The 71461-nt window shown below is 38.2% G+C and overlaps 1 long non-coding RNA gene across 1 annotated transcript; it reads right to left on the bottom strand.

Moving 5' to 3' along the window:
- Positions 1-9068: 9068 nt before the first annotated feature.
- On the bottom strand, positions 9069-26985 carry LOC125801629 (uncharacterized). The gene is made up of 3 exons (XR_007438840.1): positions 26283-26985; positions 15125-15932; positions 9069-9884 (listed from the first exon to the last, which is right to left on the bottom strand). It is a non-coding gene; the product is annotated as an uncharacterized LOC125801629 (long non-coding RNA).
- Positions 26986-71461: the final 44476 nt, after the last annotated feature.

Raw genomic sequence — 71461 nt, forward strand, 5'->3', positions numbered from 1 at the left:
AAGTGTAAAAATATTAGAAATTCCAATATGGCCGACTTCTTGTTGGGCGGAGCTAATACAAGCCAATTGCAAATATGTGCAGAGTCAAAGTATCTACGCTCCTACCAACATTTGAGAAGATTAGACAAATTTTGACACATCCACAGCTAAATTATTAACCGTACAAATTAGGGGGCGCTGTAGAGTCAGCATGAAAAAATTATCACAATATTTGTAAAGTGTTTTTAGGTGTTATGGAATCTGACAATTTTCAAGAGTTTTTGAGCATTCCCGTAATGTAAAATATTCATTGCAACCTAGGTGGCGCTATAGAGCCAATAAAATACGTATATATGAAATTTCAATTTTCGATCAAAGGACCGCTTAAATCAAGCAGGCTTGTAAAGTTTTGTGAGTTTTCATGCTTTGTAACCTCCTCAAACACCTACCAACACCAGAATGTATTCACTTCCTATTTTAACGGGGTATCTCAAACAATTCAACTGTCCGCCATTTCGTCCTCATTTAAGATATCAACTATTCCTTCGCAATTTATCATCAGGTATGTTAGTAGTTTATTGCTGACAAATATCAAGAGTATTCAATAAATTCCCTAGGAGGAGTTTGACAAAGTATGCAAAAAATGTGTGTAAAATGCACATATTTCAAAATGGCCGACTTCCTGTTGGGCGGAGTCAATCACACCAATGGTGACAATGTGTGTAATGATGTCTATTATGTTTCTGTAAAGTTTCATGATTTTTCAAACACCTGTGTTCTGACCATGCTAATGTTTCTATTTGGGCTAGTGTTGCGTCTCCATTAAATTAATTACTCGCTGTTACGTTGTCGTTTCAGCTATCGACTATTCCTTCGCAATTTATCACCAAGTATGTCTGAAGCCTATCCACAGACAATTTAGAGATAATCTGACGAAAACTCTAGGAGGAGTTCGAATGAGTTTGTGAAAAATGTGTAAAAATTCCACAAATTCCAAAATGGCCGACTTCCTGTTGGGCGGAGCCAATGCATGCCGATTGCTAATATGTGCGGAATCATATTGTCTATGTTTCTGCCAAAAATCGAGAATATCTGAGAATTTTTGAGAAGGTCACGGCTAATTTATTAGCCCAACCAAATAGGGGGCGCTGTAGAGTCATCTAGCTACACACAACAAAAATGACAATACATATCTAAATCATTTCGAGGCCTTAATGAATCTGCCAATTATCAAGAGGCTGAGCGCTTTCCATAAATGTCATGTAAAATTGGTGGCGCTAGAGAGCTGATGAAAATCAAAAGTGCGAAATTCGAGTTCACTATCAAAGTACATCCTGAGCCAAATAAGCTTTTCAAGTTTTATGAGTTTTCGAACATCATAACCCCTCCGAAACCCAGCGGGAAACTTTATATTTTGCGACTTCCTGCCAAAATGGCCGACTTCCTGTTGGGTGGAGTCAGATAAATCCAAGTGATTCTTGTTCTTTATGAGGAGGTCAATGAGCGTACCAAAGTTGGTGCACATTGGACAAACTTCATCCCGGCCACTGCCTACGTTTGGGGGCGCTATAGAGCTCCTAAACCACGACCACGCCCATGCCTTATGTAACTTTTTCATTTTCGCTGAGTTTTAGGCCGATGCCAATTTGTATGAGTTTTCGAGTATCGGAAAGGCCTCAAAAATGGGCGAACCTGAATATAATAATAATAATAATAAACGGACCAAAAACAATAGGGCTTTGCACCTCCGGTGCAGGCTTCGCCTGCGCCTTCGGTGCTCGGGCCCTAATAATAAACGGACCAAAAACAATAGGGCTTTGCACCTCCGGTGCAGGCTTCGCCTGCGCCTTCGGTGCTCGGGCCCTAATAACGAGTTGTCCCCCTGTCACAGGGGGACGTAGGGCCCTCGCACAACAGCGCAAATCGTACCGGGCCAAACCGAGAAACCAGTAGAAGTAATTTTAAGGTCTTATTGAGTGTGCCAATTTTCAAGAGTTTTCTATCCTGTTAAACACGTGAAATATTCATTTAAAATACAGGTGGCGCTTTAGCGCTGTTAAAATACATGTATTTGAAATTCTAATTCTACATCAAAGAACAGCCTTAGATAAGCAGGCCGGTCAAATTTTGTGAGTTTTTCTCCGTTATAACCTCCTCAAAACACCTGGCATTACCTAGGTTTTGACCTCCTGTTTTGATGTGGCATCTCACAAATTCAACCATTTGCCATTTCGTCCTCGTTTGAGATATCGACTATTCCTTCACAATTTATCATCAGATATGTTCAATGTTTATTTTTACCAAATACCAAGAGAATTCAACAAATTTGCTAGGAGTAGTTTGACAATGTACACAAAACAAGTGTGTAAAATGCAGATATTTCAAAATGGCCGACTTCCTGTTGGGCGGAGTCAGTCCTACCAATGCTGAAAATGTGTGTAATGATGTCTTTTGTGTTTTTGCCAAGTTTCATGAATTTTCAATAATCTGTTTTCTGACCGTGTCATGGTTTCACATTGGTTTAGTGTTGCGTCTCTAGTGAATCAATTGCTCGCCATTGGGTCGCCGTTTTACCGATCAACTAATCCTTTGGCAGTTATCATCAAATATGTCTGTTGTTCATTTACAGCGAAATAAGAGGTAATCTGACAAAGACTTTAGGAGCAGTTTAAATGAGTTTGTGAAAAATGTGTAAAAATATTACAAATTCCAATATGGCCGACTTCCTGTGGGGCGGAGCTAATACAAGCCAATTGCAAATATGTGCAGGGTCATACTATCTACGATCCTACCAAAATTAGAGAAGATTAGACAAATTTTGACACATCCACAGCTAATTTATTAAACGAACCAATTAGGGGGCGCTGTAGAGTCCGCTAGCTATACATGAAAAAATTGTCAATATATTTGTAAAGTGTTTTTAGGTCTTATGCAATCTGTCAATTTTCAAGAGGTTTCGAGCATTCCCGTAATGTCAAATATGCATTGAATCCTAGGTGGCGCTATAGAGCCAATGAAATACGTATATATGAAATTTTAATTTCAGATCAAAGTACTGCTTAAATCAAGCAGGCCTGTAAATTTTTGAGAGTTTTTAACCTTTTTAACCTCCTCAAACACCTACTAACACCAGAATGTATTCACTTCCTGTTTTAACGGGGCATCTCAAGCAATTCAACTGTCCGCCATTTCGTCCTCGTTGAAGATATCGACTATTCCTTCGCAATTTATCATCAGGTGTGTTAGTAGTTTATTACTGACAAATATTAAGAGTATTCAACAAATTCCCTAGGAGGAGTTCGACAAAGTATGCAAAAAATGTGTGTAAAATGCACATATTTCAAAATGGCCGACTTCCTGTTGGGCGGAGTCAATCATTCCAATACTAAAAATGTGTCTTATGATGTCTCTTGTGTTTTTACCAAGTTTCATGATTTTTCAATAATCTGTTTTATGACTGTGTCATGGTTTCACTTTGGTCTAGTGTTGCGTCTCCATTAAATTAATTGTCCGCCATTACATCATCGTTTCAGCTATCGACTATTCCTTCGCAATTTATCACCATGTATGTCTGGAGCCTATCCATACCAAATTTAGAGGTAATATGACAAAGACTCTAGGAGGAGTTTGAATGAGTTCGTGAAAAATGTGTAAAAATTCCACAAATTTCAAAATGGCCGACTTCCTGTTGGGCGGAGCTAGTACAAGCCGAAGGGTAATATGTGCGGGATGATAGTTTCTATGTTGTTGCCAAAAATCGAGAATATTGGAGAAATTTTGAGACAGCTACAGCTAATTTAATGGCCTAAACAAAATAGGGGGCGCTGTAGAGTCCTCTAGCTACACATGAGAAAAACGACAAAATATTCCTAAATCATTTCAAAGACTTATTGAATCTGCCAATCATCAAGAGGCTGAGAGCTTTTCATAAATATGATATAAAATAGGTGGCGCTAGAGAGCTGATGAAAGACGAATTTACGAAATTCCAACTTACGGTTAAAGTATGGCCAAGGCCAAATAGCTCTGTAAAATTTTAGGAGTTTTCAAACAACCTAACCACTCCGAAACCCAGCGGGAAACCTTTTATTTTGCAACTTCCTGTCAAAATGGCCGACTTCCTGTTGGGCGGAGTCAAATAAAACCTAGTGATTCTTGTTGTTTATGAGGAGGTCAATGAGCGTACCAAAGTTGGTGCACGTTGGACAAACTTCATCCCGGCCACTGCCGACGTTTGGGGGCGCTATAGAGCTCCTGAACAACGCCAAAGTCCAGCCTCTATGGAACTTTAAAATTTTCGCCGAGCTTGAGGCCTGTGCCAAAATGCGTGAGTTTTCGAGTATCGGAAATGCCTCAAAAATGGACGCAAAGAGGCAGAATAATAATAACGAGTTGTCCCCCTGTCACAGGGGGACGTAGGGCCCTCGCACAACAGCGCAAATCGTACCGGGCCAAACCGAGAAACCGGTAAAAGTAATTTTGAGGTCTTTTTGAGTGTGCCAATTTTCAAGAGTTTTCTATCCTGTTAAACATGTGAAATATCCATTTAAAATACAGGTGGCGCTATGGTGCAGTTAAAATACATGTATTTGAAATTCTAATTCTACATCAAACAACAGCCTTAGATAAGCAGGCTGGTCAAATTTTGTTGGTTTTTCTCCGTTATAACCTCCTCAAAACACCTGGCATTACCTAGGTTTTCACCTCCTGTTTTGATGTGGGATCTCAAAAATTCAACCATCTGCCATTTCGTCCTCGTTTGAGATATCGACTATTCCTTCACAATTTATCATCAGATATGTTCAATGTTTATTTTTACCAAATACCAAGAGAATTCATCAAATTTGCTAGGAGTAGTTTGACAATGTACACAAAAAATGTGTGTAAAATGCAGATATTTCAAAATGGCCGACTTCCTGTTGGGCGGAGTCAGTCCTACCAATGCTGAAAATGTGTGTAATGATGTATTTTGTGTTTTTGCCAAGTTTCATGAATTTTCAATAATCTGTTTTCTGACCATGTCATGGTTTCACTTTGGTTTAGTGTTGCGTCTCTAGTGACTCAATTGCTCGCCATTGGGTCACCGTTTTACCGATCAACTAATCCTTTGGCAATTATCATCAAATATGTCTGTTGTTCATTTACAGCGAAATAAGAGGTAATCTGACAAAGACTTTAGGAGCAGTTTAAATGAGTTTGTGAAAAATGTGTAAAAATATTACAAATTCCAATATGGCCGACTTCCTGTTGGGCGGAGCTAATACAAGCCAATTGCAAATATGTGCAGGGTCATACTATCTACACTCCTACCAAAATTTGAGAAGATTAGACAAATTTTGACACATCCACAGCTAATTTGTTAAACAAACGAATTAGGGGGCGCTGTAGAGTCTGCTAGCTATACATGAAAACATTGTCAAAATATTTGTAAAGTGTTTTTAGGTCTTATGCAATCTGTCAATTTTCAAGAGGTTTTGAGCATTCCCGTAATGTCAAATATGCATTGAAACCTAGGTGGCGCTATAGAGCCAATGAAATACGTATACAAGAAATTTTAATTTCAGATCAAACTACTGCTTAAATCAAACAGGCCTGTAAATTTTCGAGAGTTTTCAACCTTTTTAACCTCCTCAAACACCTACTAACACCAGAATGTATTCACTTCCTGTTTTAACGGGGCATCTCAAGCAATTCAACTGTCCGCCATTTCGTCCTCGTTTAAGATATCGACTATTCCTTCGCAATTTACAATCAAGTTTGTTAGCAGTTTATTACAGACAAATATCAAGAGTATTCAACAAATTCCCTAGGAGGAGTTTGACAAAGTATGCAAAAAATGTGTGTAAAACACACTTTTTTCAAAATGGCCGACTTCCTGTTGGGCGGAGTCAGTCTTACCAATACTAAAAACGTGTCTTATGATGTCTCTTGTGTTTTTGCCAAGTTTCATGATTTTTCAATCATCTGTGTTATGACCGTTTCATGGTTTCACTTTTGTTTAGTGTTGCTTCTCCATTAAATTAATTGCCTGCCATTACGTCATCGTTTCAGCTATCGACTATTCCTTCGCAATTTATCACCACGTATGTCTGGAGCCTACCCACGCCCAATTTAGAGATAATCTGACAAAGACTCTAGGAGGAGTTTGAATGAGTTCGTGAAAAATGTGTAAAAATTCCACAAATTTCAAAATGGCCGACTTCCTGTTGGGCGGAGCTAATACCAGCCAATGGGTAATATGTGCGGGATGATACTCTCTATGTTGTTGCCAAAAATCGAGAATATTGGAGAAATTTTGAGACAGCTACAGCTAATTTAATGGCCTAAATAAAATAGGGGGCGCTGTAGAGTCATCTAGCTACACATGAGAAAAACGACAAAATATTTCTAAATCATTTCAAAGACTTATTGAATCTGCCAATTATCAAGAGGCTGAGAGCTTTTTATAAATGTGATATAAAATAGGTGGCGCTAGAGAGCTGATGAAACATGAATTTACGAAATTCCAACTGAAGGTCAAAGTTTGGCCTAAGCTAAATAGCTCTGTAAAATTTTAGGAGTTTTCAAGCATCTTAACCCCTCCGAAACCCAGCGGGAAACTTTTTATTTTGCAACTTCCTGTCAAAATGGCTGACTTCCTGTTGGGCGGAGTCAAATAAATCAAATTGATCCTTGTTCTTTATGAGGAGGTCAATGAGCGTACCAAAGTTGGTGTACATTGGACAAACTTCATCCCAGCCACTGCCTACGTTTGGGGGCGCTATAGAGCTCCTGAACCACGCCTAAGTCCAGCCTCTATGGAACTTTAAAATTTTCGCCGAGCTTGAGGCCTGTGCCAAAATGCGTGAGTTTTCGAGTATCGGAAATGCCTCAAAAATGGACGCAAAGAGGCAGAATAATAATAACGAGTTGTCCCCCTGTCACAGGGGGACGTAGGGCCCTCGCACAACAGCGCAAATCGTACCGGGCCAAACCGAGAAACCGGTAAAAGTAATTTTGAGGTCTTATTGAGTGTGCCAATTTTCAAGAGTTTTCTATCCTGTTAAACATGTGAAATATCCATTTAAAATACAGGTGGCGCTATGGCGCTGTTAAAATACATGTATTTGAAATTCTAATTCTACATCAAACAACAGCCTTAGATAAGCAGGCTGGTCAAATTTTGTGAGTTTTTCTCCGTTATAACCTCCTCAAAACACCTGGCATTACCTAGGTTTTCACCTCCTGTTTTGATGTGGGATCTCAAAAATTCAACCATCTGCCATTTCGTGCTCGTTTGAGATATCGACTATTCCTTCACAATTTATCATCAGATATGTTCAATGTTTATTTTTACCAAATACCAAGAGAATTCATCAAATTTGCTAGGAGTAGTTTGACAATGTACACAAAAAATGTGTGTAAAATGCAGATATTTCAAAATGGCCGACTTCCTGTTGGGCGGAGTCAGTCCTACCAATGCTGAAAATGTGTGTAATGATGTCTTTTGTGTTTTTGCCAAGTTTCATGAATTTTCAATAATCTGTTTTCTGACCATGTCATGGTTTCACTTTGGTTTAGTGTTGCGTCTCTAGTGACTCAATTGCTCGCCATTGGGTCACCGTTTTACCGATCAACTAATCCTTTTGCAATTATCATCAAATATGTCTGTTGTTCATTTACAGCAAAATAAGAGGTAATCTGACAAAGACTTTAGGAGCAGTTTAAATTAGTTTGTGAAAAATTTGTAAAAATATTACAAATTCCAATATGGCCGACTTCCTGTGGGGCGGAGCTAATACAAGCCAATTGCAAATATGTGCAGGGTCATACTATCTACGATCCTACCAAAATTTGAGAAGATTAGACAAATTTTGACACATCCACAGCTAATTTATTAAACGAACCAATTAGGGGGCGCTGTAGAGTCCGCTAGCTATACATGAAAAAATTGTCAAAATATTTGTAAAGTGTTTTTAGGTCTTATGCAATCTGTCAATTTTCAAGAGGTTTTGAGCATTCCCGTAATGTCAAATATGCATTGAAACCTAGGTGGCGCTATAGAGCCAATGAAATACGTATATATGAAATTTTAATTTCAGATCAAAGTACTGCTTAAATCAAGCAGGCCTGTAAATTTTTGAGAGTTTTTAACCTTTTTAACCTCCTCAAACACCTACTAACACCAGAATGTATTCACTTCCTGTTTTAACGGGGCATCTCAAGCAATTCAACTGTCCGCCATTTCGTCCTCGTTTAAGATATCGACTATTCCTTCGCAATTTATCATCAGGTGTGTTAGTAGTTTATTACTGACAAATATCAAGAGTATTCAACAAATTCCCTAGGAGGAGTTCGACAAAGTATGCAAAAAATGTGTGTAAAATGCACATATTTCAAAATGGCCGACTTCCTGTTGGGCGGAGTCAATCATTCCAATACTAAAAACGTGTCTTTTGATGTCTCTTGTGTTTTTACCAAGTTTCATGATTTTTCAATAATCTGTTTTATGACTGTGTCATGGTTTCACTTTGGTCTAGTGTTGCGTCTCCATTAAATTAATTGTCCGCCATTACGTCATCGTTTCAGCTATCGACTATTCCTTCGCAATTTATCACCATGTATGTCTGGAGCCTATCCATACCAAATTTAGAGGTAATATGACAAAGACTCTAGGAGGAGTTTGAATGAGTTCGTGAAAAATGTGTAAAAATTCCACAAATTTCAAAATGGCCGACTTCCTGTTGGGCGGAGCTAATACAAGCCAAAGGGTAATATGTGCGGGATGATAGTTTCTATGTTGTTGCCAAAAATCGAGAATATTGGAGAAATTTTGAGACAGCTACAGCTAATTTAATGGCCTAAACAAAATAGGGGGCGCTGTAGAGTCCTCTAGCTACACATGAGAAAAACGACAAAATATTCCTAAATCATTTCAAAGACTTATTGAATCTGCCAATCATCAAGAGGCTGAGAGCTTTTCATAAATATGATATAAAATAGGTGGCGCTAGAGAGCTGATGAAAGACGAATTTACGAAATTCCAACTTATGGTCAAAGTATGGCCAAGGCCAAATAGCTCTGTAAAATTTTAGGAGTTTTCAAACATCCTAACCACTCCGAAACCCAGCGGGAAACTTTTTATTTTGCAACTTCCTGTCAAAATGGCCGACTTCCTGTTGGGCGGAGTCAAATAAAACCTAGTGATTCTTGTTGTTTATGAGGAGGTCAATGAGCGTACCAAAGTTGGTGCACGTTGGACAAACTTCGTCCCGGCCACTGCCGACGTTTGGGGGCGCTATAGAGCTCCTGAACAACGCCAAAGTCCAGCCTCTATGGAACTTTAAAATTTTCGCCGAGCTTGAGGCCTGTGCCAAAATGCGTGAGTTTTCGAGTATCGGAAATGCCTCAAAAATGGACGCAAAGAGGCAGAATAATAATAATAATAATAATAAACGGACCAAAAACAATAGGGCTTTGCACCTCCGGTGCAGGCTTCGCCTGCGCCTTCGGTGCTCGGGCCCTAATAATAAACGGACCAAAAACAATAGGGCTTTGCACCTCCGGTGCAGGCTTCGCCTGCGCCTTCGGTGCTCGGGCCCTAATAATAACGAGTTGTCCCCCTGTCACAGGGGGACGTAGGGCCCTCGCACAACAGCGCAAATCGTACCGGGCCAAACTGAGAAACCGGTAAAAGTAATTTTGAGGTCTTATTGAGTGTGCCAATTTTCAAGAGTTTTCTATCCTGTTAAACATGTGAAATATCCATTTAAAATACAGGTGGCGCTATAGCGCTGTTAAAATACATGCATTTGAAATTCTAATTCTACATCAAACAACAGCCTCAGATAAGCAGGACGGTCAAATTCTGTGAGTTTTTCTCTGTTATAACCTCCTCAAAACACCTGGCATTACCTAGGTTTTGACCTCCTGTTTTGATGTGGCATCTCACAAATTCAACCATCTGCCATTTCATCCTCGTTTGAGATATCGACTATTCCTTCACAATTTATCATCAGATATGTTCAATGTTTATTTTTACCAAATACCAAGAGAATTCAACAAATTTGCTAGGAGTAGTTTGACATTATACACAAAAAATGTGTGTAAAATGCAGATATTTCAAAATGGCCGACTTCCTGTTGGGTGGAGTCAGTCCTACCAATGCTGAAAACGTGTCTAATGATGTCTTTTGTGTTTTTGCCAAGTTTCATGAATTTTCAATAATCTGTTTTCTGACCGTGTCATGGTTTCACTTTGGTTTAGTGTTGCGTCTCTAGTGAATCAATTACTCGCCATTGGGTCACCGTTTTACCGATCAACTAATCCTTTGACAGTTATCATCAAATATGTCTGTTGTTCATTTACAGTGAAATAAGAGGTAATCTGACAAAGACTTTAGGAGCAGTTTAAATGAGTTTGTGAAAAATGTGTAAAAATATTACAAATTCCAATATGGCCGACTTCCTGTTGGGCGGAGCTAATACAAGCCAATTGCAAATATGTGCAGGGTCATACTATCTACGATCCTACCAAAATTTGAGAAGATTAGACAAATTGTGACACATCCACAGCTAATTTATTAAACGAATGAATTAGGGGGCGCTATAGAGTCCGCTAGCTACACATGAAAAAATTATCACAATATTTGTAAAGTGTTTTTAGATCTTATGGAATCTGACAGTTTTCAAGAGTTTTTGAGCATTTCCGTAATGTCAAATATGCATTGAAACCTAGGTGGCGCTATAGAGCCAATGAAATATGTATATATGAAATTTAAATTTTTAATCAAAGGACCGCTTAAATCAAGCAGGCCTGTAAAGTTTCGTGAGTGTTCAACCTGTTTAACCTCCTCAAACACCTACCAACACCAGAATGTATTTACTTCCTATTTTAATGGGGTATCTCCAGCAATTCAACTGTCCGCCATTTCGTCCTCGTTTAAGATATCGACTATTCCTTCGCAATTTATCATCACGGATGGTAGTAGTTTATTGCTGACAAATATCAAGAGTATTCAACAAATTCCCTAGGAGGAGTTCGACAAAGTATGCAAAAAATGTGTGTAAAATGCACGTTTTTCAAAATGGCCGACTTCCTGTTGGGCGGAGTCAATCATATCAACACTGAAAACGTGTGTAATGATGTCTTTTATGTTTTTGCCAAGTTTCATGAATTTCCAAGCAGCTGTGTTCTGACCATGCTAATGTTTCTATTTGGTTTAGTGTTGTGTCTGTATTAAATCAACTGCCCGCCATTACGTCATCGTTTCAGCTATCGACTATTCCTTCGCAATTTAGCACCACGTATGTCTGGAGACTATCCACAGACCATTTAGTTGTAATCTGACAAAGACTCTAGGAGGAGTTCGAATGAGTTCGTGAAAAATGTGTAAAAATTTAACATTTTTCAAAATGGCCGACTTCCTGTTGGGCGGAGCTAATACATGCCAATGGGTATTATGTGTGGCATCGTAATATCTATGTTTCTACCAAAAATCTTGAACATTGGGGAAAATTTGAGACAGCTACCGCTAATTTATTAGCCTAAACTAAATAGGGGGCGCTGTAGAGTCATTTAGCTCCACATTAGAAAAACGATTACATTTCTCAAAATCATTTAAAGGCATTATTGGGTCTGCTTATTTAGAAGAGGCTAAGAGCTTTCTATAAATGTCATATAAAATAGGTGGCGCTAGAGAGCTGATAAATTATAAATATGAAAAATTCCAATTTTACATCAAAGTACAGCCTATGCCCAATATGTCTGTGAAATTTTATGAGTTTTCGAACATCGTAACCCACCCAAAACACCACGGGAAACTTTTTATTTTGCGACTTCCTGCCAAAATGGCCGACTTCCTGTTAGGCAGAGTCAAATAAATCCAAGTGATTCTTGATCGGTATAATGAGGTCAATGAGCGTACCAAAGTTGGTGCACATTGGACAAACTTTATCCCGGCCACTGGCAACGTTTGGGGGCGCTATAGAGCTCCTGATCAACTCCCAAGCCCAGGAACTGGGAAATTTCAAATTTTTCACCGGCTTTGATGTCTGTGCCAAAATTCAAGAGTTTTCGAGTATCAGAAAGGCCTCAAAAATGGGCGCGAAGTTTAAAAATAAAAATAATAATAATAATAATAATAATAATAAACGGACCAAAAACAATAGGGCTTTGCACCTCCGGTGCAGGCTTCGCCTGCGCCTTCGGTGCTCGGGCCCTAATAATAACGAGTTGTCCCCCTGTCACAGGGGGACGTAGGGCCCTCGCACAACAGCGCAAATCGTACCGGGCCAAACCGAGAAACCGGTGAAAGTAATTTTGAGGTCTTATTAAGTGTGGTAATTTTCAAGAGTTTTCTATCTTGCCAAAAATGTGAAATGCCCATTTAAAATACAGGTGGCGCTATAGAGCTGTTAAAACACATATATTTGAAATTCTAATTCTAGATCAAACAACAGCCTCAGATAAGCAGACCGGTCAAAGTTTGTGAGCTTTTCTCTCTTATAACGTCCTCAAAACTCCTAGCATTACCTATGTGTCAACCTCCAGTTTTGATGTGGCATCTCAAACATTCAACCGTCCGCCATTCCCTCCTCGTTTGAGATATCGACTATTTCTTCACAATTTATCATCAGATATGTTCAATGTTTATATTTACCAAATACCAAGAGAATTCAACAAAATTTCTAGGAGTAGTTTGACAACATACGCAAAAAATGTATGCAAAATTCAGATATTTCAAAATGGCCGACTTCCTGTTGGGCGGAGTCAGTCCTACCAATACTGAAAACGTGTCTAATGATGTCTCTTGTGTTTTTGCCAAGTTTCAGGAATTTTCAATCATCTATGTTCTGACCGTGTCATGGTTTCACTTTGGTTTAGTGTTGCGTCTTTAGTCAATCAATTGACTGCCATTACGTCACCGTTTTAGCGATCAACTATTCCTTTGGTGATTTTCATCAACTGTGTCTGATGTTCATTCACAGCTAATTTAGAGGTAATCTGACAAAGACTTTAGAAGCAGTTTAAATGAGTTTGTGAAAAAAGTGTAAAAATATTACAAATTCCAATATGTCCGACTTCCTGTTGGGCGGAGCTAATACAAGCCAATTGCAAATATGTGCAGGGTCATACTATCTACGATGCTACCAAAATTTGAGAAGATTAGACAAATTTTGACACATCCACAGCTAATTTATTAAACAAACGAATTAGGGGGCGCTGTAGAGTCTGCTAGCTATACATGAAAAAATTGTCAAAATATTTGTAAAGTGTTTTTAGGTCTTATGCAATCTGTCAATTTTCAAGAGGTTTTGAGCATTCCCGTAATGTCAAATATGCATTGAAACCTAGGTGGCGCTATAGAGCCAATGAAATACGTATACAAGAAATTTTAATTTCAGATGAAAGTACTGCTTAATTCAAGCAGGCCTGTAAATTTTGAGAGTTTTCAACCTTTTTAACCTCCTCAAACACCTACTAACACCAGAATGTATTCACTTCCTGTTTTAATGGGGCATCTCAAGCAGTTCACCTGTCCGCCATTTCGTCCTCGTCTAAGATATCGACTATTCCTTCGCAATTTATCATCACGGATGGTAGTAGTTTATTACTGACAAATATCAAGAGTATTCAACAAATTCCCTAGGAGGAGTTCGACAAAGTATGCAAAAAATGTGTGTAAAATGCACATATTTCAAAATGGCCGACTTCCTGTTGGGCGGAGTCAATCATTCCAATACTAAAAACGTGTCTTATGATGTCTCTTGTGTTTTTACCAAGTTTCATGATTTTTCAATCATCTGTTTTATGACCGTGTCATGGTTTCACTTTGGTCTAGTGTTGCGTCTCCATTAAATTAATTGTCCGCCATTACGTCATCGTTTCAGCTATCGACTATTCCTTCGCAATTTATCACCATGTATGTCTGGAGCCTATCCACGCCCAATTTAGAGATAATCTGACAAAGACTCTAGGAGGAGTTTGAATGAGTTGGTGAAAAATGTGTAAAAATTCCACAAATTTCAAAATGGCCGACTTCCTGTTTGGCGGAGCTAATACCAGCCAATGGGTAATATGTGCGGGATGATACTTTCTATGTTGTTGCCAAAAATCGAGAATATTGGAGAAATTTTGAGACAGCTACAGCTAATTTAATGGCCTAAACAAAATAGGGGGCGCTGTAGAGTCCTCTAGCTACACATGAGAAAAACGACAAAATATTCCTAAATCATTTCAAAGACTTATTGAATCTGCCAATTATCAAGAGGCTGAGAGCTTTTCATAAATATGATATAAAATAGGTGGCGCTAGAGAGCTGATGAAAGACGAATTTACGAAATTCCAACTTACGGTCAAAGTATGGCCTAAGCCAAATAGCTCTGTAAAATTTTAGGAGTTTTCAAACATCCTAACCCCTCCGAAACCCAGCGGGAAACTTTTTATTTTGCAACTTCCTGTCAAAATGGCCGACTTCCTGTTGGGCGGAGTCAAATAAAACCTAGTGATTCTTGTTGTTTATGAGGAGGTCAATGAGCGTACCAAAGTTGGTGCACGTTGGACAAACTTCATCCCGGCCACTGCCGACGTTTGGGGGCGCTATAGAGCTCCTGAACAACGCCAAAGTCCAGCCTCTATGGAACTTTAAAATTTTCGCCGAGCTTGAGGTCTGTGCCAAAATGCGTGAGTTTTCGAGTATCGGAAATGCCTCAAAAATGGACGCAAAGAGGCAGAATAATAATAATAATAATAATAATAATAATAATAAACGGACCAAAAACAATAGGGCTTTGCACCTCCGGTGCAGGCTTCGCCTGCGCCTTCGGTGCTCGGGCCCTAATAATAATAACGAGTTGTCCCCCTGTCACAGGGGGACGTAGGGCCCTCGCACAACAGCGCAAATCGTACCGGGCCAAACCGAGAAACCGGTAAAAGTAATTTTAAGGTCTTATTGAGTGTGCCAATTTTCAAGAGTTTTCTATCCTGTTAAACATGTGAAATATCCATTTAAAATACAGGTGGCGCTATAGCGCTGTTAAAATACATGTATTTGAAATTCTAATTCTACATCAAACAACAGCCTTAGATAAGCAGGCCGGTCAAATTTTGTGAGTTTTTCTTCGTTATAACCTCCTCAAAACACCTGGCATTACCTAGGTTTTTACCTCCTGTTTTGATGTGGCATCTCACAAATTCAACCATCTGCCATTTCGTCCTCGTTTGAGATATCGACTATTCCTTCACAATTTATCATCAGATATGTTCAATGTTTATTTTTACCAAATATCAGGAGAATTCAACAAAATTTGCTAGGAGTAGTTTGACAACATACGCAAAAAAAATTATGTAAAATGCAGATATTTCAAAATGGCCGACTTCCTGTTGGGCGGAGTCAGTCCTACCAATGCTGAAAATGTGTGTAATGATGTCTTTTGTGTTTTTGCCAAGTTTCATGAATTTTCAATAATCTGTTTTCTGACCATGTCATGGTTTCACTTTGGTTTAGTGTTGCGTCTCTAGTGAATCAATTGCTCGCCATTGGGTCACCGTTTTACCGATCAACTAATCCTTTGGCAGTAATCATCAAATATGTCTGTTGTTCATTTACAGCGAAATAAGAGGTAATCTGACAAAGACTTTAGGAGCAGTTTAAATGAGTTTGTGAAAAATGTGTAAAAATCTTACAAATTCCAATATGGCCGACTTCCTGTGGGGCGGAGCTAATACAAGCCAATTGCAAATATGTGCAGGGTCATACTATCTACGATCCTACCAAAATTTGAGAAGATTAGACAAATTTTGACACATCCACAGCTAATTTATTAAACGAACCAATTAGGGGGCGCTGTAGAGTCCGCTAGCTATACATGAAAAAATTGTCAAAATATTTGTAAAGTGTTTTTAGGTCTTATGCAATCTGTCAATTTTCAAGAGGTTTTGAGCATTCCCGTAATGTCAAATATGCATTGAAACCTAGGTGGCGCTATAGAGCCAATGAAATACGTATATATGAAATTTTAATTTCAGATCAAAGTACTGCTTAAATCAAGCAGGCCTGTAAATTTTTGAGAGTTTTTAACCTTTTTAACCTCCTCAAACACCTACTAACACCAGAATGTATTCACTTCCTGTTTTAATGGGGCATCTCAAGCAATTCAACTGTCCGCCATTTCGTCCTCGTTTAAGATATCGACTATTCCTTCGCAATTTATCATCAGGTGTGTTAGTAGTTTATTACTGACAAATATCAAGAGTATTCAATAAATTCCCTAGGAGGAGTTCGACAAAGTATGCAAAAAATGTGTGTAAAATGCACATATTTCAAAATGGCCGACTTCCTGTTGGGCGGAGTCAATCATTCCAATACTAAAAACGTGTCTTATGATGTCTCTTGTGTTTTTACCAAGTTTCATGAATTTTCAATCATCTGTGTTATGACCGTGTCATGGTTTCACTTTTGTTTAGTGTTGCGTCTCCATTAAACTAAATGCCTGCCATTACATCATCGTTTCAGCTATCGACTATTCCTTCGCAATTTATCACCATGTATGTCTGGAGCCTACCCACGCCCAATTTAGAGATAATCTGACAAAGACTCTAGGAGGAGTTTGAATGAGTTCGTGAAAAATGTGTAAAAATTCCACAAATTTCAAAATGGCCGACTTCCTGTTGGGCGGAGCTAATACCAGCCAATGGGTAATATGTGCGGGATGATACTTTCTATGTTGTTGCCAAAAATCGAGAATATTGGAGAAATTTTGAGACAGCTACAGCTAATTTAATGGCCTAAATAAAATAGGGGGCGCTGTAGAGTCATCTAGCTACACATGAGAAAAACGACAAAATATTTCTAAATCATTTCAAAGACTTATTGAATCTGCCAATTATCAAGAGGCTGAGAGCTTTTTATAAATGTGATATAAAATAGGTGGCGCTAGAGAGCTGATGAAACACGAATTTACGAAATTCCAACTTAAGGTCAAAGTTTGGCCTAAGCCAAATAGCTCTGTAAAATTTTAGGAGATTTCAAACATCTTAACCCCTCCGAAACCCAGCGGGAAACTTTTTATTTCGCAACTTCCTGTCAAAATGGCCGACTTCCTGTTGGGCGGAGTCAAATAAAACCAAGTGATTCTTGTTGTTTATGAGGAGTTCAATGAGCGTACCAAAGTTGGTGCACGTTGGACAAACTTCATCTCGGCCAATGCCGATGTTTGGTGGCGCTATAGAGCTCCTGAACCACGCCAAAGTCCAGCCTCTATGGAACTTTACAATTTTCGCCGAGTTTGAGGCCTGTGCCAAAATGCGTGAGTTTTCGAGTATCGGAAATGCCTCAAAAATGGACGCAAAGAGGCAGAATAATAATAATAATAATAATAATAACGAGTTGTCCCCCTGTCACAGGGGGACGTAGGGCCCTCGCACAACAGCGCAAATCGTACCGGGCCAAACCGAGAAACCGGTAAAAGTAATTTTGAGGTCTTATTGAGTGTGCCAATTTTCAAGAGTTTTCTATCCTGTTAAACATGTGAAATATCCATTTAAAATACAGGTGGCGCTATGGCGCTGTTAAAATACATGTATTTGAAATTCTAATTCTACATCAAACAACAGCCTTAGATAAGCAGGCTGGTCAAATTTTGTGAGTTTTTCTCCGTTATAACCTCCTCAAAACACCTGGCATTACCTAAGTTTTCACCTCCTGTTTTGATGTGGGATCTCAAAAATTCAACCATCTGCCATTTCGTCCTCGTTTGAGATATCGACTATTCCTTCACAATTTATCATCAGATATGTTCAATGTTTATTTTTACCAAATACCAAGAGAATTCATCAAATTTGCTAGGAGAAGTTTGACAATGTACACAAAAAATGTGTGTAAAATGCAGATATTTCAAAATGGCCGACTTCCTGTTGGGCGGAGTCAGTCCTACCAATGCTGAAAATGTGTGTAATGATGTCTTTTGTGTTTTTGCCAAGTTTCATGAATTTTCAATAATCTGTTTTCTGACCATGTCATGGTTTCACTTTGGTTTAGTGTTGCGTCTCTAGTGACTCAATTGCTCGCCATTGGGTCACCGTTTTACCGATCAACTAATCCTTTGGCAATTATCATCAAATATGTCTGTTGTTCATTTACAGCGAAATAAGAGGTAATCTGACAAAGACTTTAGGAGCAGTTTAAATTAGTTTGTGAAAAATTTGTAAAAATATTACAAAATCCAATATGGCCGACTTCCTGTTGGGCGGAGCTAATACAAGCCAATTGCAAATATGTGCAGGGTCATACTATCTACGATCCTACCAAAATTTGAGAAGATTAGACAAATTTTGACACATCCACAGCTAATTTATTAAACAAACGAATTAGGGGGCGCTGTAGAGTCTGCTAGCTATACATGAAAAAATTGTCAAAATATTTGTAAAGTGTTTTTAGGTCTTATGCAATCTGTCAATTTTCAAGAGGTTTTGAGCATTCCCATAATGTCAAATATGCATTGAAACCTAGGTGGCGCTATAGAGCCAATGAAATACGTATACAAGAAATTTTAATTTCAGATGACAGTACTGCTTAATTCAAGCAGGCCTGTAAATTTTCGAGAGTTTTCAACCTTTTTAACCTCCTCAAACACCTACTAACACCAGAATGTATTCACTTCCTGTTTTAATGGGGCATCTCAAGCAGTTCAACTGTCCGCCATTTCGTCCTCGTTTAAGATATCGACTATTCCTTCGCAATTTATCATCACGGATGGTAGTAGTTTTTTGATGACAAATATCAAGAGTATTCAACAAATTCCCTAGGAGGAGTTCGACAAAGTATGCAAAAAATGTGTGTAAAATGCACATATTTCAAAATGGCCGACTTCCTGTTGGGCGGAGTCAATCATTCCAATACTAAAAACGTGTCTTATGATGTCTCTTGTGTTTTTACCAAGTTTCATGATTTTTCAATCATCTGTTTTATGACCGTGTCATGGTTTCACTTTGGTCTAGTGTTGCGTCTCCATTAAATTAATTGTCCGCCATTACGTCATCGTTTCAGCTATCGACTATTCCTTCGCAATTTATCACCATGTATGTCTGGAGCCTATCCACACCAAATTTAGAGGTAATATGACAAAGACTCTAGGAGGAGTTTGAATGAGTTCGTGAAAAATGTGTAAAAATTCCACAAATTTCAAAATGGCCGACTTCCTGTTGGGCAGAGCTAGTACAAGCCAATGGGTAATATGTGCGGGATGATAGTTTCTATGTTGTTGCCAAAAATCGAGAATATTGGAGAAATTTTGAGACAGCTACAGCTAATTTAATGGCCTAAACAAAATAGGGGGCGCTGTAGAGTCCTCTAGCTACACATGAGAAAAACGACAAAATATTCCTAAATCATTTCAAATACTTATTGAATTTGCCAATTATCAAGAGGCTGAGAGCTTTTCATAAATATGATATAAAATAGGTGGCGCTAGAGAGCTGATGAAAGACGAATTTACGAAATTCCAACTTACGGTCAAAGTATGGCCTAACCTGAATAGCTCTGTAAAATTTTAGGAGTTTTCAAACATCCTAACCACTCCGAAACCCAGCGGGAAACTTTTTATTTTGCAACTTCCTGTCAAAATGGCCGACTTCCTGTTGGGCGGAGTCAAATAAAACCTAGTGATTCTTGTTGTTTATGAGGAGGTCAATGAGCGTACCAAAGTTGGTGCACGTTGGACAAACTTCATCCCGGCCACTGCCGACGTTTGGGGGCGCTATAGAGCTCCTGAACAACGCCAAAGTCCAGCCTCTATGGAACTTTAAAATTTTCGCCGAGCTTGAGGTCTGTGCCAAAATGCGTGAGTTTTCGAGTATCGGAAATGCCTCAAAAATGGACGCAAAGAGGCAGAATAATAATAATAATAATAATAAACGGACCAAAAACAATAGGGCTTTGCACCTCCGGTGCAGGCTTCGCCTGCGCCTTCGGTGCTCGGGCCCTAATAAACGGACCAAAAACAATAGGGCTTTGCACCTCCGGTGCAGGCTTCGCCTGCGCCTTCGGTGCTCGGGCCCTAACGAGTTGTCCCCCTGTCACAGGGGGACGTAGGGCCCTCGCACAACAGCGCAAATCGTACCGGGCCAAACCGAGAAACCAGTAGAAGTAATTTTAAGGTCTTATTGAGTGTGCCAATTTTCAAGAGTTTTCTATCCTGTTAAACACGTGAAATATTCATTTAAAATACAGGTGGCGCTTTAGCGCTGTTAAAATACATGTATTTGAAATTCTAATTCTACATCAAAGAACAGCCTTAGATAAGCAGGCCGGTCAAATTTTGTGAGTTTTTCTTCGTTATAACCTCCTCAAAACACCTGGCATTACCTAGGTTTTGACCTCCTGTTTTGATGTGGCATCTCACAAATTCAACCATTTGCCATTTCGTCCTCGTTTGAGATATCGACTATTCCTTCACAATTTATCATCAGATATGTTCAATGTTTATTTTTACCAAATACCAAGAGAATTCAACAAATTTGCTAGGAGTAGTTTGACAATGTACACAAAAAAAGTGTGTAAAATGCAGATATTTCAAAATGGCCGACTTCCTGTTGGGCGGAGTCAGTCCTACCAATGCTGAAAATGTGTGTAATGATGTCTTTTGTGTTTTTGCCAAGTTTCATGAATTTTCAATAATCTGTTTTCTGACCGTGTCATGGTTTCACATTGGTTTAGTGTTGCGTCTCTAGTGAATCAATTGCTCGCCATTGGGTCGCCGTTTTACCGATCAACTAATCCTTTGGCAGTTATCATCAATTATGTCTGTTGTTCATTTACAGCGAAATAAGAGGTAATCTGACAAAGACTTTAGGAGCAGTTTAAATGAGTTTGTGAAAAATGTGTAAAAATATTACAAATTCCAATATGGCCGACTTCCTGTGGGGCGGAGCTAATACAAGCCTATTGCAAATATGTGCAGGGTCATACTATCTACGATCCTACCAAAATTAGAGAAGATTAGACAAATTTTGACACATCCACAGCTAATTTATTAAACGAACCAATTAGGGGGCGCTGTAGAGTCCGCTAGCTATACATGAAAAAATTGTCAATATATTTGTAAAGTGTTTTTAGGTCTTATGCAATCTGTCAATTTTCAAGAGGTTTCGAGCATTCCCGTAATGTCAAATATGCATTGAATCCTAGGTGGCGCTATAGAGCCAATGAAATACGTATATATGAAATTTTAATTTCAGATCAAAGTACTGCTTAAATCAAGCAGGCCTGTAAATTTTTGAGAGTTTTTAACCTTTTTAACCTCCTCAAACACCTACTAACACCAGAATGTATTCACTTCCTGTTTTAACGGGGCATCTCAAGCAATTCAACTGTCCGCCATTTCGTCCTCGTTTAAGATATCGACTATTCCTTCGCAATTTATCATCAGGTGTGTTAGTAGTTTATTACTGACAAATATTAAGAGTATTCAACAAATTCCCTAGGAGGAGTTCGACAAAGTATGCAAAAAATGTGTGTAAAATGCACATATTTCAAAATGGCCGACTTCCTGTTGGGCGGAGTCAATCATTCCAATACTAAAAATGTGTCTTATGATGTCTCTTGTGTTTTTACCAAGTTTCATGATTTTTCAATAATCTGTTTTATGACTGTGTCATGGTTTCACTTTGGTCTAGTGTTGCGTCTCCATTAAATTAATTGTCCGCCATTACATCATCGTTTCAGCTATCGACTATTCCTTCGCAATTTATCACCATGTATGTCTGGAGCCTATCCATACCAAATTTAGAGGTAATATGACAAAGACTCTAGGAGGAGTTTGAATGAGTTCGTGAAAAATGTGTAAAAATTCCACAAATTTCAAAATGGCCGACTTCCTGTTGGGCGGAGCTAGTACAAGCCGAAGGGTAATATGTGCGGGATGATAGTTTCTATGTTGTTGCCAAAAATCGAGAATATTGGAGAAATTTTGAGACAGCTACAGCTAATTTAATGGCCTAAACAAAATAGGGGGCGCTGTAGAGTCCTCTAGCTACACATGAGAAAAACGACAAAATATTCCTAAATCATTTCAAAGACTTATTGAATCTGCCAATCATCAAGAGGCTGAGAGCTTTTCATAAATATGATATAAAATAGGTGGCGCTAGAGAGCTGATGAAAGACGAATTTACGAAATTCCAACTTACGGTTAAAGTATGGCCAAGGCCAAATAGCTCTGTAAAATTTTAGGAGTTTTCAAACAACCTAACCACTCCGAAACCCAGCGGGAAACCTTTTATTTTGCAACTTCCTGTCAAAATGGCCGACTTCCTGTTGGGCGGAGTCAAATAAAACCTAGTGATTCTTGTTGTTTATGAGGAGGTCAATGAGCGTACCAAAGTTGGTGCACGTTGGACAAACTTCATCCCGGCCACTGCCGATGTTTGGGGGCGCTATAGAGCTCCTGAACAACGCCAAAGTCCAGCCTCTATGGAACTTTAAAATTTTCGCCGAGCTTGAGGCCTGTGCCAAAATGCGTGAGTTTTCGAGTATCGGAAATGCCTCAAAAATGGACGCAAAGAGGCAGAATAATAATAATAATAATAATAAACGGACCAAAAACAATAGGGCTTTGCACCTCCGGTGCAGGCTTCGCCTGCGCCTTCGGTGCTCGGGCCCTAATAACGAGTTGTCCCCCTGTCACAGGGGGACGTAGGGCCCTCGCATAACAGCTCAAATCGTACCGGGCCAAACCGAGAAACCGGTGAAAGTAATTTTGAGGTCTTAATTGAGTGTGCCAATTTTCAAGAGTTTTCTATCCAAATAAACATGTGAAATATCCAATTAAAATACAGGTGGCGCTATAGCACTGTTAAAATACATGTATTTGAAATTCTAATTCTACATCAAACAACAGCCTTAGATAAGCAGGCCAGTCAAATTTTGTGAGTTTTTCTTCGTTATAACCTCCTCAAAACACCTAGCATTACCTAGGTTTTCACCTCCTGTTTTTATGTGGCATCTCACAAATTCAACCATCTGCCATTTCGTCCTCGTTTGAGATATCGACTATTCCTTCACAATTTATCATCAGATATGTTCAATGTTTATTTTTACCAAATATCAAGAGAATTCAACAAAATTTGCTAGGAGTAATTTGACAACATACGCAAAAAAATGTATGTAAAATGCAGATATTTCAAAATGGCCAACTTCCTGTTGGGCGGAGTCAGTCCTACCAATGCTGAAAATGTGTGTAATGATGTCTTTTGTGTTTTTGCCAAGTTTCAGGAATTTTCAATCATCTATGTTCTGACCGTGTCATGGTTTCACTTTGGTTTAGTGTTGCGTCTTTAGTCAATCAATTGACTGCCATTACGTCACCGTTTTAGCGATCAACTATTCCTTTGGCGATTTTCATCAACTGTGTCTGATGTTCATTCACAGCTAATTTAGAGGTAATCTGACAAAGACTTTAGAAGCAGTTTAAATGAGTTTTTGAAAAAAGTGTAAAAATATTACAAATTCCAATATGGCCGACTTCCTGTTGGGCGGAGCTAATACAAGCCAATTGCAAATATGTGCAGGGTCATACTATCTACACTCCTACCAAAATTTGAGAAGATTAGACAAATTTTGACACATCCACAGCTAATTTATTAAATGAACAAATTAGGGGGCGCTGTAGAGTCCGCTAGCTATACATGAAAAAATTGTCAAAATATTTGTAAAGTGTTTTTAGGTCTTATGCAATCTGTCAATTTTCAAGAGGTTTTGAGCATTCCCGTAATGTCAAATATGCATTGAAACCTAGGTGGCGCTATAGAGCCAATGAAATACGTATATATGAAATTTTAATTTCAGATCAAACTACTGCTTAAATCAAGCAGGCCTGTAAATTTTCAAGAGTTTTCAACCTTTTTAACCTCCTCAAACACCTACTAACACCAGAATGTATTCACTTCCTGTTTTAACGGGGCATCTCAAGCAGTTCAACTGTCCGCCATTTCGTCCTCGTTTAAGATATCAACTATTCCTTCGCAATTTACAATCACGTATGTTAGTAGTTTATTACAGACAAATATCAAGAGTATTCAACAAATTCCCTAGGAGGAGTTCGACAAAGTATGCAAAAAATGTGTGTAAAACACACTTTTTTCTAAATGGCCGACTTCCTGTTGGGCGGAGTCAGTCTTACCAATGCTAAAAACGTGTCTTATGATGTCTCTTGTGTTTTTGCCAAGTTTCATGAATTTTCAATCATCTGTGTTATGACCGTGTCATGGTTTCACTTTTGTTTAGTGTTGCTTCTCCATTAAATTAATTGCCTGCCATTACGTCATCGTTTCAGCTATCGACTATTCCTTCGCAATTTATCACCACGTATGTCTGGAGCCTACCCACGCCCAATTTAGAGATAATCTGACAAAGACTCTAGGAGGAGTTTGAATGAGTTCGTGAAAAATGTGTAAAAATTCCACAAATTTCAAAATGGCCGACTTCCTGTTGGGCGGAGCTAATACCAGCCAATGGGTAATATGTGCGGGATGATACTCTCTATGTTGTTGCCAAAAATCTAGAATATTGGAGAAATTTTGAGACAGCTACAGCTAATTTAATGGCCTAAATAAAATAGGGGGCGCTGTAGAGTCATCTAGCTACACATGAGAAAAACGACAAAATATTTCTAAATCATTTCAAAGACTTATTGAATCTGCCAATTATCAAGAGGCTGAGAGCTTTTTATAAATGTGCTATAAATTAGGTGGCGCTAGAGAGCTGATGAAACACGAATTTACGAAATTCCAACTGAAGGTCAAAGTTTGGCCTAAGCTAAATAGCTCTGTAAAATGTTAGGAGTTTTCAAACATCTTAACCCCTCCGAAACCCAGCGGGAAACTTTTTATTTTGCAACTTCCTGTCAAAATGGCCGACTTCCTGTTGGGCGGAGTCTAATAAATCAAATTGATCCTTGTTCTTTATGAGGAGGTCAATGAGCGTACCAAAGTTGGTGTACATTGGACAAACTTCATCCCGGCCACTGCCTACGTTTGGGGGCGCTATAGAGCTCCTGAACCACGCCTAAGTCCAGCCTCTATGGAACTTTAAAATTTTCGCCGAGCTTGAGGCCTGTGCCAAAATGCGTGAGTTTTCGAGTATCGGAAATACCTCAAAAATGGACGCAAAGAGGCAGAATAATAATAATAATAATAATAATAATAACGAGTTGTCCCCCTGTCACAGGGGGACGTAGGGCCCTCGCACAACAGCGCAAATCGTACCGGGCCAAACCGAGAAACCGGTAAAAGTAATTTTAAGGTCTTATTGAGTGTGCCAATTTTCAAGAGTTTTCTATCCTGTTAAACATGTGAAATATCCATTTAAAATACAGGTGGCGCTATGGCGCTGTTAAAATACATGTATTTGAAATTCTAATTCTACATCAAACAACAGCCTTAGATAAGCAGGCTGGTCAAATTTTGTGAGTTTTTCTCAGTTATAACCTCTTCAAAACACCTGGCATTACCTAGGTTTTCACCTCCTGTTTTGATGTGGGATCTCAAAAATTCAACCATCTGCCATTTCGTCCTCGTTTGAGATATCGACTATTCCTTCACAATTTATCATCAGATATGTTCAATGTTTATTTTTACCCAATACCAAGAGAATTCATCAAATTTGCTAGGAGTAGTTTGACAATGTACACAAAAAATGTGTGTAAAATGCAGATATTTCAAAATGGCCGACTTCCTGTTGGGCGTAGTCAGTCCTACCAATGCTGAAAATGTGTGTAATGATGTCTTTTGTGTTTTTGCCAAGTTTCATGAATTTTCAATAATCTGTTTTCTGACCATGTCATGGTTTCACTTTGGTTTAGTGTTGCGTCTCTAGTGACTCAATTGCTCGCCATTGGGTCACCGTTTTACCGATCAACTAATCCTTTGGCAATTATCATCAAATATGTCTGTTGTTCATTTCCAGTGAAATAAGAGGTAATCTGACAAAGACTTTAGGAGCAGTTTAAATTAGTTTGTGAAAAATTTGTAAAAATATTACAAATTCCAATATGGCCGACTTCCTGTTGGGCGGAGCTAATACAAGCCAATTGCAAATATGTGCAGGGTCATACTATCTACGATCCTACCAAAATTTGAGAAGATTAGACAAATTTTGACACATCCACAGCTAATTTATTAAACAAACGAATTAGGGGGCGCTGTAGAGTCTGCTAGCTATACATGAAAAAATTGTCAAAATATTTGTAAAGTGTTTTTAGGTCTTATGCAATCTGTCAATTTTCAAGAGGTTTTGAGCATTCCCGTAATGTCAAATATGCGTTGAAACCTAGGTGGCGCTATAGAGCCAATGAAATACGTATACAAGAAATTTTAATTTCAGATGAAAGTACTGCTTAGTTCAAGCAGGCCTGTAAATTTTCGAGAGTTTTCAACCTTTTTAACCTCCTCAAACACCTACTAACACCAGAATGTATTCACTTCCTGTTTTAATGGGGCATCTCAAGCAGTTCAACTGTCCGCCATTTCGTCCTCGTTTAAGATATCGACTATTCCTTCGCAATTTATCATCACGGATGGTAGTAGTTTTTTGCTGACAAATATCAAGAGTATTCAACAAATTCCCTAGGAGGAGTTCGACAAAGTATGCAAAAAATGTGTGTAAAATGCACATATTTCAAAATGGCCGACTTCCTGTTGGGCGGAGTCAATCATTCCAATACTAAAAACGTGTCTTATGATGTCTGTTGTGTTTTTACCAAGTTTCATGATTTTTCAATCATCTGTTTTATGACCGTGTCATGGTTTCACTTTGGTCTAGTGTTGCGTCTCCATTAAATTAATTGTCCGCCATTACGTCATCGTTTCAGCTATCGACTATTCCTTCGCAATTTATCACCATGTATGTCTGGAGCCTATCCACACCAAATTTAGAGGTAATATGACAAAGACTCTAGGAGGAGTTTGAATGAGTTCGTGAAAAATGTGTAAAAATTCCACAAATTTCAAAATGGCCGACTTCCTGTTGGGCAGAGCTAGTACAAGCGAATGGGTAATATGTGCGGGATGATAGTTTCTATGTTGTTGCCAAAAATCGAGAATATTGGAGAAATTTTGAGACAGCTACAGCTAATTTAATGGCCTAAACAAAATAGGGGGCGCTGTAGAGTCCTCTAGCTACACATGAGAAAAACGACAAAATATTCCTAAATCATTTCAAAGACTTATTGAATCTGCCAATTATCAAGAGGCTGAGAGCTTTTCATAAATATGATATAAAATAGGTGGCGCTAAAGAGCTGATGAAAGACAAATTTACGAAATTCCAACTTAAGGTCAAAGTATGGCCTAAGCCAAATAACTCTGTAAAATTTTAGGAGTTTTCAAACATCCTAACCCCTCCGAAACCCAGCGGGAAACTTTTTATTTTGCAACTTCCTGTCAAAATGGCCGACTTCCTGTTGGGCGGAGTCAAATAAAACCTAGTGATTCTTGTTGTTTATGAGGAGGTCAATGAGCATACCAAAGTTGGTGCACGTTGGACAAACTTCATCCCGGCCACTGCCGACATTTGGGGGCGCTATAGAGCTCCTGAACAACGCCAAAGTCCAGCCTCTATAAAACTTTAAAATTTTCGCCGAGCTTGAGGTCTGTGCCAAAATGCGTGAGTTTTCGAGTATCGGAAATGCCTCAAAAATGGACGCAAAGAGGCAGAATAATAATAATAATAATAACGAGTTGTCCCCCTGTCACAGGGGGACGTAGGGCCCTCGCATAACAGCGCAATTCGTACCGGGCCAAACCGAGAAAATGGTGAAAGTTGGATCCATGTGTAATTTCTCACGTAACGTGTAATGATATTGTAGCGGCCAATTTTTGAAGAGTTTGAGCATTCCTGCAATGTCAAATATGCATTGAAACCTCGGTGGCGTGATGGAGCCGATGAAATATGTATATATTAAATTTCAATTTCAGATCAAAGGACAGCGTAAGTCAAGCAGGCCTGTAAAGTTTCGTGAGTTTTCAACCTGTTTAACCTCCTCAAACACCTACCAACACCAAGATGTATTCACTTCCGGTTTTAATTGGGCATCTGAAGCAATTCAACTGTCCGCCATTTCATCCACGTTTAAGATATCAACTCTTCCATTGCAATTTATCATCAGGTATGTTAGTAGTTTATTGCTGACAAATATCAAGAGTATTCAACAAATTCCCCAGGAGGAGTTCGACAAAGTATGCAAAATATTGTGTGTAAAATGCAGATATTTCAAAATAGCGGACATCCTGTTGGGCAGTCAATCTTATCAACAATGAAAACATGCGTAATGATGTCTATTATGTTTTTGCCAAGTTTCATGAATTTTCAATCATCTGTGTTCTGACCGTGTCATTGTTTCACTTTCGTTTAGTGCTGCGTCTCTAGTAAATCAATTGCCCGCCATTACGTCACCGTTTTAGCGATCGACTATTCCTTTGGCAATTTTCATCAAATGTGTCTGATGTTCATTCACAGCTAATTTAGAGGTAACCTGACACAGACTTTAGAAGCAGTTTAAATGAGTTTGTGAAAAAAGTGTAAAAATATTAGAAATTCCAATATGGCCGACTTCTTGTTGGGCGGAGCTAATACAAGCCAATTGCAAATATGTGCAGAGTCAAAGTATCTACGCTCCTACCAACATTTGAGAAGATTAGACAAATTTTGACACATCCACAGCTAATTTATTAACCGTACAAATTAGGGGGCGCTGTAGAGTCAGCATGAAAAAATTATCACAATATTTGTAAAGTGTTTTTAGGTGTTATGGAATCTGACAATTTTCAAGAGTTTTTGAGCATTCCCGTAATGTAAAATATTCATTGCAACCTAGGTGGCGCTATAGAGCCAATAAAATACGTATATATGAAATTTCAATTTTCGATCAAAGGACCGCTTAAATCAAGCAGGCTTGTAAAGTTTTGTGAGTTTTCATACTTTGTAACCTCCTCAAACACCTACCAACACCAGAATGTATTCACTTCCTATTTTAACGGGGTATCTCAAACAATTCAACTGTCCGCCATTTCGTCCTCATTTAAGATATCAACTATTCCTTCGCAATTTATCATCAGGTATGTTAGTAGTTTATTGCTGACAAATATCAAGAGTATTCAATAAATTCCCTAGGAGGAGTTTGACAAAGTATGCAAAAAATGTGTGTAAAATGCACATATTTCAAAATGGCCGACTTCCTGTTGGGCGGAGTCAATCACACCAATGGTGACAATGTGTGTAATGATGTCTATTATGTTTCTGTAAAGTTTCATGATTTTTCAAACACCTGTGTTCTGACCATGCTAATGTTTCTATTTGGGCTAGTGTTGCGTCTCCATTAAATTAATTACCCGCTGTTACGTCGTCGTTTCAGCTATCGACTATTCCTTCGCAATTTATCACCAAGTATGTCTGAAGCCTATCCACAGACAATTTAGAGATAATCTGACGAAAACTCTAGGAGGAGTTCGAATGAATTTGTGAAAAATGTGTAAAAATTCCACAAATTCCAAAATGGCCGACTTCCTGTTGGGCGGAGCCAATGCATGCCGATTGCTTATATGTGCGGAATCATATTGTCTATGTTTCTGCCAAAAATCGAGAATATCTGAGAATTTTTGAGAAGGTCACGGCTAATTTATTAGCCCAACCAAATAGGGGGCGCTGTAGAGTCATCTAGCTACACACAACAAAAATGACAATACATATCTAAATCATTTCGAGGCCTTAATGAATCTGCCAATTATCAAGAGGCTGAGCGCTTTCCATAAATGTCATGTAAAATTGGTGGCGCTAGAGAGCTGATGAAAATCAAAAGTGCGAAATTCGAGTTCACTATCAAAGTACATCCTGAGCCAAATAAGCTTTTCAAGTTTTATGAGTTTTCGAACATCATAACCCCTCCGAAACCCAGCGGGAAACTTTATATTTTGCGACTTCCTGCCAAAATGGCCGACTTCCTGTTGGGTGGAGTCAGATAAATCCAAGTGATTCTTGTTCTTTATGAGGAGGTCAATGAGCGTACCAAAGTTGGTGCACATTGGACAAACTTCATCCCGGCCACTGCCTACGTTTGGTGGCGCTATAGAGCTCCTGAACTACGACCACGCCCATGCCTTATGTAACTTTTTCATTTTCGCTGAGTTTTAGGCCTATGCCAATTTGTATGAGTTTTCGAGTATCGGAAAGGCCTCAAAAATGGGCGAACCTGAATATAATAATAATAATAATAAACGGACCAAAAACAATAGGGCTTTGCACCTCCGGTGCAGGCTTCGCCTGCGCCTTCGGTGCTCGGGCCCTAATAATAATAAACGGACCAAAAACAATAGGGCTTTGCACCTCCGGTGCAGGCTTCGCCTGCGCCTTCGGTGCTCGGGCCCTAATAACGAGTTGTCCCCCTGTCACAGGGGGACGTAGGGCCCTCGCACAACAGCGCAAATCGTACCGGGCCAAACCGAGAAACCGGTAAAAGTAATTTTAAGGTCTTATTGAGTGTGCCAATTTTCAAGAGTTTTCTATCCTGTTAAACATGTGAAATATCCATTTAAAATACAGGTGGCGCTATAGCGCTGTTAAAATACATGTATTTGAAATTCTAATTCTACATCAAACAACAGCCTTAGATAAGCAGGCCAGTCAAATTTTGTGAGTTTTTCTTCGTTATAACCTCCTCAAAACACCTAGCATTACCTAGGTTTTCACCTCCTGTTTTGATGTGGCATCTCACAAATTCAACCATCTGCCATTTCGTCCTCGTTTGAGATATCGACTATTCCTTCACAATTTATCATCAGATATGTTCAATGTTTATTTTTACCAAATATCAAGAGAATTCAACAAAATTTGCTAGGAGTAGTTTGACAACATACGCAAAAAAATGTATGTAAAATGCAGATATTTCAAAATGGCCGACTTCCTGTTGGGCGGAGTCAGTCCTACCAATGCTGAAAATGTGTGTAATGATGTCTTTTGTGTTTTTGCCAAGTCTCATGAATTTTCAATAATCTATTTTCTGACCGTGTCATGGTTTCACATTGGTTTAGTGTTGCGTCTCTAGTGAATCAATTGCTCGCCATTGGGTCACCGTTTTACCGATCAACTAATCCTTTGGCAGTTATCATCAAATATGTCTGTTGTTCATTTACAGCGAAATAAGAGGTAATCTGACAAAGACTTTAGGAGCAGTTTAAATGAGTTTGTGAAAAATGTGTAAAAATATTACAAATTCCAATATGGCCGACTTCCTGTGGGGCGGAGCTAATACAAGCCAATTGCAAATATGTGCAGGGTCATACTATCTACGATCCTACCAAAATTTGAGAAGATTAGACAAATTTTGACACATCCACAGCTAATTTATTAAACGAACCAATTAGGGGGCGCTGTAGAGTCCGCTAGCTATACATGAAAAAATTGTCAAAATATTTGTAAAGTGTTTTTAGGCCTTATGCAATCTGTCAATTTTCAAGAGGTTTTGAGCATTCCCGTAATGTCAAATATGCATTGAAACCTAGGTGGCGCTATAGAGCCAATGAAATACGTATATATGAAATTTTAATTTCAGATCAAAGTACTGCGTAAATCAAGCAGGCCTGTAAATTTTTGAGAGTTTTTAACCTTTTTAACCTCCTCAAACACCTACTAACACCAGAATGTATTCACTTCCTGTTTTAACGGGGCATCTCAAGCAATTCAACTGTCCGCCATTTCATACTCATTTAAGATATCGACTATTCCTTCGCAATTTATCATCAGGTGTGTTAGTAGTTTATTACTGACAAATATCAAGAGTATTCAACAAATTCCCTAGGAGGAGTTCGACAAAGTATGCAAAAAATGTGTGTAAAATGCACATATTTCAAAATGGCCGACTTCCTGTTGGGCGGAGTCAATCATTCCAATACTAAAAACGTGTCTTATGATGTCTCTTGTGTTTTTACCAAGTTTCATGATTTTTCAATAATCTGTTTTATGACTGTGTCATGGTTTCACTTTGGTCTAGTGTTGCGTCTCCATTAAATTAATTGTCCGCCATTACGTCATCGTTTCAGCTATCGACTATTCCTTCACAATTTATCACCATGTATGTCTGGAGCCTATCCATACCAAATTTAGAGGTAATATGACAAAGACTCTAGGAGGAGTTTGAATGAGTTCGTGAAAAATGTGTAAAAATTCCACAAATTTCAAAATGGCCGACTTCCTGTTGGGCGGAGCTAGTACAAGCCAAAGGGTAATATGTGCGGGATGATAGTTTCTATGTTGTTGCCAAAAATCGAGAATATTGGAGAAATTTTGAGACAGCTACAGCTAATTTAATGGCCTAAACAAAATAGGGGGCGCTGTAGAGTCCTCTAGCTACACATGAGAAAAACGACAAAATATTCCTAAATCATTTCAAAGACTTATTGAATCTGCCAATCATCAAGAGGCTGAGAGCTTTTCATAAATATGATATAAAATAGGTGGCGCTAGAGAGCTGATGAAAGACGAATTTACGAAATTCCAACTTACGGTCAAAGTATGGCCAAGGCCAAATAGCTCTGTAAAATTTTAGGAGTTTTCAAACATCCTAACCACTCCGAAACCCAGCGGGAAACTTTTTATTTTGCAACTTCCTGTCAAAATGGCCGACTTCCTGTTGGGCGGAGTCAAATAAAACCTAGTGATTCTTGTTGTTTATGAGGAGGTCAATGAGCGTACCAAAGTTGGTGCACGTTGGACAAACTTCGTCCCGGCCACTGCCGACGTTTGGGGGCGCTATAGAGCTCCTGAACAACGCCAAAGTCCAGCCTCTATGGAACTTTAAAATTTTCGCCGAGCTTGAGGCCTGTGCCAAAATGCGTGAGTTTTCGAGTATCGGAAATGCCTCAAAAATGGACGCAAAGAGGCAGAATAATAATAATAATAATAAACGGACCAAAAACAATAGGGCTTTGCACCTCCGGTGCAGGCTTCGCCTGCGCCTTCGGTGCTCGGGCCCTAATAATAAACGGACCAAAAACAATAGGGCTTTGCACCTCCGGTGCAGGCTTCGCCTGCGCCTTCGGTGCTCGGGCCCTAATAAACGGACCAAAAACAATAGGGCTTTGCACCTCCGGTGCAGGCTTCGCCTGCGCCTTCGGTGCTCGGGCCCTAATAATAATAATAAACGGACCAAAAACAATAGGGCTTTGCACCTCCGGTGCAGGCTTCGCCTGCGCCTTCGGTGCTCGGGCCCTAATAATAATAATAAACATGCCAAAAACAATAGGGCTTTGCACCTCCGGTGCAGGCTTCGCCTGCGCCTTCGGTGCTCGGGCCCTAATAATCCTTCCAAAAACAATAGGGCTTTGCACCTCCGGTGCAGGCTTCGCCTGCGCCTTCGGTGCTCGGGCCCTAAAAATTCAGGTCGAAAAATTTCAGGGAAACATCCGGGGTACACAGAATGACCAATCAAGCGCAGAGCTAATCGAGCTCACAGCGGCCAATCACAACACAGCTCTGAAGCCTGTGGGAGCTGCGTCTTTTTTCACCTGTGGAGAAGCTCCGTGGCAGCTGCTGGGAGAACACAGCTCCTACAGTCGTAAGTAAACTATAACTTGTTTACTCGTCCTCACGTTCGTAAAAACTCTTAAAACTAGTGTTTATTGTTGAAATGGTTGTGTGTTCATGATTGGAAGTGGCTCAGAGCGCGAAATTACGTTAGGTTAGGAGAGGGTCAAGTTAGCTAAGTTTAGCTTAGTTAAACCTAATTTAGCTTACTTTAGGCTAGTTTAGCTTACTTTAGCTTAGTTAAGCCTAGTTTAGCTTACTTTAGCCTAGTTTAGCTTACTTTAGCTTAGTTAAGCCTAGTTTATCTTAGTTAAGCCTAGTTTAGCTTACTTTAGCCTATTTTAGGTTAGTTAAGCCTAATTTAGCTTACTTTAGCCTAGTTTAGCTTAGTTAAGCCTAGTTTAGCTTACTTTAGGCTAGTTTAGCTTACTTTAGCTTAATTAAGCCTAGTTTATCTTAGTTTGGGTTAGTTTAGGTGAAGTGATGTGAGGCAAGGTGAGGTTACGTTATTTGAGTCTAGTTTAGCTCAGTTTAGGTGAGGTATCTTATGTGATGTTAAGTAGCTGGCATTGAGACTGGGTGACTGGATGAAAAATAAACAGTGGGTAAATTAGCTATTTCATGGATTTGTAGAGCGTCCTCTTATCTCAGTGGTTTAATTAATTATTTAAGTTCATTTAATTAATTATGAATTATTAACAAGTAATGTTGAATCATAGCATATTTGAAGTACATGTTATACACATGCATCTTGTGCAAACGTTTAGGCACAGTTGTGTTGCCAGTGATGTTCAAATGTTTGCATAAAACTGTTATTATTATTTGTGTTATTTATGATTTTACTGCTGACTACGGCAAAAACATTTCAGGAGAATAGTTACTGTATTCTAAACATATTAGGGCTGTACCCGGCTCAGGATTTTGTCAGTCAAATTGGGTTTGTCCATCAATACCAACGGTTCGACTATTTGTTTCCACCCACCCATAGATTATTTTAGCAATCAGTGTATCAAATTGCACGTTCCAGTTCTGACGCATTAAGAAGAATACTGTAAACAGTCTGCATTGCAGCCTAATTTAATTACTGACATATCCTACCAGACAACACAAGTGTATTTATGCTAAAAAAAAATGAGTGCTTAGTGTTTCAATTATTTGCATACAAATGTATTCTGTTGTGTTTTGTAGATTTGTCTGATGTGTGCAGACTGTGGGGAAACCACTCCACATCATGCTTTGGAAGCTGCTTTGCCTCCTAAATGGGTACAAACGAAGTTCTGTTTTAAAACATTTTGTTGCCAATAAATGACAGTATCTATTTTATGTTCTTTGGCTGTCACCTACTTGTATTGCTAAGATAAGGTCAGAACAGTCTGATATAATGTACAAACAGTAGTATGAAAAAGTCTGGGCACCCCTGATCATTTTCAAAAATGTTCTTTATAAGTCGTTGGTTGTTTGGATCAGCAATTTCAGTAAAATATATCATAAAGCAGATGAAGACAGTGATATTTGAGAAATGAAATGAAGTTTATATGATTTATTGAAAGTGTTCAATAATTCTTTACAAAAGCCAGGTGCAGAAATTTGGGCATCCCAAAAGAAAAATTACATCCATATTTAGTAGCTCCTTGTTTTGCAGATTAGCAGCCTATAAACACTTTCTGCAGCTTCCAATGAGAGTCTGGCTTCTGGTTAAAGGAATATTTTACCATTTTTCTTCATTTCCAGTTCAGTCAGGTTTAATGGTTTCTGATCATGAACAGCCCGCTTTAAATCACACCACAGATTTTCAATAATATCCAAGTTTGGGAACTGAGATGATCATTCCAGAATGTCATACTTGTTCCTCTGCATGAATTCTTAAGTAGATTTTGATCAGAGTTTAGTGTTTTAGAGTCGTTGTCTTTAAAAATATTCCCAGTACCTGCACTCACCATACAGCCCCACAGTATGATGGAACTGGCAAATGTTAATTTTTTTTCCCTCTTCCCCACCATGCACACCGTCACTGATGTTTAAATAACTCAGTTTTAGTTTCATCAGCCCACAGCACTGTATGCTAAAATTAAACTGGCTGTCCAAATCTGCTTTAGCATACCTCAAGCGACTGTGGCGTGTGCACAGAAAAGGCTTCTTCTGCATTTCTCTCTCATACTTGTGCAAAGTGTGCTAAATGGTTTGAAGATGCACAGTGACTCCATCTTCAGTAAGATGATGATATAGGTCTTTGGAGCTGGTCTGTGGGTTGACTATGACTGTTCTCGCCATCCTTCGTCTCTGCTCCAAACTGTGCCTGTGGTCTTCCCTTTCCTCACTATGTTTCTCACAGTGGAAACTGACAGCTGAAATCTCTGAGCTTTTTGCATCCTTCCCCAAAAACATGAAAAATCTTTGTTTTCAATTCATTTTATAGTTGTGTTTTGAGGCTGCCATGTTGCCACTCTTCAGAGAAGATGTAAAGAGGAGGAAAAACTTGCAATTGGCTACATGAACCCTTTCTGATAATTAGATTCACTTGTGTATGTAGGTCAAGGGTCAATGAGCTTACCAAACTAATTTTTTGTTCCAATAATTAGTGCTAAATATATTCAAATCAATACAACAAGGGTGCCCAAAGGTATCCATCTGCCTATTTTTGTTTAAGGAATAATTACGCACTTTCTGTAAAAAATAAAGTTAATTTTACTTCTCAAATATCACTGTGTTCGTCTGCTATATGATATATTTAACTGAAATTGCTGATCCCAACAACCAATTTCATTCGTTATTGCCTGCAATGGATGCGACAAGTGCTTCCATCATTCCTGTGTAGGAAACCCACCTGAAGAAGAGGAGTTCCTTTGCCCATTATGTAAACATTAAATTGCATATACAGTATATTGACCTCCTAAAAAGTGACTGAGCTAATTCAGGTCCAGGTAGTTTGTCCCAGTAATCTCACAATTAATTATATGGAGTTCAGTGATGAGAGCTTTCAGACAGGTGTCTTTATACTGCACTCAGCTGATCCCCATTTCACTAACTGAGAGACTAGTAACACCAACTACCTGAAATTGGATAATTAATACTTTTATACAATCACTTACGTTTTATATATCAATACACTGACATTTTGTGTATTTGACCGTTTAAGCCAAATGTGATAGACATTGTACTTTTATTTTATGTAAATAAATGTGTAAACCCTTCAACCAACCTTGTTTAATGGTTCTTTTTCATTGTCTCCGTTTCAAACTGCAAAGTTCTATGTTTAGAACACAATATTATTTCAATCTTTGTCATTATAAATCACAGCACATAAAAACAGATGGAAACTGTCCTGAAAAGAATGAGTATATTTAGGTCAATAAATATGTTTACTTTTTGTATTGTGAATAATTTGCTTTAGTAATGTAATACATTTAGCAAACAATTAGTCTTTGTCTACTCGAGGATTTTGACATACTCTAAAATAAGCTTTTTTACTTGTTAATGAAATAAAAACCTATTGCCATGCAGTGGATCTTGATAATTATCCCCTACAGCTGTGACATTCAGGGGTAAAACTCTTGTTTTCTTGACCTAAGATAACTAGTCTAGATAACTAAAATAACTAGACTTAAGTACAAGTCTTTTTAGAAAACATGTTTATTCTATGAAGTGTAGGAGTTTACAAAACATACAGAACATTAGCTGGTGGAAAAATAAAATCATAAAATAAATCATTCTCCAATATTAAAACATTCTACATGTGGTATCTCAAACAAATATACATATAATACTGTGTAGAAAGAGGATCACACAAAGTAGCCATAGAGTGGCTTACATACACACACACATACATATACATATATATATATATGTATATGTATGTGTGTGTGTTATGTAAGCCACTCTATGGCTACTTTGTGTGATCCTCTTTCTACATATATATATATATATATATATATATATATATATATATATATATATATATATATATATATATATATATATATATATATACACGCTAATAAACACATACAAACCAGTTAACACATTTTTTAACAGCACATTTCCCTAGTTTTGGTAATATGCAGTACTTCGCACGGTCACAACCTAAAAAACAAGACACAACAGAATGTATGTTAGACAAAATAAAGCAAAAAATAAATAATTCAACATTAATGATAATGTTACATTAGATATTGGTAATCAACATGTATTTGGATGCCAAATACATCTAAACCAGGGGTCTCAAACTCATTTTTGCCGAGGGCCACATTGGCATATTGGCTGTCCTCTGAGGGCCAGATGTAACTTATAAATATAAGAAAATGTAACCAGATGTAATACAAAATGAATGTAATTACTCCTTAATGTTAAATAACTCTCAATATACTATTTATTCAATCAAATATTACAGTTGCATGGAAAAATGGTTGCTTGTTGCTCTATTAACATAAATCCTTTTAATTTATAAGTTATATTAACTTTGATCAAAACGTTTGATACTGAAATAAGGCTTAATAAATATAAAATCAAAAATTGTGAGCTGTGACAGATTTAGCATTTCCTCAGATTTAGCAGTTCCTCATCCAACCACTAGTCGGAGCTGCAGCTGCAGCACCACAAGCCCGCAGTCTTTGCTTAGTCAGAGCTGCAGCCCAGCCACGGGCTACAGAGCTCAGCTGAGCCAGTCTGGAGCGTTTTTAAAAATTTGTAAGTTCTTCTGTGTATGAAATAAAATAACCCCACTAACCGGATAATACAGCTCTCTACAGTTCATCTTTCAGCCCAAGCAGCTAACAGCAGCAGTTTAGAGCAGCGTCACGGAGGCACTGCTCGGATTACTTTATAAACAGGTCAGTTAGCGCGCTGCTAACCTCAGGATGTTTATAACTACGGAGTTTACTGGACACACCACGGCTGCAAGGTTAGACTGTTGAAGGCTACTGAAGACTAAAGCAGGCAACGCAGCGTAAGCAAAAAAAAAAAAAAAAACCACACACACACACCAAAATACAAGTTAAGATAAAATATGAAAACATAATAAAGCATAAATAATTAAATTGAATTGCGGGCCAGATGTATGTTTATTTTGTTAACCCGTGAGGGGCCGTATGAAACCGCGGCCCGCGGGCCGCTACTTTGAGACCCCTGATCTAAACTAATTAAACTGCACTGACATGAATTAACAGCCAGAAAGTCCAGGAAAGGTACTTAGATATTTATATACACATATATAAATATAACAGCTAGCCAACGCCAGTCTGTTAAATGGGGAATCTGGCAATAGCATGGTGTACGAACCTCAATAGTTACATACACAAGATATCTAACTAACTAAAACAGAAATAAACTGATTTCGTCAGTCAATAATAAACCACAGAGATAAGAGGACGCTCTACATATCTATTAAATAGCTAATTTACTCACTGTTTATTTTCATCCAGTCACCCAGTCTCAATGCCAGCTACCTAACAACACATAAGATACCTCACCTAAACTGAGCTAAACTAGACTCAAATAACGTAACCTCACCTTGCCTCACATCACTTCACCTAAACTAACCCAAACTAAGATAAACTAGGCTTAATTAAGCTAAAGTAAGCTAAACTAGGCTAAAGTAAGCTAAACTAGGCTTAACTAAGCTAAAGTAAGCTAAACTAGGCTAAAGTAAGCTAAACTAGGCTTAACTAAGCTAAAGTAAACAAGTTATAGTTTACTTACGACTGTAGGAGCTGTGTTCTCCCAGCAGCTGCCACGGAGCTTCTCCACAGGTGAAAAAAGACGCAGCTCCCACAGGCTTCAGAGCTGTGTTGTGATTGGCCGCTGTGAGCTCGATTAGCTCTGCGCTTGATTGGTCATTCTGTGTACCCCGGATGTTTCCCTGAAATTTTTCGACCTGAATTTTTTTTACCTGAATTTTTACAACTTGAATTTTTATAACCTGCATTTTTTCGACCTGAATTTTTACAACCTGAATTTTTAATCCCTGAATTATTTTTTTGCTACATGATTTTTTTTTTACTTAAAAATTTTGTACCTGAATTTTTTAAAACAGTCCTTATCTGAAATTTCAAGACCTGAATTTTAAATATCTAAATATTTGAAGGTAAAATTTTCAAGAACACCAGATTACACACTCTTTATTTTCAAGAATCATGTTTTTTTGTTTCAGGTTCTGGTGACACTGATTTAACTCCATAGTAGTGGCTCCAGACAACATTTGTTGCAACTGCCCGCATCACTCTCGGACACACTCTCCTGGATTGGCCCCACCAAAAAGGCTTAAGTGGTGAATCTGTAAAAAAAAATGTATAAAGTAAAAATGTAGGTAACCTGGTAAATTCGTAGATTCATAGAGGCAAATAATCGTATATATAATTATTATAATATATATAACTATTATAATTGTATAATAGTTTAGTATCTATTTATCTGTCTATGGACCCTATCGTACACCCTGCGGAAGGCGTGTCTCGATGTTCATTGCTATCTTACAAACCTGATTCTTAATAAGAATGTCAAGAGACTCGCTAATTCGCTAATTGTTTTATTTATTGGTTTATTTTTGAGCCACACAAGGCATACTTTTCCCGTCATTACAGTACATTATATACACAAAACAAACAAAAAACAATACATTACACTAATTCACACTTTAGCTCAGGATTGTCTGGAATAAGTGGATTAAAGCAACCATTATGCTAGACCATACAATATGACATACCTAGTCAATAGCACAGTCCCTCAAACTCTTAAGATCACAGAAACAGTTATTTATAGAAAACTAAAATCTTAGGATAATACAGGTAAGTACAATCACAGAAAGACATAATACAATACATTAACATTCTCTTTTCTTTTTACAGGTCTACTGGACCCCCCCCCCCCCCCCCCCCTGCACCAGTGATCTCACTAGTGCACTTTCAGTCTGGCCCGATTCCGGCATTAAGCTGGTCTGGAAGGTCTGGCTAAATGAATACGTTGCTTGCAGTAGACATTTTAAATAGACTAGGGGCGGGGCGTGGAGGTGGCGGGGCAGTGAGGACGGGTCTGAATGAGACAGATTGGCTGCGTCCAGAAACTTTTGCTACTCCTCCTCTCCTACTCCTCCTTTCCTACTCCTCCTCTCCTACCCCGGAAGAAGGTGGAGGAATCGAGGAGAGGAGAGGAGGAGGAGGAATGGAGGGAAGGAGCTGTAATTGGGGAAATAGAACAGCTGATCCCTTTTAGATAGGATGTTGACTACCGTTGAACTGAGCCAATCACAACGCTCACTTTCAGCACGTTTCAGAACATTACTATCACACACAGCTAAAAATTCAGATATTCCAATAAAATCCTGTTTACTCCCAGCCGCATTTTTGGCCGCATCTCTGACCAGTGACTCTGGCAGCCCTGTCTGACCTCAGCCTTATGAGGGATTCAGTTCCTCATCAGTCCCTAAGTTAAAATAAATAAGTAAATAAATGAATTTATTAAAATTATATATATATATATATATATATATATATATATATATATATATATAAATAATATATGTTTTTATATGTATAACATGATATACATAGGGTCATAAATATAGTTTTACTGAGCATACAGTTTATCTAAACTAAAAAATATGTTACTGCTTTACTGGCTGTATAATTAGATATGGAACCTAGTTAATTAATATGTTTATGACGTATATTTGGGCGTTGCCTTCCCCATTTTCGCGTGCTTTGTGGGCGTGGATGCAGTGATGTCATTGAAAAATCCTTAAAAGTCTTCCGGAGTAGGATACACCCTCCGTTGGAAGCCTACTACAGGTGGATTTTAAGCGGCTTCTTTCATCTCCTACGGTATTCGGACAGGCGGCAAGATGGCATCACGAAATCAGTTTCCAGGTCACGGAGGAGAGGAGGAGGATTGGTAGGAAAAAGGATACACTTTTGGGGTTTCTGGACGCAGCCACTGAACCGCTCTGATCCTGCTTCATCTTGGGCAGACCAGCGCCACCAACGGTCCTGAACAGGACAAATAAGTAAAGCCAAGCTCATATGGTAAGTAAATATTTTTTCTTATAAAAGTTAAACATGCTTTTTTTTTTAAAAGTTAAATATAGTTTATGTGACTAATAATTGGTGAAAAGTGTCAGAAGTGCCTACAAGTTAGCAATGTTACCCGCCATTTTTCCACTTTACAGTGATTATGTTTACTGGTGTAATCTGGAGTTTATACAATTTTTATATTTTCGCTGTCCAATGAAAAACACTTAACTTTAGAATATGTCTGCTTTCTCTTTTAACGCAGCACCATACAATTTAAAGTGGAACGGAGCATTTTAATGGTTAGATGGCTATTTCTGCAGTTAGCTTATTTGTGTTTTTTTTTTTTTTTGTTTTGTTTTGTTTTGTTTTACACAAGATTTGACTCCTGTACTAGAAATTCAGTACTGGATCCAGGAGAAATAGCTTCATAAGTGACCCCCTTTATATCAATTTAAACAATGTAACTAAATATATTTCCTTATTCCGAACCATGCAGCTGTTCTTCCTAAACAAATGAATATACTTAAGCAATAGTTTTATATTTTATTGTTAATATTATTAAATTATAATAGTTTTATTTGTAAATAACACTTATCTGAATGTGATTGTTCTTGTTTTAGTCATATATTGTACCTGTAATTTAACTGACATCTTGTCATTTTACACACATCGTTTTAATGTCATTTTTTTTACAGTTAAACTTAGACTTGATCACATTTACATTTCATAAGTCTAGGTGCATCTTCATTTAAATGTGTATGCATTAAATAAAAAAGATGAAATAATTATTGTGTTTTTCAGTTATTTTAAAATATTTAGTAATTGGTTAGTAAGTAAGTGCTTAAAGTGAATTGCACTAAAATTCTTAAGTTATAGCTTGACGTTATTTAAGTAATGTATTCTATTACTTAAACATGTCATAGATGTATGGCATTGTTGTGGTTTTTCATCTGGGCCATAAATAGGCCAATTGTTTCTAATCCGGCTAGAGAATGGCAGATGTTAGTTGGTGCCAGAATTGGCAAGTCATTCCAAACTGCAATCGGGCCAGAAGAATGTGGTGCATGTGGGCCAGGTCTGTAACTAGTTCATCTATTGTTCTGCATATTTAACATTATATTCAATGGCCATATAAGTAAGTAAACATTTAAACATGAATTAAACACTCACCACTTAAACACTCACCACTTTCACCACTTTCGTTGTTTTGAGCCACTGATTGATATATACTTTTACTAAACTATCATATATACCTTTTGTTTTTTTCTTAGTCAAAGGCTCCATATTATACTTTGGTTGCAAAGTTCTCTCATCTAAAAAAAAAAGTAGTGAATAAATGTGCTGTTATCTAACAATTGTGAATGATATGACACTGACCCATTTTTTTCTGTTTCATTTCATTTCAGCAGCACTTAGACATACAGTATATCCAGTGTGAAAGTTGCTGCCTACCTTCACTGCTGTCATTATATTTCAGGGGTCTTTTTGTTGGCCTTTTTGATGGAATACAATTTCTTCTTCAGTATCAAAAGTGGATTTGTGCTGTTCTGCTCCATTTGAGGGCTTTTTCAAAGTTACCTGAATGTCAAATGGTAACAGTAATTACTTATAATTACTCATAAGAATGTTATGACCACCTCCACCTCGCTATCTATTTTGTCAGCTCCACTGATCATACAAGCCACTGTGTAATTATATAATAATTCCAGACCATAGTCCTGAATCTGTTTGAAAGGTTTTATCATTCATTTTGAATCTCATAAATTACAGTAATATGTAATGTAAAACTGAATATCCACTGCAGTCAACATTTTATTAAAAAGTCTTTATTGTACAACTGCTCAATGCAGCTTCTGTCAGCATCAAGGGAATAAAGTTTTTATTTCCATTTTCTAATAAAGGCTTTTTATTTACTGAAGAATGCTATAGATATTCAAACATTTGAACACCAAACATTTGTACAGTAAATTGACCAAATAATGTGTATTCTCTCACTTCTCATAGAGTGTGTGCATGATTGGAAGCTCAGCTTTACATGTGGTGGCAAAGACTCTGATTTTTATGGAAATCCAGTTGTCTTCATCAAGAGTGTCCTCCTTTTTTGCTCTTTTGGTTGGGTTATTTGGTGGCCAGTAACTGTACTGTTGCTGAAATACATGCAGCATGCACACAGCTACAGTAATTGTATTTCTGTGATATTAATAACAATAAACAATATAACAGTTGTTATAATGATTACAAATATTTGTCATACACCATTTTCTTCATAGGTCCAGCATTGAGCCACAATGCCAACCAGATTTTCCTCAGTAAATTCCACAATGCAGTACATTCTGTAGAAAAGACAGTATGTGTTCATTTTAATACAACTTTAAGAGATAGTCAGAGACATTTTACAATGCATAGCAGTACACTCACATGGCAAAAATAATATATATTCTATTCAAAATGTTTTTTTAGGTGTGTATGATGCCTGTTCTGACATTCACTATCCCTTCACCAGCATTCATTATCTGACTGCAGGACTGCTATTGTCAGATAATGGAACCATGGAAGTCAAAATAGGCATAATATTCAGGCATGATCTTCTAATTGAATATACCAAATAATAAAAGTGACATTTTCAGACATGGTGTCTTGGTATCTAATATCCATTTTAATCATTTTTAAGGCTTAAAAAGTTCCTTGATTTAATTAAAATTACTTACATATTCTTTAAATGTTGAATTGGTGCCTTATCGCCATCTAATCTTAATGGTATATTTTGTTTACACTAGATGTAATATGTCCATAAATATAGATTTGTCTTCTATGTGAAGCCTGATGGCTCTCTTCTCAATTTTATCACAGGTGATCCATTTCATTGTAGTGGTATTTTCTTTGAAGCTGAAAGCCCCAATGAGAAACGAGGTGCATGGCTCCATGAAGAGGGGTGCAGGATGATGGTACCCTCGACAAAGGACCTTTCCATCTTTCTCCATCTCATCTATAACTTCGCAACATTCCTCACCCTCAAGCAAGTGTGCTCTGTCCTTAATGCTTCTTGGTTTTTTTGCTACAAGGTCATGAAGTGGTGCTGACTTTCTTTCCTCAATACGGTTGGCAATCTGTGTGAGGGGGTGTGTTCCGCTACGTACCATTCTCTTCAAGGTATGCAGGTATGTTTCAAATTTGATAGCACTGCAGTTGTCCAGCCCATTGCATAACACAGCATCTTCCGTAATATGAAGCAAATTCTATTCCATAAAGATCCCTCCCTCTGCTGACAAAGTACTGAAGGAGGTTTTGTGCATACACTGCGTACTGTTTGATAAGTGAGGAACAAACTAGGATGCACATTGCCACACTGAATTTTAGGAAATGGAGGTACAGGTCTCTCTTCAATATTCCTTTTAACACTATCTTTCCTGAGTACAGCATGAACTGCCTGAACTCTGTTGCTTTCCATCTCTCAAGCTCATAGGCCTCGAGGAGTGCGGGAAAAGATGGAGGGGATTTCACTATTTATGTGAACAAGCCTACTGCTCACTTCTTCTATTTGGACAGAAGACATCCTGAAACCTTTCTCTCCCCTGCTCCATATGTGCAGACGTTTTTCCATGACTCCTAGGCAGGCTCATAGACTGTATATAAAGATGGACACCGTGTCGCCGTTCCCATTCATTCAATGAAAATGAAGCCAAAATCTTCCGCCATTTTGGCGATTCAGAAACCAGAGTCTGCGCAGTAGAGACCAGAGGAGGGAGAAAGACTGTGGAGAGACAGCCTACTCATTTAAATAAACCCGCCCCTGAGGGCTGCCACCACAGAGCTCACACAGTCTGCCGAGCCGAGCGGAGTCCAGTCGAGCCGAGCGGAGAACTTATCTGCAGCACGATAAGATTAATATTTTTAATAGTAACAGTGCAGTTCGTGCACGTTATGGATATTAACCGTATACCCAGCCACATGATAGTTCTGTATGTAGCAAGTGGAAGTGAATAAAATACAACGAAAAAAAACATCACCAAACGGCAGTGAATGCCAGGACGAGTTATTGCTTTAAACAATGAGACGAATCCGGTACTGAAGCTCAGTTAATTTTGCCGCTGAGACAAACTGAGCACATTTGGCTAAATTCTGCACGGATTATGCAGAGTCTAAGCCAGTGCTGCTGTACATCAGCGGATCTCGGGCAGAGCCTTCATGCTATCTGGGTGAGCTTGCCGCATGCACCGGTGACGGGCGAAGCCACTGACCAAGTAAAAATGTTAATTCTACAGAGTCTAGCGAATATAGTTAGTAAGATAACTACACTAATGTTAGCTAACAAATTAAGCTAGCTATAAATCCAACCGAGATTAAATGGTTCGCCTAAGATCTTGATAATTAATAAAATAAAATGCACACAGACACAGGAGTGAGGGGAAAACAGCCAGCAAACGTACCGAAAAAACTGCAAAGAACTTTGTCCAGAATGTCTGCTAGAGCAATTAACAGAAGAACACGACATTATTAATACAACAATCTAAATTCAGTTTAGCTAATAAAAAATAAAAACGGTAGTACAGTTAGCTAGCTAAACGTTTGACTTACTACTAGTACTAGTCTACTGCTTGACGTAAGGGGAAAAAAGAACATGATGCAGGTTCTGCTGATGGTCTGTTATTGGTCCCGCCCATACATTCATTGGTCCCGCCCCGGCTAGGTGTAACCCAGCCCTTTTTTCAATAGCCACACCTTTTTAAATAGAGCTGAATAACGCTTTAAAAAACAAATTCTGTGGGAATATAAAAATTTGACAATATAAGCTGAGGTTACACTAGCTGTTGCATTTAAATAAAGGACGTAGAATTACAGTATATTAGAAAAAAAACGTGATTAAAAGTTGTCTGTTTTGTCATTGAAACCTATGACCTGTGGTGGCTTCACTTTTGAGAGACGATGCTCTGTCCAGCTATATACAGTCTATGGGCAGGCTTGATGCATGTAATCAACAGGAAAACTTCTCACCATATCAATCGGCAAACTAACCAGTCGTGTATTTCCGTTGTGATGCTCTGGCTGATATGTGGCCCTTTTAAGCCACTCACCTTTTTGGTTACATTTATTACAGCCATAATAACCAGAGCTTAGCTTAGATTTGAAATTTAAACTGCCAGCTTCAAGCTCGTCCTAATAAAACACCTAGCTAGTTAGGTTATTGTTACTGTGAATGACTGCTGGACTAATAGAATAAATGTTTAGTATGTCATTGTTTGTGAAGATGACTGCCTAACTCTCATTGAAGGAAACTGAAAAAGTGATGACCAGGCTATGTGGAATGCTTGATATTGAATGCCATTAGGTCATAGTGTGAACTTTAGATGATTCTGTGTTCAGTTGTTGGATACCAGTGATGCAGTTCTGTTATCCTTTTATTATGCTTTTTGCAAAGGTTTGTTGCAGCTCACATACCATTCCTACAGCAGGTGTGTGTGTGTGTGTGTATCACACACACACACACACACACATACGTATAATGTATTGAAATAATACAAAATATATATTCTTGGCCATTCATTCCTGCCAACACATTTAAAATATTTAAAACTGTCTTTAAGGAGGCCACAAGGCTCCCTTGATAGCCCCACTCTTAATAGCATGTGATTAACGATGGATGTAAAGTTAATAAACATTGTTAATATTTATATGTCAGTTTCTACCTGTGTATATAAACACTTAAGCTTTGTTAAACTTCTTTTCTTCCCACAGGTTAGCTTTTGTCTGATGCCTTCCCCTCTTCAGGATTGCTGAGGCAAGCCTATAGACCTTAGAAGCTACACCACCCTTTTTTTGGGACCAAGGTTAGTATGCATATTAGTCTAAATGTCTTACACCTATTGGGGTATACAGTCCCAGACAGAAGTTCTGTCACTTGTCCATGTTGTGGAAACAAAAGCTTATAACCTGACTTTAAATTCATCCATTGGTTTTAGAACTGACTCATGTGAAATCTGAAACCCTCCCAAATGAGGTTTAATTTACGAAAATAAATTTGATTCACTGCAGAAATATTGATCATTTAATGAACACAGAAAGGTCAGATTTTGGCAAGACAAAAGTTTCAGTTTGTGTCAGTTTTCAATCATCATATAACTCTTAATTCATTAACCATGGAATATGAACATAATTTGGCATTCCGGGCATTTTCCCAGTGGGCCGACAGTTTTTTTTCTCCCTTTTTTTCTTTCTAAGAGACCGGCCCACAATTTAGAGAGTGCAGCCCATTGGTCCAGCTTCAATATAGACAGTGGACTTAACCAATCAGAACCCCTTCCCTGCTCTGTTATATATGAATGTAAATCAGACATTGCACTGATATTTTAATTTCAGAGGTTCCTTGATGAGATAATGTGGGTCACACCAATCATCCCATTTAGACACAGTACAGACCAGCATTACTGAGATACTGCCTATAAATAGCTATAGTAAATACACTTGCCCATCTTCAGATTAATCCCTTTAGGTAGTTAGTTTAGTTAGATATTTTCTTTTATCATATGAATCAGCACTGAACATGCACTGTTAGTCTATAATGAAGATTGACAGACAGACGGACGGATGGGCGTGTCTTTAGTGGCTTCCTCTTTTACCATTTGTCAGTATCACACAAAACCTTGAAACCCACAGATAACAGTGGAGAGGGAGAAGACAGACAAACAAATCCACCACTCAGGCAATTCTTTATTACAAACAATGACCATAGCCAACCAGGTAAATTTGACAGTCAAAATATAAAACCGCTAAATAATTAGATGCAGCCAGTGCCAGATTAACACTTTTTGAGGCCCAGGGCTAATTACCAGGATGAGGCCCTTCATATCATGTTCTGATGCATGACCTCACACAAACACACAGACACATCAGCGACAGCGTACACAGTACCAATCTATGACAGACTACCGTTTAAAGTGAACTGGTAACATGATTTAAATTCAATTTAGGGTTGGGCGATGTCTCTTTAATTGGCAGATGACGATGTTTACAGGGAAACATCGTGATGGACGATGATATCGTGGGTGTTGATTAGAAATAACTAAAAACTGATTTACTATATTTACTTATATTTACTATACATTTACTATAGACGAATAAAATATATACGCAAAAAAGGAAAAATAGGACACTTTAAAAAGATCATTAAAATGGATACATACAGGGCCGAAGTGGGCCCCTTTTTCAGTCTGGGAGTTTCTTGCCCAAATCCAGCCCATTTTTTCCATGGAGCAGGAATTTGAATAAATAAAACAGCAGCTAGATCTTACAATGCCTTTTTATTGCATATACGTACAAGTATATGTTGGTAAGTTAACAGAACACCCTTCACTTAAACATGTTTCATTCAAATTTAAATCAGATATAAAATTGTAATTTTATTAATTAATATTACTTAGAAGTAGTGCTGGGCGATAAGGGAAAAATCATAAATCTGGATTAGGATTTTTTTATATCACGATAACGATATATATCATGATATACCACATTTATATAAATCAATTATAAATAAATTAACAAACACGAAAATGAGGGTATTCAATCTGTAATTTTAGTTCGTTTTAGTTTTTCTATTAATTACCGTTTTTATTAGTTTCAGTTAAGGAGCATTTTCGTTAACAATAAGACTTGGTTACTTAGCTATATGGTGATTATCATGCCATAGCTTTAAATAAAATTAAAATAGTATTGAAAAACAGATGAATACATCACAGACTATTTACTGGAGCCGACCCGGCCAAGGAAAGTGATGTGCTCATCTGCGCGTTTGAAGCTCCGCAGGTGGATTAACGGGTGCACGGCTTGCGGGGATCTGGCGCTAATTCTACTGCTTTGGGGCTGCGTGACGTTCAGTCTCTCAGCCTGCCAGTCAGACTACAGTGTCAGCATATAAATCACCTGCGTTTTTGTACAGGACAAACCATTCAAACATGCGGATGAGCTCTCAGTACCCGATTAAAAAAATCACAGTGTCTGTCTGGCTTAGATACAGCTATTAAATTAATAAATCAACATTCATTTAAAAGACCAGGGAGACGTTCTGTATGCTAACAAGCTAGACGCTAATAAGCTAATACCATTCAATAAAAACAGAAAAATTGATATAAAATAGAGAAATAAAGATATTAATTATGACATATTTCCGGCCCGTCAGCTGGCCAGGGCGTGTTAAGAGGTTAATGATGTGTATTGGGCTCTACAAAATAAACTACGCTAAATCGACATTGCAAACGTTGCGCAATAGCTGACAATTCAAGATTATTTCCATATCTCTGTTTACCGGCTGCAGCTGGAGTCTGTCCTCTGGAAAACAAGTTTGTTAATTTTGCACATTTGGCAGCTTCTTCTTCCATCTTCTTTTTTTATCTGGCCTTTTCGGCTCCACCTGGCCTCTTTTTACCCTCCATCACAGCCGACTGACGCTTCGTGTTATTCTGTTGCTGTATTTAATTTTATCGCTTCAGAAAAGACCACTCGTGGGCGCAACCAACTCAAACAATTGGGAGGGGAGAATTCCCTCAGATGGTTAAACCCATCTAATCTACTGCGAAGTAGAGGCTATGTTGTCAGATGAATAGAGAATGCATACGTAGTTGAATGGAAATGAATGCAAGAATAAGATTAGATAAGTTACGGGTAAATTATTTTTTTCCGTCCAACCGGCCCAAACTCGAGCCGGCCCATCGGGAATCCTCCCGATTAGCCACTCCGGGCCTGGATACATAAAAAATAAAGAATGTATATCTTATGAAGAAAAAAATAATTTAATCGATAAAATAATAAAAATATTTCAGATGAATAAAACAATAACTAATATAAAATAAAAACTCGTTTAAAACACAATCAAAGGCTTTCTTATAGTGCGCAGAATAATAAAAGTTTCAGATAGTTTCAGTTTCAAGTCATTGAAACAGCTCATCAAAACCTCAACCTATCCTTTATATTTGACAATATTCGATTAACTTTACAGGTCCTCACTCATCTTCATTTATTTAACTAAACTGAGTTTTATATTATTGTATTATATTATTTATATTATTATTATTGTAGACTCGCGCTGAATTCAGCTCCGCCCTGCGGATGAGCGAGAGAGAGAGAGCAGCGCAGCGCATCTTTGCTGGTGGTACTGGTGCTGCTACAGCAGGCTGACTACTCCACCTTGGTTAATTTGGGTGTTTTCTGTAATAATTCTGTCGCTCTTTCCTTTTTTATTGCTTGTAATTTTCTTTTTTTTTAATAAATTTTTGTCATTTGACATTAAGCGACCGGAGGCCCCCCTAGTGGCGAGGCCCGGGGCTGCAGCCCTTTCAGCCCATTCTTTTAATCCGGCCCTGATCACAGGAAGTGGGCTTAGCGGCGGTGTGTTCAGTAAAATGGGTATTTAGCTGAGAGCAAGGAGTCAAACACAACTCGGCAACTTACCTTAGAATTTAGAGTAGCGCCATTTCGCGAGGGGCGAATCCTTCTACTGAACCAAATCAGTCCCACTGATTCATAGGAAAGAACCGTCTGTTTCATGAAATCAATCCTCAGGGAAGAACCGACTCTATTAGAGAATCGACCGATTCACAGTGCTTGAAACGTATAAGTTTATAGAACTTACTGAATCATTTTTGGGAGATATTAAATACAGTAAACACATACCCATTAGAAATTATGAAATAGTATGTTTAAAGATGAAAAAGTAAAAAATAGGCATACCATTTAAAATATTTCCTACAGTTTAATGCAGTTCATGGTCAAATTACTCTTTATTTACTAATATAATAAAACGTAGAATATTCAACATCAGTTGAATTATATGAGATTGTGAAGTATGGTTTGAGACTACTCCTGGTTCTATCACTGACACTGGAAAGTTCACATTAAAAGCACTACTTAAGCACCACACCCTCAAGACCATATCTGCAACTATTACCAGCCCATAACAGTTGCCTTTCTCTTTATTATTAAGTAAAATTTGTTGCAGCAATAATAATAATAATTATAATAATATTTGTGAAATTGAACAAAACAGATAATACAAATAAAATTTAAATGAACTTCAGACTGAAATACACAAGTTAGCATAAACATAATTCTACATATAAAGCAGAATAAGATACTGTAAGAATTGAAACTTTATACATGCTGACAAAATATATATTTAAACAAGTATAAATTACTCTTCCTGCAGAAAATTATTAAAACATTAGAAATGATGTATTAAACACACATACGTTCATACTGTCAACATTTCATCTAGTGGTGCAGAAAAAAAATGATTCAGAATCAATTCAAATGTTCAAAAAATATTTTTTTTTTTGGGTAAAGCTACTGTCACGCAGAGCTTTTTAACTGCGGTGCTCACCTACTGTCCTGCGAAGCTCTTTAACTGTCCTGCAGAGCTCAAACTGTCTCACGGAGCTCTTTAACTGTACCGCTGAGCTCACCTATTGTCGCGTGGAGCTCATACTGTCCTGTTTTTCCTTTAACTGTTTTAGCAGTGAAAGAGCTCCGCACACAGTAGGTGAGCTCCGCACACAGTAGGGAAGCTCCAACAGTATGAGATCCACAGTACAGTTAAAAAGCTCCTCGCAACAGTATGAGATCCACGGTACAGTTAAAAAGCTCCGTCCGACAGTAGGTGAGCTCTGCGAGACAGTATGAGCCCTGTGGTACAGATAAAAAGCTCCGTCCAACAGTAGGTGAGCTCTGCGAGACAGTATGAGCTCCGTGGTACAGTTAAAAAGCTCCGGCCGACAGTAGGTGAGCTTTGCGGTACAGTAGGTGAGCTACGCGAGACAGTATGAGCTCCGCGGTACAGTTAAAAAGCTCCGCGTGAAAGTGCTCTTACTGTCTCTCCCTATTAGGCTACAGAGGGGTGTGTAGTGTTGTGTTATGGTGTTTGTTGTTGCTATTTCACCCCATATACAGCTACCTTCACCCAAGGGCGTAGGAGCGGACTTGATATTGGGGGGGGACACATTTGCCAATATGAACCCAAGCCCACTCTAAAAGTAAATTATTATTATAAGGTGATTTAACAACCTAACATGTTACTCCACGTTACATTTACTTTTGTTAGAAAAAATTATGCATGCAATGTCTGAAAAATATATATACGACAAAAATAATCAGTTATCACCTAATATTTAAAATAATATAACAGATTTGTTTATTATTATTATTATTATTATTATTATTATTATTATTATTATTATTATTATTATTATTATGTATTGGCATGTCAATTCTGTCGTATATTTACATTTTCTCCTGCGCTTTTTTTTTTTTTACTGAGAGCTCTTCTTAAGATGGTGTCCTTTTTTGTAAAAGAATGTAACTTTAAGTTTCATAGAGATTTTTATAAACATCAGGACATGTGGTCTTACTGTGAACTACAAATGAACAGTCACGTTACAGCAGTGTTTATCAATCCTGTTCTTACATATTCTACTGCATATTAACACTGTTCTGCTTATTTTAGAGCTTCCTCTGCTTTAAAGGCATTTAATAAAGTTAGTGGTGGTATGATGTGTCTAATACACTGCTGGATATACATAATGATTAATTTACGCTCCATAGGGGGCTAAATTTGCACACTGTCTTGTTATTTATTATTCTTTGTCTGTATTGTGTTATTGTCTGTCTGCACTTTTGTACTGTTGCACTATTGTTCTGTCTACACTGTGTTTATGTGCACCATAGTCCCTGGAGGAACGTTGTTTCGTTTCACTGTGTACTCTGTATATAGCTGAAATGACAATAAAAACCACTTTGACTTTGACTTTGACTTTAAAGGATTTTAACAGGTAAACTCAGTAAATTACTGTTTATTAGCTGATCAGCTGGACCAGGTGGAAAATTTTTGGGGCAGTGATCGGGGTTAAGTAACTGCTTTAAACTACAAACACAAAGTACTGTACTAAATTCTGGCTATCCACTACATCTGGCTTCTAGATAACTAGTTAGCTAAATGAATATTCGTTCATTATAGCTCACAGTAAGTCCTGTAATCCTAAATTAATTGAAAATGAAACAGTGATTAGCTGATCCAAAGTTAAGCTAACTCACTAACACAGCTGTAGTTTATTAATCACAGTGTGTTTAATCTGTGGGCTGATTCAGAGACGTGTATTTTTAACCAGCTAGCAGAAACATATCACAGTTGACGTGGTTAACCTACCGTTACCTTTCTTTTAGAAAAATCTCCGTATATCCAGATCTGTTTTAAAATCAGCTGAAGCTGCTGCGTCCCGATCCCACTGCTAAATCTCACAGCGAGAATCAGCAAGCTGATTGGCTGTTTCTACTGAGAGGCGGGACTTAATACCTGAACCGGCTTCGTGATTGGTCCGGTCTGTCTTCTCATTAATAGTACACCTGATCTGAGCGAAAAGATGTCATTTTTGGGGGGGACAAATCCACCTGTTTCTAATATTGGGTGGGACATGTCCCACCCATCCCCCCCGGTTCCTACGCCTATGCCTTCACCCCATCCACAGCTACCCTCACCCATCCCTATATATATATGAAGATTGAAAAGTAAATATTACTGACCAAAAAATTGGTGTAGCTGGTGGAGTTGAACTGTCTGGCAAAAGTTGTTTTCTTTTCAACTTTGACATGGGTGATGCGGACCATTTGTCCTGTCTCCAGTGGAACTGTGGCTGCCTCTATCCACAGTGGCACTGTTACAGTGGCACCTTTGGCCTCTATCAGGATATCTCTCACAGCGATGTAGCCATCCTTAGTAGTAGTAGTGAGCTAAATAAAAGCAACAAGATTGTGTAAAAAAAAGGGGGAAAATGTGAAAAACAAGACAGAAGTCTAACATTTCTTAGTTATTTTAAGCTATTCATTTTGTATACTATAAGTCTCCATCCACAGCTACCCTCACCCAATCATAACCCCGTCTACAGCTACCCTCACCCATCCTCCACCCCATCCACAGCTGCCCATTTCTCACTCTTTGTTTTGTGGTCCTAGAATATAGATCTAATATTTATTCTATATAAAACATTTTATCAATTGTAAGATTTGTTTTATAATGTACATTTAAAATGAATGATGAACCAGGTAAAATCATAATACTTGCCGACAGGGTAAGGTATCCCTGTTTTAGGTATAGTCCTTGCTCCTTTAGGTCTACTGTATCCGATGAAGGAGTTAAATTGTCTTTTGCCAATTTAATTAGTCTATCTTCCACTTCTATTGCAGCTGACCGGAGCCTCCTGCCCCTTGCCCCAGAAACAATTTGGGGTAAGGGTGGTCCTGCTTTAAAGTTGAGTTCTTTAAATTGTAAATCTCCCCTTCTTGAAATTTCGAAACCTGATCCTCTTTAGGAGGTATCAGGAAAACCGATGTGCCATCGGAAACAGAACACGTCACTTGCTTTTTGGACCGGGTGACCGTCACTTATCTTGAAAGAATTCATAATCAAGTGCGCGCTCTACAGTTCTGATTTCAATGCACTTCACTGTGCGCACTGAAGGGCGAGGGTATAGTTGGTATTTTAAAGCCATTCTGTGGAGACAAAAACATCAGTTAATAAAATGGCAGTTAATTGTGTTTACATATAATATATAAATAACAATAAAAATAATTATGAAATTAAAGTAGTTTCGTAGATTTTATATTTTATTGTAGCCGAGTGAACCTGAATGATTGAATGTGTATATAATGTATTATGTGTAAATATTTGTGTTAATAATTACTTTTTTAATTTATTTGTTAATCAATTAATTGTTAATTAAATATCATGGCTGAGAATTGCTGTTATTTGATTGAGGATGAGTGGAGGACAGAAGTAGTGCGGGACAGAGCCACATAGAAAAAGGATTTAACTTCTCACCCCAATGAAGTATTCTCTTAACAGCAATTTTGAATTGTGGAGCCTCTTGATATTTAGAGAGTAGAGCAGCAGAATAGACTTTGAAGTAGTGGTGGGCGATATGGCCCTAATATAATATCATGACATTTCATGGTATTTTTGAGATACTCATGGTGATGTGACAGAACACTGATTTTTTTATTTTTTTTTCAAGAAAATATGGCACACCCCTACCTGAGATATTAAAAATACAGATTTTTTCATCAGATTTGTAACAGATATGAACAATCCAGAACGTCATGGTACTAATAAAGCACTCCAAATATCTCCATATATTCAGGATTAAAGTAAATTAAATGATACTGGACAGATATAATCTGTTCCTAGTAGATATGGGGAAATGGGGGGAAATAAGAAGAGTGTGAATTATTCTTTTAGTAAAAAAAAAAAAAGTACCTGAGATGATAACTAGGGGTTGGGAATATGGCACGATATTTCAGGGTATAATATTTTTCACAATATTAAAAAATGTTATCATACATTATGTCAACAATTATTAACAATTATGTCAACAATTATTATTAAAAAAAAAAATCTATTTTCTTTTTAATTTCCTTAATTGCTAATAAGGTTCAGTTATGCTTAAATATTTTAATACATTCTTTATATCCTAGGTTTATTTTATGTACTTCTATACTTTTATGTTTAAGAATTTATTTTTATACTAACTTTAAAAAAAAATGCTATTTTATAAGCCAGAGGTGGTGCAACAAAATACTAGTGATGTGTTGAAGTGTTCTTTTGTTTGTTCGTTTTTCATGATTCCATATTTTTTTCCTCTGCTTGGTCTAAAAAAATAATTAAAACTAAACAAAATATATTTTAATGCACTATGCAAACAAAATATATTTTGTTTATCATGTGTGTTCATACCTCAAGCAAACTGCTTTCAGTAACAATGTTTCCTGATGCATCATGCCTGGCATCATTTCTGATTTGTGGAGCCTATATATTAAATATATTCATATATTAAATATAATGAAAATTACATCATTGCATAACAATATAACATTGCCCTCACTTTTGCCAAAACATCTGTATAATGTATGCAAATAGATGTGAAATGACCACACTTAATATTACAGTAGGATCTGTGTTTGTAATTCTTGAATAACTGACAACAGGTAAATTGCAACAAATTGCAACATTTAAAAAAAAAACCCTACACTTACCTGGATATGGGCATTGACTGAACGTGTTAGTGATTCAGATGGAGGGTTTGACAGACCGGTTGTCTCGGCTTTTCAATCAGAAGATAATGTGTTTTTTTTGTTGGGCCTTCAGGCCTGAACGTTTTTACCAGCTTTCCTCTCCAGCTTCTTTAAGGTGAAGAGTGTTTTTTTTTGTCTCCCAAACCAATAGCCTGCCTGACTGCCAATATGTGACAGCAAGGTGAAATTGTATTGCATGTGCAATACTCTTTAGGGTAGACAGTTGTTAAATCTTTCTGGTCCTTCCATCCGATCACAATGAATGATTGTGTTCAGGGTTCCAGTACAATTTTCCGTTTACCAACTAGCAAATTTGAAATTGTTTGTTTTGATTTTGTTGCCTGCTCATCAAGCTCTCTCTGTTTTTCAAAGTCATCAATATTGTCCATAGACAAAACGTCTGGTGGAAATGTGGTGGTGTTTAACGTACTTGCAATGTTGTAGTTAATGAGGTGGTATCTTGTCAGGCTTGACCTGTTTCCAATCCACCATTCGTTTGAGTTGAAAATTCTTGCTGGACTATTTGTCATTGTGGAGTGTGGCAGGCCAAGCTTTTGGAGGGCAAATCTGGCAGATTTTGTATGGGGACTTCTAGGTGCTGTTTGAAATATTCCTCAAACGGTACGCTCCAGTTTTGAGAGTGGACTTCCAGTTTGAGATTCCAGTCTTGTAGAGTTTCTGCTTCAGGGAGATCCCTGATGTGGCTGGTATATATCTCAGCCTCCTCCTTTTTTCCACTCACGTCTCTTACTTTGAACTGTACATTTTGAATTAAATGGTTTCAGCAGTTGACCATTGGTAACTTTTTAAGGATATCCCAAATGGCATTCTCTATTGCAGCCTCCCTATCAGTACAAATTACATCTGTTTATATTTGATATCTGGGAGCAGCTGCAATCTTTTCAAGTCTGGTGTATTAGGAATGCCAAAAGAATAACTGGACATTCCTTAAAAATAGAAATGGGCAAACCATTAGAATATCCTAAAAAATGCATACATAATAAAACTTAATAAAATGATTATTATTATTTATTTATCTTTTTTTTTTTATTATTATATTTACGGTGGTGGCTTTGTACACAGGAGTTGTCGTACAGCAAAAACACATCATCCCGAGCAAACACATGCCACTGCAAACGCTGGAAGTAAGCTGATAAGTGTGTGTATATATAATACATAAAATGAATTTGTTGTTATATACTCTGTATGCAGAAACTTACTCTCATATTTCAGCTCTCAACACAGCTTGAATGAGGCCTTGGTGGACGTGATTATCAAGAATGGCCAGCCAGGAGAACTAGTCAGCCAAAAAAGGAGCAGCCTGAAACCGACAACTGTTGAAAATTTTATTTCTCAATAAAAATCTTTCCTAAATCTTTAGTTTGTGTTACTCATAGAAACACCATTTATTATATTTCTGGGGGAGTGCTTATAATTATGTTACTTTTGTGTAATGTCTTGTGATGAGAAACAAACAAACCACATTATTTTTTAAATCTTAATTGTTGATATGGGATTTGAAGCCCATATCAGTGTTACAGTGAGGTCCGGTGCGTGAGCGGCTGCTATGGCTTTTGATCACCACCAGATGGTTATTGGTCATGGATATTACTTATACTAAAGCCATGATGCTTAGAATCATTTTCGGCACAATTCTCAGGAAAGCCTCAAAGCTTCATAAGGCCTCATTTGCCCATCACTACTTAAAAGACTCACGGCTGAAAAGGAGAGGAGACACACAGAAGTCTCCCAGGTCAAAGGTGATATCATATTCTAGTATATGTAGAGCACTGCCTTCAGTATTTGCCATCATGATCCTCAGCTCATCTACCGTTATTGGGCTAAAACTGGCTGAAAGAAGGAGCTCTGGGTATATGCGCATGTCTCTTACAAATCATTTAAAGTTGTCACACAAGATGTGTGTTGCAATTAGGTCGTTGGAATTAAGCATTTTTTTTTAGCCGAGCATGTTTTATCGTGTTTTTAAATTGTTCCTTGTCCCTTGGTTGATGACTACCTTTGTGTGATTGGCTATCACCTTGTTTGTCATACCAAGGTTTACTTTTTCTGGGGGCTCCAGTCTCCTCTCTTTGTACTATTTTGGAGTACACGACAACCTCACCTCTTCTGTTGCATGGGGAAGGACTGGAAGACTGGGATAAGCAAATAAGATATGGTGGGACGGTAATGAGTGAAACTCTTGCAAAACATTAAAGGGAAAAATATAATCTGTGAAATTGGTCTCTTGAAGGAAAAGTGAAGAGTAATCTATGGCTACAATCACTAACAATCACTAATCTAAATGTCTATTGTTATAACATCAATTAATGTCAGAGGATTCAAACTTAAAAGATGTAGCAAGAGTATATTAAACATTTTACTTAAGACACAATGTGAAATAATATGTGTTCAGGAAATTATATTGAACAGTTTAGGATAACTTTTGTTTACATTCGGCCCCTGTCTTTCTGTCTCTCTCTGCATGACTTTAGTTTCCACCCATTCTCGACTTCCGCTCATTCTCGGGCTCCCCGATCTCCTTATAACGGCGGGTTTTCATGGCTGTGTCCCAATTCACTAGTGTATTGGAAGGCAAGACTGATGACCCGGGTCCATCTGCATGCACTTTCAGGTTTTAGTTCAACTCCATACTCAACCTGCAGTAAGCGCTGCTTCTTACACAGTATGTTATTACACAGTATATTACGGTCTGACAAATAGGTTTATTTTTATACACTTACACTGATTTTGGAGAATGTGCTGGAGTTCTACTTGAATCCAAAGTCTGGGGTTTACATTGCTTTTAGGTGGGTAATTTGTACCCAGTCCCCAACTCTCAGCAATGTGAGGGGAGCCTCACATCAGAGAGCTCATTTCTCCGAGCACCCTTTATCGTAAAAGACCACATCTGTGATGGGCAGCACTCCACTAAGGGTGTTAACCTGACGGGGCAGAGCAATCTGTTTCAGGGAGAGGAAAACAGATGTTATAACCTGTTACAAATCATTATAGTTATGGTGGGTTTACTTCAGTTGATGTTAGTTTTATTTTTAGTCTTTAAGTACTTCTTCCTAGCATGCACTGCAGCTAATAACACAATTTAAACTGAAAATAGCACTGTTGTCCAAGATGTATTAATCTAAAATGAATTATATTTGTAGACTACATGAATGTCTGTTTTTACTTTCGCAGATTCTGATACATTTCTGAAGTTGTCCAGTCCTAACTCAAAGCATGACAGATAACAGATCCGACTCATTTTAGTTCATTTAGTACATCATTTATTTAAAAGGGTAAAATGTAAGTTTAGATACATTACATGCATTTCCAGCCTGCTTGTTGGTTAATTAAGTTTGAATATTACGGAACTCAAATTCAAAAAGGATTTAAAAGCTTTGAAATGTAAAATATTACAATTTCTCTATTTGAATGAAATAGTGATAACATATGGTCTTTTTCATTCTACTAGACTAACATACTAGTTGTGCAACTAACACACTTTAAAGGGGACCTGTTGTGTCTTTCCATTTTCTATTTTCTTTAGCGTGTCATATCCGCACAGACACAACATTTAAAATACATGCCAGAGAAACCACCTTTGTTAGCCTGTTATATAATGTTGACGCAGACCACCTCATCGCCGCTCCGTCTTAGCCCTACCCGGTGATCGCCGCTGTCCAGAGTGCTGTACGCTCCTGCTGTTTCAGTGTTTTGGACGGCCACCAAGACTGCGTGGCTAAGGGGCGGCTCGCTGCGATCACACATGGCTGTCAGACACTAAGGCGCGCAGCTAAACGGCGTCCACAGCCACGAGGACGCCCGCATAAAATGAGAAAGCGGTTGATTCTACCCCACCAGTTGACCAAGCGCTCTCTCTCTCTCTCTCTCTCTCCTTTCTGCAGCTGATTAATCCGGGAGTTGAAGCTACGCCAGGTTGCCTAAGAAGCCATAAGCCTCTACTGAAGCCCAAGCTCAAAGGCTACAAACCCTGCGCCTTGCTCCCTCTCTCCCCCCCTTGCTACTTATCTTTTACTAGGTTTGGTGGCCGTTAAGGCCCCCTATAGTTGCTTTTGTATTCCTTTTTCTCCCTCTTAGAGCCTTTGGACTCCGCCCACCTCTACTATTTGTTTAAACTCCCCAGTTAACCCTAAACAGGAGGCAAGCTATCTACTTTCCCCTGTTAAAAGTAATTATCTAAAGTGCATTATATATATATTTTTGTCTATTTCCTTCATTCATTTCTTATTTTCCACGACTATGTTTTGATAACGCTCTACTTGCTCCAGCCTGTGGCTGTGTACCTTGTTTTGAATTATATGCTAAATAAAGTGTCCCTGTAGTGGGCTTTCTCTTGATTTTTGGTCTTGACTTCGAAATTTTTGTGGTCTAGCGCCCCCTACCTGCCACAATAACCACTTACAATACACTCAGATAAAGCAAAGACGCAAGTGGTACTTGCACTAGCAGGTCGTAATATAATGTAATTTTATATTTGTATTTTTATATCTCAATACTGACAATATAGATTTGGGTGGTTTTCCCGAAAGTAGAGCTGGGTGATATGGCCCAAAAAGAAAAATCTTTGATTTTTCTTTTTAATTTAAATCGATTTTTTTCCACTACTATAATCTCCTAAAAGTCGCTAGAAGTCGCTAAATTACGTCATTAATTTGCGTAGTACATGTATTTGAAGCTGTAAAGGATTAACATTTTGAGAGAGAGTAAAAGTGATAAAAAAAACTCTAAATATGTTAGAAATGATACAAATGAACTCCAAAAAATAAACAACTTCTGTTGCTTTTTAAATAGGCAGTCACGTCTCAAGATAACTTTATTTTTACGTAAATTACATAAATCAGTTTTTTGCCGTGATGTTAAATGTTATTAAAAGAGCAGTTTTTTATTATTATTTTTTTTTTAGCTTACTTAAGTTTTCTTTATTTTCAAACCTATTATAGACAAATTGTTGAATATCTTTTTACAAAGAGGCAGACATTGTGGACGAGGTGAGTGACAGGCTATGTGGTGAATGAGGTGAGTGAATGACTGAGACTGTGTGAGTTAAATTCAGTGAGTTTTTTTTCGTGTCACACTGAAGACACTTTTATATTTATATTTCTGCTCTGTAAATACAGAGCGGGGTCAGTCAGCACGCACAGTGTGTTGGTGGAGCGGTGTGTGTGTGTTCTGAGTGTGTGAGACTGCACTGTGAGCGCGTGTTCATCTCAGAGTCTCCAAAAGTCTCCAATAACACCACAAAAACTCGCTAGATTTATCGCTAGTTGCTTTTTTACAAAAAAAGTCGCTAAAGGGTCTGAAAAGTCGCTAAATATAGCGACAAAGTTGGCAGAACTGCTCCGCCGTCATGTTGTGTGCGTGTGTGTAGGGGGGGGGGGCGTGCGGGAGGGAGGGAGAGAGGGGCGGGTCTGCGCGTGGAAGAGAGGGGCGGGGCTAAGCTCAGGGAAGCGTCAGTGGTGAAAATTAAAACTCGGAGAAAATCGATTTTCATAAAAACACATCGTCGTAACTGTAAATTCGAATTAAAATCGATTAATCGCCCAGCTCTACCAGAAAGCTTTGTAATGCATGTAATGTAATGTTTTCTTTAATTTATTTTATACATTGTAGATTAATTTTAAACACATATGAAAACATTTAATTGGCACATAAGAAAATATCTAGTAAACTAAAAGAGACCACTTAAAAATTATCAGTGTTTCTGAGTTTACTTTTAAGTATAGGTATGTGTTTGAGTAAAATGAACTTTATGTTTCATTCCATAAATTATAGGCAACATTTTTCCTAAATTCCAAATAAAAATATTGTCATTTAGAGCATTAATTTGCAAAAAATAAGAAATGGTCAAAATTACGAAAAAGATGCAGAGCTTTCAGACCTCAAATAATGGAAAACAAAACAAGTTCATATTTGTTTAGAAACAATAATACTAGTATTGGAAGAAATCAATATTTAGTTATTATGTGAAAGGTCTGAAAGCACTGCATTTTTTGTCATTTTGACCATTTCTTATTTTCTGCAAATATATTTGTTTGAAATTTGGGAGATGTAACGGAAGGGAGCAGACGGGAGGCAGACGTAAATGCGGGTAAGACAGACTTTAATAAATAACAAATAATAAACAAACAAATTAGGAAACAAGAGAGAATATATAAACATAAACAAACAGGGAAACAAATGAAGAGCTAAGCTAAACAGATAACAAACTAAACAAAGCTAGGGATATATACAAGGGATCAATACGTAAATATATACAAGAAATAAACAAGGAGTATAAAGAAACAAAGAACTAAGGAACGTAGGAATAAACTGGTAAATGTGAAATAAACAAAGGCAAACGTAGCAAGATGGACAACATGGGAAGGTGCAAAGACCGACAGCAAACCTAAACTAAAAGGTACTATATATACTAACATAAAACAATGAACACCTGGGGAAAGGGCAGAGCTACAAATTACAAACACGTGACGGGAAAATACTGGGGAAACACACTAGGAAACGCAGAAACACTGTCATGGTGTGCACAGAATAGACACTCGTGGATACAGTAAAAGGGGTAGTTTATCCAGAGTTCAGAGTCCAGAGTTCAAACACGAGGAAGCCAACATCAGAGATAATCCAACAATCAAAAAACGTGAAACAGTTCAGGTCATACACAGAAAAATCCACAATCAGAGGTAATCCAAAAATCGGAGTTGAGAAAAACAAAAGGCAAGGTCATACACAAAATATCAGAGACAAGTAATCAGTAACGCTTTGTAATGAGGTAGAACCAACAATACGCTGTACCAAGGAGTTTGTGAAGCGCCCTTAAATACCCTGGGGCAATCAATACTCAGGGCTTCTTGGCGGAAGCAGGTGAGGTGTCATGTGAGTAGGTGTGTGCGTGATGTCAGCGTGTGGTGCGTTCTGGGTAGTGTAGTTGTTATGCTGTAAACCTCCGTTGGAGCTCAGTGTGGAAGGATCAGGAGCCTACAGCACCAGACGTGACAAACACATGGAAACAGAGCGAGAGCGTGACAGAAGAAATGTTGTCTGTAGTTTATAGATTAAAAAACAAATTTTCATTTTACTCAAACATAAATCTGTAAATTGTAAAATCAGAGAAACCGATCATTTCGAAGTGGTCTCTTAATTTTTTCCAGAGCTGTATATATTATATATTTAGTCATGTGTGTCTAAAAGGAGTATTTTATCAATGGCTGGTGGTTGTTTGAATTTCAGAATATGTATAATGATGGTGATTACAACACATTTCTATGTTTTTGGACGTAATAGTGAATAAATACTACATATTTGGCAATGTTAAATCCAATGTTTGTTGTTCAATTGAGCACACTGTTTCGGGGGAGGAGTCAACAAAGATGTTCTTTAAATTTGTTTGTTCATTTTTGCTTTGCGGGTTTGGGGAAACACTTGCAGAACTGGCTTGTTCTTGAAGCATGTCATGCGTTAGATCGTTCATTATTGGCGAAGATTGATCGATTTCGGGAAACCAATCCTATAACAATTATTATGTTCTTAATTTACCCAGCTATTAAAACACTCACTGGTGTTATTTGCCCCTGCACAGTCACAAAGCCTTTTGCAGATCTGATCTTGTCAAGTTTTGCTTGTTGGGCAGAGTAGCTTCTGTGTCCAGAACTTCTTTATCTTACATGCATGTTATTTGTCCTGTAAATTTCAGTGTTGGTATTTATGTATGACTTCTGATTTTTTATTACACAAGATTTCTAAACATATAGGTATGGTCAAGGGCCACTGTGCCTTCTGTCAGTGTTGGGCAATACTGTCAGGATTGACCCAGGCAGGAAGACGAGGAGACGACGTAAGTGCAAGTAAGAAAGGAATTTAATAACTAAACCACAAATAAACAAATAGACGGGTAAACACGGAACAATGAAATGAATAAGAAAACCAACGTGATGTAAAACTAACATAAACAAACAAGAGATACTATAAAACTAGGCAGGATAAACTAAAACAGGGCAAGGGAATAAACTAGGGAAAACACAGGGAACTTAAAAATAACAAAGGATAAACAAAAGATATACAAAGATATACACTAAGGAGGGAACTAAGGAGCACGAGAATAAACCAGAAGATAAATATAAACTACAAACAAAGAGGGAGGCTATACGAGAAAAACAAATAAATAATGTAACAAGACTATGAACAAAACAGAGCAGAGATAATAACAAGGAATAAACAAGATAAACAAGGAACTATAACAAGACGGGATAAACAGAGAGCAGGAAACCAAGGAGCGCAGGAATGAACACAAGAAACAGAGGTACGACAAACAACAGGGGCTAGTGCAAAGACCGACGAAGGACAAGTGACAGAGGAGGGCTATTTAACACACAAGGGAAGTGGAAACAACTGGGGCTAGGGGGCGGAGCTACAAATTGACACAGGTGGAAAAGTACTGGGACAGAACACAGAGGCACAGGTCACGTGGAACACACACAGGCACGAGGACAGACAGGACATGACATATACACTGATGACCCATCCCTCAGTGCACAGAGGTGTTTTGTTTGAAGGTCAGCTGACACCGTCTCTTCGAAAGTGAAACATGTTGCAATTGACTGGGTGACTTTTGCCACACATTTTAGTCGAATGGAGCCTCCTCTCTGGTAGGGCGAGTCGCTTCCAAAGTTTTGCTCCATCTAGAAAAAAAAACATATACACATAACTCATAATCTCTATATTACAATTTAGGGTTACAGAGTAGACTGGGTGCACAAGAATCTCAAGCCATTTTAGCTAGCTATGCACAATTTAATAATAATTATAATAATAAAATCTAAATCAGATCTATAAACTGATTTTGACTAGTCTTATTACCAGGATCATTAGTGTAGTTTTTACTAGTAATATGTTTTCATTGCTTTATATGAAATCTCACTTATAGAATGCCCATTGTTACTATTAAAAATAAATTACACAAATTAACATTTGTACTATTCAGAATTTACTTGATATCTGGAGTTTTAGTAGTAGTAAAGTAATTATAGACAAGAGAGAGTGAAATTCTATGTGAATCAGATAATTACATGTAGATATCTACAGTTAGGTTCTCTATATACAAAATACACTTTTTGCTAGTGACAAATAATTTCAGAGATATGTGGTATCAGATAAATTAACCTGTACAATCAGAATTCATAAAAAAGTCAATATTAAATAACGGTAAATGGAGTTTTTACTAGAAAAAACTAGAAGTCTCATTTAAACAAATTGCAACATTACATGAAGCATATGTCATCTTGCCAATTAATCAAGTAAGAATATATTTATATATCTATAGATCTAATATAATTATTAGTGATAGTTTTATAGCCAATGTCTGAAATGAAAGTTCATACTAGTAGAAACTGCATTAGGAGGTCTGTAATTTGAGATTTTACCTGTAAGTTCAGACATACTATACATGATGAACGATGGAAGTTCTCAAATTTTTTAAGGTGAATTTCCTGCCAAACCCAATCCTGATCCATTCAGTTTGGAACAACTGTAAAAGCCTTGCAAAGGCCCTCCAGCCCTATTAAAGAAAAAATAGGGAGAGTCACCGGTGGGAAGCCCCTTTACGGATGTCTAGAAGGCTGGTGAACCAAGTATAGTCTTGGTCAGTAATGGAGAGCTGGGCCATATGTGCTCGCCGACTTATGTCTCTGCACCTGAAAATTAAGAACAAAAAAGAAAACATGTTGCAAATAACCATTTGTTAACCAATCAACAACCTGTTTATCTATGATCATGAACAATCACCTCTATGATGCCCTTGGACTTCTCAAATTTAGCCTCTTGGACCTCCGTCACCAGCATGTTTTGAAGGACCCCCGGCGGTGCCCAGAAAAAGAAATGAAGTATCCTGCGTGCAGTCAGAAGACCTGCTCAACGTCGACCATTTAGGATTGGCCTCTAGTGTTCCTGAGGGGAAAAAAAAACAAAACAAAAAAAAACAATGACTCCTTCTGTCTTATGACAAATATTATTCAAATTATTAATGGAAATATAATTACTCAGTTTCTGGGGCAGCAGTTTATGGACCTCCACCCGGAATTCCCTGAGGTCCTTTTAGATACGATTTTTCTAAATAACAAAAGAACAATTAACATATTGCATAACTCACAGCATCTCATAACATGTCTTCTGACGAGGTACTTACTTCGAATCTCCCTCCAGATCTTCTGTATGTGGGTAGTCAAGGACATTGAGAGATCCTTCAGTCTTGCCTGTAGCTCCAGCAACAACCGTCTGAAGTCAAGACCACTGAGCTTAGTCTCACTAATTGACTAATTGGAGTTAGGTAACTTTTTAACGTTGATCAAATGTATGCGAATGGTCGTTGACTTCAGACAGGATCCTAGTCCAACTAAAAACAGAAAGAACACAAACACAAACACACCTCAGTTACTTTCTGCAAACAAACAGCAATATTTAATTACTTACTTGCCAATGCAGGAGGACTGCTAAAGAAAAGCAAAATCCCCCCTGAGCAGCTTCCCCTCTCCACTGAATATCAAAAACCTTCTCACATGAGACACTGCAATGTCCACATTCTCCCTTTTATTTGGAAGTGGGATTGCAGCCACTGCAGAAACTCTTTTCCAGCAAATTTCTCCAGCATTTTCTCTGCAAAACAAAAATATAAAACATATACAGAACAGAAAATACAAGGGTAAGTTAAAAAAAAAACTTAAGAAAACATATTAGTGTGTATGCTGTACAAAACTGTACTTACCGTACTTCGGGTTTTCACTCTTGCCAAAACAGTCCCTCCGAGAAAATTACTTCTTCTCTTTTGAAAAATTTCCACGAGCTCCTGAGCCTTGATAAAGCACTCAGGGTTTTTGCAGAGACCCTGACAGGTCACTGGACCCTGAGCGGCCTTTTCTGCAGCCCGGACTTTTTCCTTTAATTTCTGCACACACTTGGCTCAGCAGGGGTTCCCACAAGGCTCTCCATCATCACTGTCATCACAGCAGGCTGTGATGCTGGGGTGGGCTGGGATGAAGGGGTGGGCTGGGATGCTGGGGTGGGTTGGGATGAAGGGGTGGGCTGGGATGCTGGGGTGGGCTGTGATGCTGGAGTGGACTGTGATGCTGGGGTGGGCTGGGATGCTGGGGTGGGTTGGGATGAAGGGGTGGGCTGGGATGCTGGGGTGGGCTGGGATGAAGGGGTGGGCTGGGATGCTGGGGTGGGCTGTGATGCTGGGGTGGGCTGTGATGCTGGGGTGGACTGTGATGCTGGGGTGGGCTGGGATGAAGGGCCGGGTTGGGATGGAAAGGCAGGGAGCTCAGGAACACCCAAGTCCCCCTGAAAATCAATGTCCAGCACAGTGATCATGACACCCTAAGCTCCGCCAACTTGCCCAGAATAAATATTTTCTTGGCTCTGGACAAATAAGGGTCCAGTATTGAGGCCTTAAAAAACAGGAAAATAACAAAAGTACATTTTTACCTACATAGTATAATTTTCAGTGCATTTAAATCAAACAGGTAGACTTATATTTTGGTCCTAAAAAAACAAAAGAACCTCAATGTCCATGTAGACCTCCGCATGGTGGCAGTCCAGCCGCTTAACCATTTTCCCACATGTGGGCACTTGGCATTTAAAAATGCCTTTGACTCTAAACCAAAGACAAACAAAAAAAAGAATAAGTAATATGACACGTTTTTAATATTAACACGTTTTTATGAAAATTATACACTTACATAGTTATTACATAGTTATTACCGTCCACTGGCCAATTGAAATAGCAGCAACTTTTTAGTAGAATTGGTCACATTGTGGTATCTTACAATGTGCTGCAACAGATTTGCATACGTCAACCTGCATATGGGGCAGGTCTGACATCTGCTTGACATTCTGAGGAAAAAAAAAAAACTAATCTGCCATTAGGGTAAATATTACAAAAAAAATCATCGTATTACAAAAGAATCATCACCAGCATAACAAAACGGAATTATAAGACAAAAAACGTTTATTGTTGACTTATTTTGACATGATTACCCAGGACTCAGACAAATGCAGACGTAAATAAAAGTATTTATTAGGAAAAGGAGCAGTACAGAGAGTAGTCGGGCAAAACAGGGTGTATACCAAAAAACAGATGCATACAGAGAAAACCATACCGTAACGGGGTACACAGTCCAGGGTCTAACACGGGCAGGGCAATATCAGAGAGCAGGCAAAAATCAAGGTCGAATAAACAGTCCAATGGTCAGAAGAAAAACACGAATAGAGCAGGAAACAGGGCAGGCAAAAATTGAAGTCTGGGTACACGGAAAAAGGTAATACACGGAGTAACAAAATAGAGATCAGAGAAACGCGTTGTAAAGCTGGACGAACTGAACAATACTCAGCAGGGAATGAGAGTTCTGAGAGAGCTTAAATAGTGTGTACAACAGGTGTTAGTAATTGGGGGAATTGCTTCCTGGTAAGGTCACATGATCGCCAGAGTCTCTTTGTGGTGTGTTCTGGGTATTGTAGTCTTGTGGAGCAGAATCGCAGATAGAGCTGAGTGTGGGAGAAACACCAGTGCTGACTGCGCTAGGCGTGACATATTAACTCCAAAACAACTTCAACAAGCTATAAATATTAATGGTCTATAAACACACGGAAATCGCCAATATATTGTTCCCTTCCCACCCAAAAACTACCTAGTTAACACTAGACCTTGTTCACTGCAACAAACACATCACCCATAAACAGTTCAAAATACACTAATTGAATGAGAACAATGACACAAAACGTATACAACTAGAAGAAAATCATAATAAAAACACTTACCTCACAAGTTCGAAGAAACTTCGTGAAGAAACTGCGAAAATTTTGTTTAAAGAGCAAAAACACCTGAAAAAATAACTAATTGACACCGAAAACACCAACTCTACACAAGAAATTTCCTGTCATTGAACTCTGGAACAGGAAGTGGAATTGTGTGAAAGTTAAAAAATATAAATAATTATAATTTTTTTTGTAATAACTGTTTCTACATAAATTTTGCAGTATATAAATCAGTTTATAAAATAATAATTTTTAAAAATAATTTTTTCGGGCATAATCATGAAGTTAGGGCTTTTGATTACAAAAGCGTCTTTGATTACCTAAATGTTTTTTTGAGGATTTTGGACACACCATAAGTCTGACCGACACCAAATTTGACGTGATGGGTCAGCTTGAGGAGCTGCACTGAATGACCAAGTTTTGGGTTTTAACCCTTCGAATCCCAGAAAAAACACATGTCCTTATCTCATGAATGCAGTATTTTAGGTGGAATTTCTTAGTGTCATTTGATGCGTGTCTCCCCCTCCCCAAAACGTACATAGGTTTGATGTAGATCTGACCTATACTTTGGCTACAAACGCTGAAAACCCTCTTCTAAATATGAGACCCTTATGTAATAAAAACTCTAACACGTCCCAATTTTGACACAAACGTCCTACAAACTTCAAAATAGTGTCAAACGACCCACCTACCCCTCTCCAACACGTAAGCGTAGGATTGATGTAGATCCAACCTATACTTTGGCTACAAACGCTGAAAAACCCTCTTCGTAATATGAGACCCTTATGTAATAAAAACCCTAACACGTCCCAATTTTGACAGAAATGTCCTACAAACAGCAAAATAGTGTCGCACGACCTGCTCAGATGAAGAAACGATAATGGTTAGGACTTTTATTATGAAACGGTGTGTGATTACCTAAAGGGTTTTTCTAAGTCAACATTAAACTTGACCTGGTGGGTCACCTCGACAAGCCGCACCAAATGACCGAACGGTTTTGTGCTTTTACCCTTCCAACCCCCACAAAAAAACACATTGCCATATCTCACCATTGGAGCATTTTAGCTCGAATTTTTTTGTGTCATTTTGTGTACCCTCCCCAACACATAGGTATAGGTGTCGTGTAGATCAGACCTATAGTTTGGCTGAAAAGGCAAAGAAACCATCTTCGTAATATGAGATGCTTATGTAATATAAAGCCCTAACACAAGTGGAATTGCACAGGAAAGTCAGTCTACTCGACCTGAATGCATAAGTAAAGGTTTGGTGAAAATAGGAACGTGTTTTTCTGAATTACAGTGGGACGATCGTAAAAATCTTTTCCATAGAAAAAATGCACTTGAAAGGTCGTGTGTCGGTGACCTTTGGGCATATGGTCGCTTGCTTCGTGTATTTCGGGGGTCCTTGGGCCCTCTAATGCATATCCAAGTCAGGAAGCTCTAGGACTTTCGGTCGCGAAGCTATAAATTTTTAAAGCATGCTTAAAAAACAATAGAGAAAAGTGCAGAAAAGCACAAGTTTCACAACGTTGGGGTAAACTGCCCATACGGGTCCCAAAGTTCAGGGGGTGGGTCGCCGTGATGTTTTGCAACGCGTACTGTCGCTCCACCCCCCTGTGTGGGCGGGAACTCCGTTTAGAGTACCGGACACCCAACCGAAGAGGGAACAACCTAGGGTGAAAATCTTACATAATATTACATAAGTGGCCCGATATTATGAAAGCATCATATGGCCCTATTTCAGTGACCTTTTGACCCAGGGTCACCAAAATCGGGCACGCACACGGACTAATGGAGCCAGATGCGTAGACAAAGCCCTGCGACCTTCCCATCTATTTTTGGCAATAAAACAACTTTTTTAAAAACTGAGGCCTTCTCGCTGGCCAGGGCTAATATTACAAATAAGCCATCGTATTACCAAAAAGTATATGGCCATAACTCAGAGGCCCTTGGAGCGAGGGGCCCCTGGCGCCGATATGAGTTGCGGCTTGTCGACCTGCCTCGGCACACCGAGTTTC

The sequence above is a fragment of the Astyanax mexicanus genome, chromosome 4 (assembly GCF_023375975.1).
Source record: "Astyanax mexicanus isolate ESR-SI-001 chromosome 4, AstMex3_surface, whole genome shotgun sequence".
NCBI classification, from domain to species: Eukaryota; Metazoa; Chordata; class Actinopteri; order Characiformes; family Acestrorhamphidae; genus Astyanax; species Astyanax mexicanus.